The sequence below is a fragment of the Camponotus floridanus genome, unplaced genomic scaffold, assembly GCF_003227725.1.
Source record: "Camponotus floridanus strain SB8 unplaced genomic scaffold, Cflo_v7.5 scaffold286, whole genome shotgun sequence".
Taxonomy (NCBI): domain Eukaryota; kingdom Metazoa; phylum Arthropoda; class Insecta; order Hymenoptera; family Formicidae; genus Camponotus; species Camponotus floridanus.
The window spans coordinates 14,959-87,047 of NW_020229421.1; the positions used below are offsets into that span (position 1 = coordinate 14,959).

General features: G+C 31.6%; 1 protein-coding gene, 2 long non-coding RNA genes and 1 other non-coding gene across 4 annotated transcripts; all 4 read right to left on the reverse strand.

The window, feature by feature from the left end:
* Positions 1-7,541: 7,541 nt before the first annotated feature.
* Positions 7,542-8,625, reverse strand: LOC112638318. Its single transcript, XR_003122948.1, has 4 exons — positions 8,300-8,625; positions 7,882-8,067; positions 7,727-7,766; positions 7,542-7,651 (listed from the first exon to the last, which is right to left on the reverse strand). It is a non-coding gene; the product is annotated as an uncharacterized LOC112638318 (long non-coding RNA).
* A 6,587-nt stretch (positions 8,626-15,212) lies between these two features.
* On the reverse strand, positions 15,213-21,928 carry LOC109609879. Its single transcript, XR_002192477.2, has 3 exons — positions 21,859-21,928; positions 19,007-19,097; positions 15,213-15,510 (listed from the first exon to the last, which is right to left on the reverse strand). It is a non-coding gene; the product is annotated as an uncharacterized LOC109609879 (long non-coding RNA).
* A 13,485-nt stretch (positions 21,929-35,413) lies between these two features.
* LOC105247905 lies at positions 35,414-39,073 on the reverse strand. Its single transcript, XR_003122947.1, has 3 exons — positions 38,973-39,073; positions 35,711-35,858; positions 35,414-35,596 (listed from the first exon to the last, which is right to left on the reverse strand). It is a non-coding gene; the product is annotated as an uncharacterized LOC105247905 (transcript).
* A 27,789-nt stretch (positions 39,074-66,862) lies between these two features.
* LOC112638317 lies at positions 66,863-67,384 on the reverse strand. Its single transcript, XM_025409817.1, has one exon. The coding sequence runs from the start codon at positions 67,382-67,384 to the stop codon at positions 66,863-66,865; it is 522 nt and encodes a 173-aa protein (XP_025265602.1).
* Between the last annotated feature and the right edge of the window lie 4,705 nt (positions 67,385-72,089).

Genomic DNA, 72,089 nt, shown 5'->3' on the forward strand with positions numbered 1-72,089 from the left:
TAATATTCTTCCATAACATGATTTAATTTATTTCTTATACTGATAAGAATTAAATTGTTTTTGTATCTGTAAATTAGTGTGTAAGAAATACATTGAAAAATATAATATTGTATCATTTCCAATTTATCATTAATTTTTGTAGATAATTATGACAACTATTTTACACAATTTTTTTTAATACAGCAATGTTTTATTAAAATAATTTTTTGTAAAATAGTTTTATACAATAATGTTTTACTACTGAGATGACTCGACTTCTTTTTTTTACCTTTTTTTGAAAAGGTAATTTTTTTAGGATATCACTAATTTTTGTAGACAATTAAGAAATAACTATTTTGCACATTAACTTTGTTTAATGTAACATTTTTGTAGTTTAAATAATACTATGTCTTGTGCATAAAACAGTTTTCTACAATAACATAAAATTTTTTACAATTTAATACTGACACATGATTAACTTTTTTATACTTTTTAAAAAAGTTAAGTTTTAAAAAAGTAATTTTTGAAGATATGTTAAATATCCAAATAAATAAGCAAAGAATCCGCCACCAGCCCCGCCATTTCATTAAAATGACGATCTTCTCTACTTAATATACTTTTTGCAAACTTCGTAAAGTTAAAATATTAATAAAGCTACATTCTTCAATTAATTCCAGGTAAAGTTCACTTTAATAAAATTTTAATTTTAGGTTTAGTTACAAACCTTCGACATTTTCAATGAAGAAAAATCGTCTCTAAATAACTTTAGAAATCTGTTATTAATGTTACTAGATAATGTGATAGTGCAGGAGACTGCATATAGGATGAGTTTTATTTCGTGTACCAATTTTTTTTATGCGAAGGATTACTGCTCAGGTAGCAAGCACACGTTATTTTGACGTTCCAAACTAATCATTTTTGGTCATATGTCGTCAAAATGACTGATTATTGTTACATGACTTTATATTGACGTCTTGATATAACATTATTTTGACGTCATTTTTCAGTCATGAAGTGACGATTATTTTATTATGAATGTCATTAGTTACAGCGATCCCATAAAAAAAATCTTTAAAAATTTTGTATCTAACATGACTTATTTCGCGATCAGACTTTATATATACCGGGTGTTTCAGACCACCCGTACACCCCATTTTAAAGCAAAGGAAGTGATTATTTTGAAAAATGTTTCAGACAAAAGTTGTTGAAGATAAAGTAATGCATTACATGGGTAAATTTGATTGACCTTGGGTGGCGTCGTGAAGGTCATGTCAAGGTCGACTTGAATTTTTTAAATGGGAACCCCTATTTTTCATTGCATATTCTTGTAGCTTATCTCGAGAGCTTTCCAAAACACTATAATTAAGTACCTTTTTATTAAGTACTTTTTGAGTTATAAGGCTTGAAATAATTTCTTAATTTTACATAAACCATAAAATATCTAGTAAACCATTCATTTTTCGATTATCTTACCTTCATACTTTTATGTACAAATGAGAGGAATCAATTGGTGTAAAGAAAACACATAGTTGTTTCTAAGAAAAAATATGTAATTTGCAATTAACAATTCCATATTTTTTCTTAGAAACAACTATGTGTTTTCTTTACACCAATTGATTCCTCTCATTATTTTGTACATAAAAGTATGAAGGTAAGATAATCGAAAAATGAATGGTTTACTAGATATTTTATGGTTTATATAAAATTAAGAAATTATTTTAAGCCTTATAACTCAAAAAGTACTTAATAAAAAGGTACTTAATTATAGTGTTTTGGAAAGCTCTCGAGATAAGCTACAAGAATATGCAATGAAAAATAGGGGTTCCCATTTAAAAAATTCAAGTCGACCTTGACATGACCTTCACGACGCCACCCAAGGTCAATCAAATTTACCCATGTAATGCATTACTTTATCTTCAACAACTTTTGTCTGAAACATTTTTCAAAATAACCACTTCCTTTGCTTTAAAATGGGGTGTACGGGTGGTCTGAAACACCCGGTATATATATATATATATATATATATATATATATATATATATTTATATTTATATATATATATGTATATTTATATTTATATATACAGGGTGTCCGTCGATTTTCGACCAAAATGAAATAAATAAGTAGATTGGCTCGAATTAAGAAGGAATGACCTGTATTGTTTTGGGATTGTCGCAATAATTAACGAAATATTAAATAAAACAGATCGGCCAATCTGCGTGAGTAAAAGCGCGCGGCGACGAGAGTCGTCCCACCGTAATCCGATACTACGAGCGCGGCGAAGCGGTGGGCGGGTCGCTCTCCGAGACATGATGGTGGTTTGCGATATATCGCAATACCGCGCTGAAAAATGACCCGTCCCCCCTTTTCGTGGCGAGAAAATGATGCGCTATCATTTCCACACCACCTTGCGGTAGATAGCATGGTGCGCTTTTTTTATAGTGGTTTTCCCCATAGGCCTATTCCACTCTCAATTTAAAAATTATTCAAAATGCCATTTACTATACGCTGAATATATCGTAAATGTAAAAAATTAATAGACAGTACCTCTACAAAAATTGATTCGTGGTTGAAAATCCCTCGATAAAATGTATTGCACACGTTGATAATGTGATACGATGATAAAATTCTTCAAGAATCCTTTCTTCATCTCGTACACGAAGACGCACTGCTGGACCGGTTATCCCGATATTATGCACGACACTCAGTTTCACATAATTATTGCACAACACGTAAAATTGTACGGCTACTTGGTTTTCGTGCACGCCCGAGAAATGATTCCATGTAAATTGCGGCCGCACGATAAGTATTTTCTCCCGTTAGTCCGTATGCCACAATCATATCCGTATATTCCTGCAGAGTACACTTCATTTTCTCTGTTAATTTACTACACAAACACAAGATTTTTATTAAAACGTCTTAGCTCTCGCACGCTGTTACCAGACTGCGTACGCCAGCAGCACGCAACTACAGCTGACAGCTGAGCGGACTGTGAGTGTAATCATAGTGCGCAGGCGTCGAACTCACACGTACGCTTACACTCGCATGTCCGCTCAGCTGTCAGCTGTAGTTGCGTGCTGCTGGCGTACGCAGTCTGGTAACAGCGTGCGAGAGCTAAGACGTTTTAATAAAAATCTTGTGCATAGTAAATTAACAGAGAAAATGAAGTGTACTCTGCAGGAATATACGGATATGATTGTGGCATACGTACTAACGGGAGAAAATACTTATCGTGCGGCCGCAATTTACATGGAATCATTTCTCGGGCGTGCACGAAAACCAGGTGGCCGTACAATTTTACGTGTTGTGCAATAATTATGTGAAACTGAGTGTCGTGCATAATATCGGGATAACCGGTCCAGCAGTGCGTCTTCGTGTACGAGATGAAGAAAGGATTCTTGAAAAATTTTATCATCGTATCACATTATCAACGTGTGCAATACATTTTATCGAGGGATTTTCAACCACGAATCAATTTTTGTAAAGGTACTGTCCATTAATTTTTTACATTTACGATATATTCAGCGTATAGTAAATGGCATTTTGAATAATTTTTAAATTGAGAGTGTAATAGGCCTATAAGGGAAACCACTATAAAAAAAGCGCACCATGCTATCTACTGTAAGGTGGTGTGGAAATGATAACGCATCATTTTCTCGCCATGAAAAGGGGGGACGGGTCATTTTTCGGCGCGGTATTGCGATATATCGCAAACCACCATCATGTCTCGGAGAGCGACCCGCTCACCGCTTTGCCGCGCTCGTAGTATCGGATTACGGTGGGACGACTCTCGTCGCCGCGCGCTTTTACTCACGCAGATTGGCCGATCTTTTTTATTTAATATTTCGTTTAATATTTCGCGTTAATTATTGCGACAATCCCAAAGCAATACAGGTCATTCCTTTTTAATTCGAGCGAATCTTATTAAAACTTATTTATTTCATTAAGGTCGAAAATCGACGGACACCCTGTATATAAAAGATTTTATACAAATATGCAAAGTTTACCTATTTCTTTCTTCTATTTTCGTTAAACAGTAATCGGGCTTGAGGAGCTAATATTATGCAATAATGTTAAAGTCAGTAAATAAGAATAGATTTAATAACGTTGAAATACATTTAAATTAAGTAACTATTAATGACTGTACGCATTATGTGATGAAATGTATAAGTAACTATTAATGAATATGCGCATTATATGATGAAATGTAAACGTACGTTTCTGTCATCAACTGGACTCTCTTCAGTACAAATAAATAAATTTTAGGAAAATTAAAACTTAAAAATTACAAGGATTACGCTTATCGCATGAATGGTATCCAAGTGAACCGTATATTCGGCTGTGTAATTAACTGTGTAATTTCTTAGCAGTACTAGGTGACCACGTGGTGGATGTTTCCAGAACGTTTCTCCTCCTCTCATGTTCCCCGTACAGTGTCTTGGCAAAGACATGCAGAAAGAAACAAGCAAAGAGGCCGATGATTCTTCTAAATTCAGATTAGATCCATAAATCTATTAGTTATCAAACTATAACTCAAAAATTAAAAATTCTTGGTCAACATTCACCTCATAAAATCGACCGAATAAACTGACACAATAAAGCCATAGTACAGGATAATACATCCGTCTCGAAGAAAGACATTAAATAGACTATTAACGTCAAAGTTCAGAGATAAACAAAGCGTTCAAAATCAAAATAAAATCATGACGTTAAGTATAATAAAAATCTTTGAATCGGAAACAAAGAAAGTACATTGATTTATGATTAAAATTTTTTGAAAGTTTCAATGATCGGTAAATAGGAATCATGTAATAATTCGGTGTCTTCTTGTAAATTAAGCCCCGCAGTCTGTCTCTTTATGAATAACATTTCAGAAGTTAATCTTCTAAAATAGCATGGCTCATTGTCAAGAATCTGAACGCCCTCCCAATCGAAATCATGTTTATATTGGAGTCTATGTTCAGTGATAACAGAATTTTTTTGAGTGCAACTATTTATCTGGTTGCGATGCTCTGCAATTCTAATTTTTACCAATCTTTTAGTTTGGCCGACGTACGAGGCCTCACAATCCTTGCAATTAATGCGGTAGACCACATTATTCTTAGAGAATTTGGGGAGAGGATCTTTTAGAGTTCTGATATATGGTTTTAAAGTATTCCAGTCAGTATAAGCGGGTCGAAAACCGGCTTTATTCGTAAGCGAATTAAACTTTTCGGATACTGATTTTATATAAGGTAGCAAGAAAAAAGATCGAGGGTCTGCAGTCTTGTTTATTTTAGAATCTAATAAATTATTCCGGTTGAGTAAATATTTAAAACGGGAATTAATTATGTCAAATATAAAATTAAACGGATAACCATTGTCAATGAGAATTTCTATGATAAGGGTAAAATTTTTTTGATGAAAAGTAGGATCCGATAAAAGAAAAATCCTGTCTGTAAGTCCAATTATTGTGCCCTTTTTTTGACATATCGGATGGTGTGAGAAGTAATTTAAGTAACGTCCAGAAAATGTAGGTTTATGATACCAGTCAAAATAACATGGCCATCCTGCACGATGATAGTTACGTCTAGAAAATTCAATCTGTTATTGTCACCTATTTCCATCGTAAATTGTAATCTGGGATGGAAAGAGTTGAAAACATCTAACACTGATTCAAGGCCATCGCATAAAATCATTAATGCTATATCGTCTACATATCTGATATACATCGGGATCGTGAACGGCAAACTAGACAATGCCTTACATTTTAAATCCTGCAGTACAATGTCTGCTATGATAGGTGACAAAGGAGAACCCATCGGTGTGCCAAATGTCTGTTTGTAAATTATATTGTTGAAAGTGAGAGTGAATAAGTGGAGTTTAAGATTAAATTCACAGCCACAATGAACTCCTCTAACGGGATGCTTGTATTTCCTGAAATGAACTCCCATCTTTTTTTAATTCCTTCTATAACCAAATTATGCGGAATGTTAGTGAAAAGAGAGACCACGTCAAATGAAACTAAACGAAAATTATTCTCAACTGTAATTTTTTGTAATCTTTGGATTAAATGGAAGCTATTTATGACTTGGCTTATTGGAGGCGGAATGATATCATGATTTTATGAATGATATCATGTATGAAAGCCGCTAATGAATAAACAGGATTGATAGAAGACATGATTATCCAAAGGAGGTGATTCTCTTTGTGTACCTTCGGTAGTCCATATGCTCTAGGAAGGACAGCAACAAAAGAATTCAAATGTCTATACTTTACTGTCGTGATGTAATCAAGTCTCTTCCATCTCATGAGTAATGTGTGTAGATCCGAAGTTAATCTATTAATAGGATTTCGTGGTACTGTCATATATGTATTGGTGTCATTAAGTAAATTTTCCATATTGTTGATGTACGTGAGTCTGTCCATAGAAACTGTAAGGGTAACAACCCTTATCGGCACGAGTAAATAAGATGTCCGGGTTCTTTTTTATAAAATCTTTTGTTACTAAGATTACGCTCTTAATGTTCTTATCTATCTCAGTAGGTGAAAAACTACTATTACCTAAATTTTTTATGATGGGTATGGAACGGTTTCTGATGTCCATTACTAATTCCGGTTCTCTTTTTTGAATCTTGCAAAAATTGTTCTCAATATGTTTGATGAATTCGGATGTCAACCTATCATTATATGCAAAGGGCGGTAAACAAAACCCATCATCTAATTGCAATAGTCCTCGAACTTCAATCGGGATATCTTTGGTTGAAAGATTGACAAATTTTTTTCGAAGAGTTAAAGGTGATGAGGGAGGATCTGCAAAAGAAGAAGGACAGACTCTTACCTCCCCATCATAACCTCCATTGGTAGTCGATACCTTATCTGACAATTGTTGTTCTGACTAATTTTTCAGATGTGAGACCACAATAATCGACTGTATATTGTCTTCACTGTTGTTAAAACCATTGTCACGTTTTTTTATGCGAGTAAGAATAATTGATGGGCATCACTCTCTTACACCGTTCATGTTTGTCAATGAGCCATTGCCATTTACTATTAACCTTTCTAGATTCTCTCAAAAAATAAAAATGAAGAGAGCGAGTAGCACCTATGTAAAAAACATTCCATAAATGTAATGGAAAATATTTGTAAATATTCCATGATAATTCATATAGCCCATTTTTTAAAAACTGTAATTGTCTATACGCGTCGTTTATCTCTAATCTCAACAAACGAAGTCCATAATCAAGTTTGGCTTTTTGCATAGCTCTTCTAGATTTGCAATGGAAAAAGTTGGAATCATTCCCAAGTTAATATGTCGACAAGTTAATATGTCGGGGAAATACTTCATTTTTGACGCAATTCTTCAAGAATTTGACCTGTAAATTAATTCTAATAATGGCTCTATTGTATTTATCCCAACTTTTTAACCATTTTACACTTTTGTAACCGAGTAAATATTTAATCGAGTGAAAAAATGATGGAGTGCCGTTTAAATTATTGTTAAAACGCATTTTATTGCCTGCGTAATTTAATAAAAGTAAAAGAGGCTCCTATCTAAATAAATATTAAAATATTATATAATTCTATTTTCATATCTGCTTCCATTTTTTGTGTTTCCTTCTGTTGTCCTGTTTTGCCCAGAATTTGTACTTTTTCATGTTATGTTGTTTCAGAAGGAACTTGAATTGCATCTCTGTAAAAAAGATTTTAATTATTATTTTTTACATTATTTTCTGCATATATTTTTTTATAGTGAATGTAATTATACTTATGCATTTTCTTCCTCCATATTTGAAATAGCTGCATTGCTGCAAAATAATTATATTTTATTATTTACATATTAAATGTTGTATATTCTTATTATAAAAAACAAATTATTTCAAGCAAACATGAATAATCTAATTTTTAAAAATGTTAACTTACTTTTTGTCAAAAATCGACCCAGAAAATTTTGTGGGTATAGCTAAGTGGAGGCGAGCTCTAATTTTGTTCACATTGTACCATTTTTCTTCAAAATGTAAATGGCACAAACGACAGTTTTGACTCGCATATTCTGGACCTTTTGGTCCCAAATCTGATCTTCCGCATGCTCGCGTCCATTGCAACTATCTGTATATATAGAAATAAATATAAGAAAATAAATATAGAGTATAATATAAATAAATATGTATATTATAATTATAGAAATATAAAAAATATACTATATGAAGGAAAATATAAAAAAATATACTATATGAAGAAAAATAGTTTATATAAAATATAATTAATAAATAATAAATAAATAATTAGTAAATAATATATAATAAATAATAAATAAAAAATAATTAAAGTGATATCATACCTATCATACTCCTTTGGAAATTTAAAAAAATGTGTTTTCTCCACATTTTCTTGTAAATTGCAATCGGATACTTCACAATATAATTTTTTTTTGGCACTCATTTTTTTCCTCTTTTATCTACGTCTTTTTTATTCTTCTTATAGTCTTCAATATAATCATATACCTGAAACAGAGCTAAGATCAAACTATTCCTACAGGAGAATTGAAGATCTGTATAATATTTTGTCACGGGCGAATTCCGCGTGAATCGCCGTCGGATAGCCGGAGTCGGGGCTAATTTCATTAGCACATTGTTCAGCGTAGCAGCGCTAAGTTTTTTAACTAAAATTTTTTTATATGTATTAATTTTTAATTTTTATATAAATTTTTATTTTTTATTTATTAATTTCTAATTTTTAATTTTTTTAATAATTTTTAATTTTGTATTTTGTATTATCGTTTTCTTTTTTTTTTAATTAAACTTTTCAGGATATATGCTTATGATTATTGCAATGTATATGATTGTTCATATTTTCAATTCGATTTTTTATAATAGATATACTACAATTCATTTAATATCATGTTTCTTTTAATATTGAAAATAAAAAAGAAATATGTCTATTTTATAGTAAAAATTTTTATTCAGTTGGCGCAACTTTTTAATATTATTTGTAGGAAATTAAAACAATTATTTTGTACAATTTTTTTAACTAAAATATTTTAAGTTTTTATTTTCAATTAGCGTAATTTTTGGATTCATTATTTTTCTAGGAAATAATGTAGAAAATTAAAACAACTATTTTGTATAACTTTTTTTGGTTAAAGTATTTTTATAAGTATTTTTAAAGTATTTTTATTTTCACTTAGCGCAATTTTTTTGATATCATTATTTTTGTAGTGTCATATTTTTTGATATCATTTTTTTTGATATCATTATTTTTGATATACAATACAGTAGTTTTTTACAGTTAATAATACATTATTTTGCAAATACATATACTGTTTTTTACGCGGATTTAGCACCTTTTTTTACCTTTTTTTTAAGAGGGTAATTTTTTTAGGGATATCACTCTTTTTTGTACTATATGTTAAACATCTTTAAATAAATGAGCAAAGCCACCACCCCCGTCATATTTCATTAAAATTCGACGGTCCTCTTTGCTTACTTTACAGGGTGGGGAAAAAGTATGGAAGCAAACAATTATTTCCGAAACTATTCATTTTTCGACAAAATGTCTTAGACATCATTTTTATGGTATGAAAAGATGTATTATGTGGCATAGACGGCATGACCTTGAAATGACCCTTACGAGCTGCATACAAATAACGTAAAAAATTTCAAATGGAACTCGTCAGTTTTTGTTACAGATTCTTGTAGCTGATGTCGAAACGTTTACAAAACACTACATATGAGCCCCATTCCCTTAAAAACATTCCCAGTTACGAAACAATTGTGATAATTCCTACTTTTTATTTCCTACTTTTGGCTTATCCTTTACGAAACCTGTTTCATTAAATCGTTGAATTGTCTTAGCAACGGTAGATCTTACTATGTCCGGTTGTCCGATTCGAAAAGTTTCATTAAACAAAACTAACTTCATCGTGAGTTCTTTCATTCTCACCCCAACCACGCATCATCAACAGCGATATTCGCTCTCGTTCTGTTAATCGGGCCATCGTGAAAATAACATTTGAAATTACAGAAATGAAAATCAGTAACAATTCCTATGATAGAAAACGACAAAAATAGCAAATTTTCAAAACACAATATCCGAAACTTGTATGCCAATTGACACTACTTTTTTAAGGATAAAATAAATGATAATAATAAATAAGGTAGCGATGATCAAAAAATCAAAAAAATTCTATGAATACTCATAGACAGTGTATCATATGACAACAGGTACAATTACATGTTATTAGTGGACGCAACTGAACGTCATGATGCGAAATCAGTAAGCTATGTATAGATATTCAGATTCTTCAAACTTCTTTGCTATTCTTATTGCAAAAATAACGGATAACTACAAATCAATATGTCATTAGAAACCGTACACCCCTTTTCTTTCAAAAACTAAGCATTTTAGAGAAAAACGTTTTCGACAAAAATTGTATGGTTTTGAGGGGAACATAAGATGGTGTCATTGGTTTGACCTTGGATGGCATCGTTAAGATCAGGACAAGGACACCTTTAATTTCTTAAATGAACCACCTATTTTTGTGGTTTCCTGCCAAAACCTCCACGTGTGGCTGGAGCAGCGTCCGCCATTCTGTGATTGAGTAATATATTATTAAAAAAATGCTTTTTCAAATCATATATAATATTTATCCTGAAACATTGGAATTCTTTGAAAGTATTATTGATAATTGTGCCAGATATAGCCTTATCTACTATATTTATCTACTATATTTATCTACTATATTTTTATAAGAAATTCTGTCATGTTTCAAAAGGTCTTATCAAACTCCACATGTTGGAGAGTCACGCTTCATGATCAAAATCAAGAATATGTAATAATCAATTATAATCTCAAGTATTTGATTATAACCCAATTTGTTAGAGATTATAAAATCTGATTTTATAATCGTTACTAACAATATAAACAAAACAGAAATTATATTCTAATGAAATAGAACTTGAAAATACAATTGACATTTTTTGATAGTTACATTATTCTTTATTTTTAATTATAAAGTGTGAACACGCGATTCATCAACACGTGTTAATGAATTTGACAAGGCATTTTGATAGAATTTCTTATGTGTAAGAATACTCATTTTCTAAACATCTCATATGATTGGCCGAAAAATATGCGAGGATTATTTTGTTATAAAACGTGAAAGGACGAAAAATTTCTCAAACATATATACTTACGTTATTTTTTTCAACCTCTTTCTAACACGTGAATCACGGAAGAAGATTGTGATCGATTGTCCATATGGCTTTTTATGCAAACGTCATGTCCGGTGTTTCAAAAAATAGCGCGTATTTTTTCTTTATTTTGTTAACAGTGAGGACATCTTTCAAAGAATATTACATAGATTTTAAAGATAAATGAACAAACTCGATTGTTAACATAATAAATAAGCATGCAATTTTAATCGTAAGAGATATTTAATATATTATACTATTAATTAAGATAACTATTGCGATACTTATTAGTACAAATATATTAAGATAACTATTGCGATACTTAGGAGTACAAATAAGTCTCCGCCGTTTGACAAAAGATGGCCTCACCAGTAAGTTATGGTTGAAATTGTCAGATGTAAAACGTCATATCGTAAAGTTGGACATCTGGCAACACCATAACCTTGAAATATTAGCGATTTTGTATTAGCATCACATAATTTTTTTCGTGCGAAAATGTCGAGTTTTGAGCCGAATAAGTGTCATTTACGGGAACTTTTGATTTACTTCTTTAATTTGAAGAAATCTGCAGCTGAGGCGCATCAATTGCTTGTAGAAGCATATGGTGAGGCTGCTTTAAGTGAGAGAAGTTGTCGTTTCATAAGAACGGTGAGTTTGACGTCGAAGACAAAGAACGTAGCGGAAGGCCGAAAGTGTACGAAGACGCAGAATTGGAAGCATTATTGGAGGAAGATTCGTGCCAAACGCAAGAAGAACTTGCACTTACATTAGGAGTGACTCAACAAGCAATTTCACATCGTTTAAAATCGTTTGGAATGATTCAAACGCAAGGAAATTGGGTTCCATATGAACTGAAGCCGAAAAACGTTGAACGCCGATTTTGCACATGTGAAATGCTGCTTGCCAGGCATAAACGAAAGGGTTTTTTGCATCGTATAGTCACTGGTGATGAAAAATGGATTCACTACGATAACCCAAAAAAGAGGAAATCATGGGGATCATGTGGCCATGCTTCAACATCGACAGCCAATCCGAATATTCATGAAAAAAGACTCATGTTGTGTATTTGGTGGGATCAGCTTGGTGTTGTGTATTATGAGTTGCTCAAACCGAACGAAATCATTACTGGGGCTCTCTACCGAACACAATTGATGAGATTGAGCCGAGCACTCAAGGAAAAACGCGCCCACTACTACTCCAGACACGACAAAATTATTCTCCTGCATGATAATGTTCGTCCATATGTTGCGGCGCCGGTCAAAACCTACTTGGAAACACTCAATTGGGAAGTACTACCCCACCCGCCATACCAGACATTGCCCCTTCGGATTATCACTTGTTCCGATCGATGGCACATGGCCTGTCTGAGCAGCACTTCACATCATATGAAGATATCAAAAATTGGGTCGATTCGTGGATAGCCTCAAAAGATGAAGAGTTTTTCCGACGCGGTATCCGTATGCCAGAAAGATGGGAAAAAGTAGTGGCTAGCGATGGACAATACTTTGAATAAAACATAAGGTACCGTTCTTTCACAATAAATGCTAAATTTTTGATAAAAAACGGCGGAGACTTATTTGTATTCCTAATAATAAAATTAATATTTAAAATTAATATTAATAAAATGAATAAAATGATTAAAAGAAAAGCGTAGAATTAATGAATCATTTATTTTTAATGTTTAAAATATTATTAAAGAATATTATTTGTAAATTTGTTTATAAAAAAGGGGCATTTTATAATTCATTCAATAGCTTATTTTTATTGCTGAATGATATTTTATAATTGTAACAGTAACATATTATAAAATCAAATTTTTCCTATTTAATTTTTCTGCCTTTTATATAAACTGATATTGTATTATGATTATTGCTGGAACATATAAATCTTTGGAGTTTTTTTCTCAAGTGTATTTTATAAATAATTTATAAATCATTTTCTCTAAACTTATCTAACAAGCTGTTTTTTGTGTTCAAATTTATGATGAGAGTCTCAAATTCTTTGCTTTGCATCAAGTTACCGACTTTGTCTTGAATCGAAAGCACTAAAACACATTCAATATACACATAATTAAATTATAGTACATATTATTACATAAAAGGACATATTTATAGACGATAATTATATTATTTCTAATATGTAATATTTGAACTTTACCTTTAGCAGATAGCACACGTTCATTTTATATACGTTTCTTAAACGTATCTAATGTTTTTTAATCGTAAAGTATTAATTAAAAACGTTTCGAGAAAAACGTTTTTAAAATTATAATTAAGAAAACGTATTTTTCACGTTTCTATAAACAGAATAACAACTGATTTTTAATTAATATCAAATTATATATACATATAAACATACACACATACATATATATACATATATATATATATATATATATATATATATATATATGTATATATATGTATGTGTGTATGTTTATATGTATATATAATTTGATAATAATTAAAAATCAGTTGTTATTCTGTTTATAGAAACGTGAAAAATACGTTTTCTTAATTATAATTTTAAAACCGTTTTTCTCGAAACGTTTTTAATATATATATATATATATATATATATATATATATATACGTATATATATATATATATATATATATATATATATAATTATTACGAAAACTATATATTAAGCCAGTTATTTTAATTTTTAGCATCAAATAAAATTTGAAATTTGCTCGAAGATGACAGATAATTTGCGATTCTACAATCGTAAAAAATTATATGATATGGAGATATTATGTACTTATATTCATCAAATTCCAACAAATTTTAATAGAAAGAGAAGAAGATTAATGGACGTGATATTGGAAAATAACTTTTCTTTATTAATTTATTAAAATTAATTTATTCACACACTATAGCTCCATATATCTGCGAATAAATATGCGATTTAGTGTATCTAATCAAATATAATAAATAGAAAATTTTAAAATTCCATATGTTAAACAGATTATTTGTCCCCCATCTTTCTTTCTTTCTTTTTTTTTAATTTGATATCATCCAATTATGAAATCATTACATCAAAAACATACAATAAAATTTGCAGTTTTTGAAATAAAACAAAAAAAAATGAAATAAAAGAAGATTATAGGAAAGCTCAAAAAATCTTGGAAGAAAATTCTCTAACCACTTTCCACTTCTAAACACTTTTGTAAAAAAAAAAAAAAAAATAGAATTGTTTCAAGTGAAAGATTTATATGTGGAGTGATCATATAATCTACAGAATTACAACACATTTTTTTCTTTTATTGACAATCAATTTTATTTAACTAACCAAAAAAATTTATATGACATGCTGTTTAACATTTATTTACTGAAGTTCACTTATTTTATTATATTTAACATATTTATAGACGAAAACTTTTGAAGAAGTTTTCCAAATAAAATTTCTTAGGCGTGACAGTGAAGTCAAGCGCTTAAACTTTTTATAATATATGCTAAGATCGAACTTTTGAACTATCGAATTACCGCCATTTCCTCCTGATTTGTCTCCTTCTGATTTGTTTCCTCCTGATGAACTTGTATTCTTTCAGCAGGAAATATATACTTATATTCATTAAATTTTGACAAATTTTAAGAGAATTTTCAATAAAAAGAAAAGAAGATTAATGAACGTGATATTGAGAAATAATTTCTCTTTATAATAATTAAGAAATTAATTTATTCGCACGCTACATACTAATATATCAGCGAATAAATATTCGATTTAGTATCTAATGAGATATCATAGAAAATTTTAAAATTTCTAAAAAGCTAAACGGATTATTTGGCACAGTCTCCCATCTTTCTTCCATTCTTGCTTTTTTTAATTGACACATATATTCACACATATATTCGATTATGAAATCATTAGAAATACAAAAAAATTTGAAATTTTTAAGATAAAACAAAGAAAAAATAGAAGAAGATGATTTATAGGAAAGTTCTGAAAATCTAGGAAGAAAATTTTCTGAGCACTTTTGCAAAAAAATAGAATTTTTTCAAGCGAAAGGTTTGCGTGTGGAGTGATCATGTAATATCTACAGAATTACAATACATTATTTTTTTTGTCGACAATTTTATTTAACTGAAGAAAAGAAATTTATATGACATGCTGTTTAACATTTATTTATTGAAGTTTACTTTTTTTATTATGTCTAACATATTTAGACGAAAACTTTGGAGGAAGTTAGCAAATACCAATCGATTTCAATTCTTCCACCAAAATAGGTATTACTATGCCTAATACATTGCATACACCGAAACGAACCTGTTCTTCTGAAGGGCTGTTGGACTGACTTGATACAGTCGATATCATTGGGATAGCCATCATTATCATGAAAGCAAATGCAAGTTTCATCTGCAAATTTTATAAATAAAAAATTAATAAAAAATAATGAAGAAATACAAGATAATAATACAAAAATTAAAAAATATCAATTATATTATTATTAATTAATTATTATTAATTATACTATAATTAAAAAATATCAATTATATTATTAACCTTCCGAGGTCACACCTACTTTTTCAAACAAGGTGGTCACTCTAGGTCAATGTGACCCGAGACGAACTTTGATCGTTCGCTATTTGACCATTTATCCATCGATCGTCTTGAAAAAATTCTAAAATTCACTTGTGACATTGTTAAATCAATTGCTATAAAAAAACAAGTGCCTTAGGAATTATTAACATATTGAAAAAATTCACAAAAAATTGTTTTAAAAAAAATGAATTTTACGAAAAAATGAACTACAGCTAGAGGGCCTCATGTCCGCCAATTTTCAAATTGCTCGCAAGATATTTACGAGCAAAGTTGAGGTTCGGGTCACATTGACCCAGTGTGACCTCGGAGGGTTAAATCTATAATATTAAATTTAAGTGTTATTAAATTAATGTTTATTCTTGGACATATTTATGATAATAGAATGTTCTTAGGCTCGATAATGAATAAGACGTAAATTTGTAGAATATAAGATATTTGTAGAACATAAGACAGATAACATATTGTTCGTATATTTAATGTTGCTTAAATCGATTAATTTGCGATATTTTTTACTATATATAAGTTCTTTTATAGTGTAAAATAATAATTTGAATAGATATAGTATTAAAATTTAATAAAATAATGAAGTATTAATAAAAGAACATCAAGTACACTGCTTTGTTATATATTTTTACTAAAACTAGAAGTCTATTAAATATTTTAAATTTTGAATAATTAAAGATGAAATAAAGTCTTTTAAAGAGTTTTAAATACTTTATTTATCCTAAAAACAAGAGCTCGAATAATTTCGATAGATAAATAACATAATTTTAAAAGATTTCACTTTTACAATTCATTTTTATTTATTTTTATAAATACACGATTATAAAATAGATTATTATTTCCTTTTTAATATAAGAATAACATTAATAATAACAAAATATTAACGAAAAAATGTTTTGATTTGAAAGATCTTGAAACATAAGAATTTGAGGAATATTATTCAATTTATTTACAATAATGAGATGTAAATAGCTCGCAAATATTTTGGATATGTGTGTAAATTTTAAAACTTTAATAACTCATATAATAATAATTAATAATACATATTTTTGAATTTAAATATTTAAGAAAATAATAATTCATAATTTCATTAAAAATTTTAATTTTTCTTTTTCTTTCTTGTTTTTCTTTCTTAAAAATTATTTTAAATATAATTCTAAAAATTTGATCCATTTTTTTCGTGATTAATTTATCTATTTAACATAATCAGTCTAATTCAATTGTGCACCGAAATAAATCTTCAATTGTTTTTATGTCACTAATATTGACAAAAATATACATTAAAGAATATACATATAAGTATATATATATATATATATATATATATATATATTTATATTTATATTTATATTTATATATATATGTATGTGTGTATGTGTGTGTATAGAGATATACATATAAAGAATAAGATATTTTCATAGATAGTTTATTATTGATTAGATAGATATTGCGATAGAAACAGTTTTTGATTTGGAGTATCTTTGTTCTTATTTTCTATATTCTTTTTAAAGAGTTAAGTTTTAAATTAAAATCACCTAATATACAATTTATAACGCACATAATGAATTTGTTTGCTTGCTTTTAATCCTTCTTTCAGAACAGAATTTGTAATGCAAATTTCAATGGAAATTGTAATGAAAAATTGTACATTAAATTTTGTTACCAATATTCAGTTCTATATTTATAAAACAGTCAAATAATTATATAAAATTGGATATGTTATTAAATTCTTTTGCAACAAACTAATTTTCAACTAATTGCAACTTTTAAAATAGACTATCTGCAAATAATGCTTTTTTATCATAATAATGCATAACATGACTAACATATAATGGAGCCAATATTTATCGATAAAATGGTATAGTTGAAACGTTCTAATGACACACGTTATAAACTTTTTTTTTCTTACTTTCATATATAAAAAAACTTATGTTAAATATGTTAAACTACAAATAATACATAATTAAATAAAATACAAGTAATATTAAACGTAACTATCGAATATCTAAGTTTAAACAACGTAAAAATAAATTAAAATTATAATATAAATATCAAAACAACATAATCGAAATATTTTAGATGCAATCTGAATATTTATTAAAATCGCATCTAAATCTCTATTACATCGTTTTTAATAATTATTTAATTTACGAAGAATCTAAGAACAAAATTTGCATGAAATATGCATTATTATAATCACTGCCTTTACAATGTAAGTCTAAAATTTTACAGTCTGAATCTCTCACATTAACTTTTATATCCTTATGCATATATGCTTATATACTTATATATTTATCAATTAACTTTTATATACTTATATGTTTATATACTTATACATTTATATGTTTATCAATTTACATGAGTAGTTCATATATTTCAGTATTACATAAAATTATGATCAACATTATTTTTAAAATATAAAATTGTAATGTCTCGTTTTCCGCGGTGAATTTGACTGTAATTATAAATAGACAGCTCGTTGGAAATCGGGGTTCGTACAGAATAGAGAGTGAAAAAGAAAAATTACACAATGTCTTAGTTATATGAGTGTTTATTATGTGTATTGAATACAATTGTGTGTGTGTGTGTGTGTGTGTGTGTGTGTGTGTGTGTGTGTGTGTGTGTGTGTGTGTGTGTGTGAGAGCATGTGGGTGTGTATGTGTGTACGCGAGTCTATAGCGTATACGCAGGTAATGATTCTTTGTGTATTTAAATCATCTTTACATAATTCTTAGGTGATTCCGAGCCGCGCGAGTTTCGGCCGCAAGACGTTTGGCCGAGTTTTTGTCGCTGTTTTGACACAGTTTTTGTGGCGCGTGGCTCCGGCGATCAACTGGTGTCGCGGCTTTAATCGATACACGGATATTGAAAGTGTCAGTTATTCGATTTGCTGATGGTTTTTACGGCGCACGGTGAAATTACAACAAATTATATTTTTTTATTTACAACAAATTATATTTTTTTATTATTTTTTTATTACGATAAGATATTGGTCGGAATGATTCCGTGGTTATTATCGGTCGCATTTGCGCGTGAGGATGTGGGTACGCGAGGAATAATTATGCAAGGATTCAGGTAGCGACGAGAACGCTCGTCTTAAATCAAAAGCGCGAAAATATAGTCAATATAGACAATATAGTTTGTAAAGAAGAACATTAAATATGTTTTATATACATATATTTAGTCGGTAATACATTTCTATTATATATAAAAATAATAAATATAATGTTTTCCTAATACCTTTTTAATAGTTTGACAAAATAAAATTAAGTTTTCTTTGTTGATAAGAAGGACTTTTTTGACTAACCGATTCAAAAACAGCTGTGCATGTGGTTTTTCCGAATATTTTTTTTATTCCCTTTCCTTTTCCTTTTGTCTTTAATCTCAAAAATGAGACTCTACAGAAAATGAAAAACATGTTAAATTAATACTAATGTGTGATGAATATTACGCAAGTGTAATGTACCTATATATGTAAATCTTTTTCTTTAGCAATCTTTGCTAGAGCTTGCATTAATTCCATGCTGCAGCTCAATGCAAATTTTTATAATATTATTACGGACCTTGTGTATAACGTAAAATAATATTTTAAATAAATATAGCATTAAAATTTAATAAAATAATAAACATGAATGCAAAAACAGCATCTTTACGTGCACTGTCTTTTTATATATTATTATTAAAATGAGCCTATTAATGTTCGACAAGTTGTAATTTTTTCCCTTTCTTTTTTACTTTCTCTTCAAAATTTTTTTAAATATTCTTTAAATTTTGTTTTTTCCACCGACATAGAGCATAGACTGCGCTATCCGTAATTGCAAGTTTGACTAAACGGTGTATTAAATGTGATCAGAAAATTGAAAAGGATAGAGTGGGAAGACGTCATTTCTCTTTCTTTCTAAGCGTTGAATAGAAGGCGACAGAGATTGGCTGTCCTATCCTTCTTTTTTGACGACTCTTTGACCACTCATTAAAATAAACATAAAACTTGAACCACTTAAAACTTCCAAGTGCGCGATTTTTCGAAAAATATTTACTTAAATAAAAAAAAACGAAAGAATCGTACAGAAAATTAAAAGATCTGTAAAATGATTTACCATCTGATCTCTATTGCCATTTAAAATTTTTTAACATAAACAATGAGCGACGGCTAAAATCTTTTAAATGTTATTCAGGATAGTGATGATAACATATATCAAGATCAAGACGATTCGATGTGATTTCCTGATGTTTTTTTCTAAAGTTTTACCATTCATACATCTGCGAGTAAATATATGATTTAATATGTATCTAATATGTATCTAATAAAATATCATACAAAATTTTAAAAAATTCCAAAAGCTAAACAGATTATTTGGCACAATCTTCCATCTTTCTTTCTTTCTTTCTTTTTTTAATTTAACATCATTCGGTTATGAAATCATTAGAAATACAATAAAATTTTCAGTTTTTAAGATAAAACAAAGAAAAAATAAAGGAAGATTAGATAGGAAAACTCTGAAAATTTAGAAAAATAATTCTCTAAGCCCTTTTAAAAAAAAAATATAAAATTTTTTCAAGCGAATGGTTTGTATATGGAGTGATATAATACCTATAGATATAATACCTATAGAATTATAACACATTATTTTCTTTTGTTGACAATCAGCTTTATTCAACTGACCAAAAGAATTTATATGACATGCTGTTTAACATTTATTTACTAAAGTTCACTTATTTTATTATGTTCAACATATTATACTGATGAAATAACATTATATATTATACTGATGAAATAACATTATATTTTAAATAACATATTATTTTGCGGATCGATAACAATGGCGAATTGAATATTGAAGAATCTTTAACATTATCTCCTGAATCGTCACAGCCCTCACTTGTAACAGTCGATATCATTCCGATAGCTATTATTATCATGAAAGCAAATATAAGTTTCATCTGCGAATGTTATAAATCAAAAATTAATAATAACGAAGAAATAAAAGATAATAAAATACAAAAATTAAAAAAATATGAATTATATTATTAAATCTATAATATTAAAATTAAATGTTATCAAATTCATGTTTATTCTTGAACATATTAATGATAATAGAATGCTCTTAAGAGGTGCCTCGATAATGAAGAAAACTCAAATTGGTAGAATAAAAGAAAGATAACATATTGTTCGTATATTTAATGTTGCTTAAATCGATTAATTTGCGATATTTTTTTACTATATATAAATTCTTTTGTATGTAGCGTAAAATAATATTTATTAATAAATATCTTAATATCGCTAGTCGAACAATCAAAGGATTATTGAAAAAATGTAGTCGACCAAACTAGCCAGAAATTTAGTTTATTATTACGACGTTTCGACCATATGGTTGTGGTCCTTATCAAGTACATACGAAGCCATAAATCAGGAAACCGGCATAAACGATGATCTTATAAATTGCACAAATCACATTAACAAAACGTTATTTTTTAAAAGATTTAAATTAGAGAGAAATTGATGTGTCCGTGAGAGACTTCGTCAAGAGAATAATATTTATTTGTCAGCTATTTTATATGTCAATTATATGGTCAACGAGCGACCTTTTCAAGGATCCTCCATCGACAATCGGCATTGCATCGAGCAAGATACCAACATCGCTCTGGAGTCGCATATCACTGTGTTGAAAAACAGCATTAGGTGCGTGGTCTGGATACTTCAGTGGTCTAGAGCAGTTGCCCGGAAAGCGAAAGACTTGGGTTCGATCCAGCCACTTGCGCTTCACATATTTTTCTAGTCCGCGAATATTGTTTTCTAGCAATTATTCGTTGGGCTAAAAAATGTGTGAATGCTTTCTTCACAGAATATGTGTCGATGCCATTGCCAAGGATGGATTCTGTCGCTCGTTGATCAAATAATATCGACACGTCCGACCTTTTCTCTCATACATCCCTATCTTTTTTGGACGGATAGTTTATTGATTTGATAGATATTGTGATAGAGAGTTTCGGAATATCTTTATTTTCTATACTCTTTTTAAAGAGAATTATTTATATTAGAATTAGTTTATTGAAAATAAATGATTATTTTATTTATTTTGTTTTTATTTTTAAAAAATGCGTATTGAAGTTAAAACCATTTAGAATTCAACCTATATAATTTATATATTTGATACTCACTTTTAATTTTCTTCGAGAAATTTGTAAAGCAAATTTCAAGTTAAACTGCAATGAAAAGTTGCACGTTAAATTATGCTATACAATGACGTACCAATATTCAGTTCTGTATTTATAAAACAGTCAAATAATTATATAAAATTGCACATGTTATTAAGTTTTTTTGCAACAAACTAATTTTCAAGTAATTGCACCTTTTAAAATAGACTATCTACAAATAATGCATTTTTTATCTTGATACAAATAAATTTTAAAATTTCGTTTCTGATACCTTATTGTGAGTTCAAAAAATAATTTTAAATTCTTATAAAGAATATATGAAAAAAACATTTTTATTAGTAATTATTTAATACAAAATAATATAAAAAGTATATTAGAATTCATCAATATAAATATTACATAATGTGACATATAAGATGAAAAAGAAGTACAATACATATATGTATATTGTGACGTTGCCGTCTTTTAGAGCGTCCATCCGCCCCGAGATTTTACGGGGAGCGGGCCGAGCGGCCGCGCCAGAATCAACCTCGAGAGAGCGTTATCAAAAATCCCCGGAGAGACGAGCGCTATCATTAGTTTGTAAAGCTTTTTATTAATTGTATCGAATTTTTGTTTGTTTGTCATAAACGACAACGAGCACCTCGCCGGAGAAGATCCGGAGGACCGGAAGAACATCCAGGAAGATTGCGTCAAGACGCTCGTCGACAGCGAACGGAGGATAAAGTAGCGCTTGGAAAATACTTAGCCAAGGACGATACCGGGGAAATTCGCCCGCGTCCCAGGAAGGAGGACGGAAGTCCGATCAACGCTACCCTCCGAGGAGGACAAACGAGAGCGGAGTCTCCAACGGGCCCTTGTACCGGGGCCCGCGATAGCAATTAATAATTCGAATCAAATCAATTGCGCGCGAAGCGCTAAAAGCGCCGCGAATCTCGCGAGGCGTCAGGACCTCTTGCGTGCCGTATCCTGATTGGCCGCGGGGCTGCGCACCCCACTAAGCGGTCATTGACGCCGCTATCGACCCCGGGTCGCGAGATCCCCGGATCATTCTGGTGCGGGAGCTCGAGCTCAATAGTCGCTCTAATTAATTGTTGTTTTCGTGTGTGAGATCTTTGTCGCCGCTATAGAGACCGAGCAGAGGACGAAGCCGAGGACCATCCCCAGCAGGAAGAGGTGAGATTGTCCATCTTTCCTTTGTGAGCCACGTACGCGATTTAGTCCGCGGACCGACCGTTCTGCCGCCGTCGCCATTTTTCGTGTTTCGCGACCGCTCAGGCTCAGTGCCGAGACGGTGATATTTTGCGTATTTTCGGGCGACCGGAGGCAAGCGACCGAGGAAGGACCATCGTAACGTCGGCATTAGATTGATAAGGCAACGTTCGTCTCTCTCCGGGTTTCGAGGTATTCATTACGCGTAGCCATCGACCGCCGAATATCAACCGCATACGAGAAGGATCGCGAAAAGCGTACGCCGCCCGTGTCGTCGTGTCGTGTCGTTGCCGCGTGAATATTCCCGTAGATTATCTCAGGGCGATTCTTGTGTCGGATTTCGTGTATGTCGTCGTCGATTGTTAAGAGTGCGTATGAGCGTTTATGGTATTTTATTGTAGAGTGAGCGTGAAAGTATTTGCGTCCTTGTCGCGCTTATTACGCCGCCGAATAGAGCGTAGTAAAGGCTAAGAGAATATCTGCGTCTTCGTCGCGCTTATTACGCCGTCGGATAGAGCGTAATAAAGAATAATTTGTATCTGTCGAATTTATCGTGGTGCGAAATAATCGCCAAAGTACGATCGAGGGTGAAATCTGAGCTGCTTGCGCGGATGAAAGAGGCAAAACGCCGGCAGAGAAAATCTCCGGCCGCCGTCGGCCATCGAATATCGAAAATGTCGTTCGCCTGTCGCATACAAGATCCGTCTTCGCAAAAGTATTAATTATTTTCGATCTCTGGTTCTTTGGACTGTCGAGCTATTAAGTTGTCATTTTGTTTCGCGAACTAGGAAATTGCGGGGAAAAGTCTGTAGCGATAAGTGGTCGATCGGGCTGCTGAAATTACGAAATCTCGTTTGAGTATTATCCGCGAGTATTTTCGTGCCGAAAATCTTTTGTATTCCGTAAAGTCTCGCTCAGTTCAGCGAATTCCGGCCATAAAAACAGGCTCGGGTAAACAACCGGATTGTCTTAGCGCTCTCGTTTTCGTTGTCGATTGCGAGCAGATATGTGCTAAGAATACCGTCGCATCTTTCGTGTCAGGATGAATGGTATTGTATTTTTCGCTTTCGTATGTCGTTCGAATTTATTGTGAACCGTCGTTTCAACTTGATTTGTATGATTCGTTCTCGTTTCTAGTGGAATTAATAGCGAACTAATGTCTCGGTAAGGAATTATTCTCGGATGAATTATCGCTTCTTATTGATTGCTGATTTAATGTTCAAAGTTGATCCATTTCTTATTATTAATCTATTATTGATTACTCGTATTGTTACTTTATTTTTCTAGTAATAAACTTGTTATCTTTCTTTGTTCAATTCGCGTAATTTATTTAAGTGTTCGTCTCGCTTAATTGTCGATTGTCGTTTTGTCTGTCGTCTGTTGGTTCCGTGAAGACTCGCATAATCAATTAACTTTCTCTAACGACCTCTCCCCTCTATCGTTAGGCGAGCTAGTCGGCCCGTGGCGAAGCAGGCTACCGTTTTTAACGTCTTTCGGCTTTTCGCGAAAACTGATGCGTGAAAGACCGCATCTGGCGCCCAGCTTTTCGATATATCGATACGGTCTCCGCTCCGCCGCGGCTCGCGCGAGAACGCCCTTCATCTCTGTTCCTCAGAACGCGAGTATAATAATTTCGTTATTGTTTTTGACGGCGTTTTCGCTCCCCCGCGCACTATCCCATCCAACATTTCGAGGAGTGTCGCGATTCATTTTGAATCTAATTGAAATAAACGTCGCAATATATATACACAGTAAAAAGTTTTGTGTTAAATTTAACATATTTCACATGTCCCAATTTATCCACTCTAATTTTAATGTTAATTTAACAGAAGGCAAGAATGTAAACAAATAAAACAAGTAATATGTGATTAAAAATTAACACAAAAGTGTAATACTTAAACTTTACCTGGAAATACAGTTTATGTTAAATTAACATATTTATAATGTTAAATTTAATTTTAAAAAATTATTCTTACATTTTGATGATAAATAACAGAAGAAATATGTCGATTTAACATATAAAAACAGTTATAGAGAGAAAAATAACACAACTTATCTGTTCATTTTAACATATAACATATTTCACCAAACATTCGTGCATTTACATATTAATTGTGTTGTTTTAACTCTTAGAAACGGTGAATATTAACTCAACGCAAAAATGTCAAAATAACGCAATGATAATGTTACATTAACATAAAGGTATGTTAAAAATTTAATACAAAAGTTTTTACACAAGAAAATTTTAACAGAAATACAAAATGTTTTTTATCGTGTATATATATATATATATATATATATATATATATATATGTATGTATAACATAAGATATACAATTCTATCAAGTACGAGAAAAATTTAGATACATTAATGATTTAAGCAAAAATTCTTACAAAATTTTGAATACATATTTTTTTTGTGAAAGATGAAGATTAAGAGAGAAATTTGTTTAACAAATTACTGAATGTATATGTATATTATATCATTACGTTATTTATTTAATAACTTATAAAAATAATTCCAAATATCTAAAGAATTTTTTGTTAGTTACAAGCACTTTTACTGTAGACACAGATAATGCAATTTAATAGCGACAGTAATGGACATTAATATCAAATAATAATAAACTGGTAGAAGTTTGGAATGTTCCTGGAGCGATTTGTAAAAAGTACATATAAATAACAAAATACATCATATACATATATGTAAAATAGTACAATATAGCACAGTACAAAACATAACATTTCAATACGCCCTACATCCTTATTATTGAAAAACCATCCCTTAGATAACTAAAAAAATTCTAGCTTCGTCAAAAATAATTTCTCCCATTTCTGCTGTCACACACGAAGATTTCCAAGTGCCACGCTCAAAATGAGACCGATATCAATTCATATGAAGACACTGTTGTATGCCGTAATTGTTCATAAACTTTTTTCATAACTTATGTCAAAAATTTTAAGTAAATAATGTGTGTTTAGTACTTTGATGATATTAAGACCGATAGCAAATCGATACACTTTGCGGAAAACACCCTTACTACCAGTGGCACGCATAAAATGAGGCAGCTAGAATTTTTTTAATGATTAAAGGATGGTTTCTCAATAGTAAAGGTGTCTTTTGCAAGTTATATCAGGCCGACATCGATCTCATTTTGTGCGTGGCACTTAAAAGTCGCCGAGTGTGACAGCAGAATTGGGAGAAATTATTTTTGGCGAAGCTAGAATTTTTTTAGTTATCTGAAGAGTGGTTTTTTTCGATAATAAGGGTGTTTTTCGTATTGAAATATTATGTTTCATGCTGTGCTATATTATGGCACGCCGTTTTGCTATTTATTAATAAGATGTTCTTAACCTAAAATAAAAATTCAATAATTGATTTAAACTGAAGTAGATAGTTTTTCGGCATCATTTTTATTATGTTATAACATAATAAAAATAAATTAAAATTATGTCTTAACATAAAATTAATTCAAAATACATAGGTCCATATTTTAAATTCTTTTTTATCGATAAAAGTGCCTCTAAAAGTGACTTTATAAGCCTTCTGATTGGTTATAAGCCACTTTTAGAGGCACTTTCATCAATGAAAGAGGATTCAAAATATGGACCATAAAAAAATATACAGCCTATACGTGGAATTATTTTTATGTCAAGACATAATATTAATTCATTTTTATTATGTTGAGATAATATTAATGTATTTTTATTTATATCGTAACAAAATAATAATTGTAGGAATATAAATTATGTAAGTTATCATAATAATTCAGTGAATTAAAATTACGTTATGACATAACAGAAAATCACGATTTAAAATTATGTCATGTCCTAATAGAAATTCGGTAAATAAAAATTATGTTAAAACAGAATAAAAATTGAAAATTAAAATTATGTGTGACTGTCATTTTAATCCTAGATTTCATAGTAAATTTTAAATGGAAAGTAATTTTTATTACGTTAAGACATAATATTTATAGAGAATTTGTATTATGCACATAATTTTAATTCCCGAATTAAAATTCAGGAATTAAAATTATACACCTAATTTTCATTCCAGAATTTGTATTATGCACATAATTTTAATCCCGAATTTCCATTATGTACATAATTTTAATTCCTAAATTAAAATTCACGATTTAAAATTATGTATATAATTTTAATTCTCGAATTTTCATTATGTACATAATTTTAATTCCTGAATTAAAATTCCTGAATTTCCATTATGTACATAATTTTAATTCCCGAATTTCCATTATGTACATAATTTTAATTCCTGAATTAAAATTCATAAATTAAAATTATGTACATAATGGAAATTCCCAAATTTCAATTATGTACATAATTTTAATTCCTGAATTAAAATTCACGAATTAAAATTATGTACATAATGGATATTCGTGATTGGTGGCAACCCTGCACGTCTACGCACGCGCGGCGTTACGTTCGATATCGCGGCGTTAAATCTTGTGTCCACGATGCTAGAAATCGGTCCGAGTCCTCGGATCGAAAAATGTGTAGCCAATTAATATGCAGTTTTTACGGAAAGGCAGCAATTTCATTGGTCACATATACATTTCTCGGTCCAAGAACTCGAACCGATTTCTAGCATCGTGGACACAAGGCCTTACACGTGGACACAAGGCCTTACACATATGCCCTCGTCCTACGAACGCAATCTCAATGATAATGTGTCTTTTGCCGCGTTTTTACATAACCTTAAAGTTCTATGTTCAGTTAATGACATTTCCTCGTATTCATCGATGATTATTTTCAATAATAATATGGTTTTCAATAATAATAAGGTTTTCAATCTTTCATGTAATCAGATAAAATAATTGTTTTTACTGCTGTATCTTAATCTCAAGCTACATATATTCAACTCTTACTCAGAAAAAAGAAGAAATCAGAAATGTCGAGTGACGAAAATATAGCTCATCGGCTAATCCAAATTGCAGCTAATGCATCGAATCAAATAACTTCAGAAGAAAGAAATTTCTCTTCACTGATTCAATCAACAAGAAGAAATTTTAGAAGACAGGAATTAACATTCACCCCTCGCAGAAGTCGAAAAAGGAAGAAAAGTTTAAAAAAAAAAGTTATTTTAATGAAACTGTCGAACATCGATTTTTTCCCATCAAAGCCAGAACTGAAATTTTTAAAGCAAAGAGGACTAGGTATTTATAGTAAAATGCTTATTGTGTTTTGTTTGAAGAAATAAATTTCTTTAGTATTAAAAAATAGTGCATTGTGTTATGATCCTAAAAACTTGCTATATCTAGGTGAAGCGAATACAGTACTGGAGATACAAAGAGATAGTTCTTGTGAAGAAATAAAAAAAGATAATATAATTCTCCTTTTTCTTCCGCACATTCAACACATGTTGCGAATGTGCGGAATTATGATAGCAAAAGTGCAACAAAATAAAAAAATCACTCGCATCGTCAATTTCGACAATGGAACTGACTTGGAGGCTCAAATAGGGCAAAGCATTATAGTGATACTGCCACTGAAAGACTTTCCAAACGATTTGCCAATTGTTGCACATACAGATGAAGATTTCGTTCATAGCCCATCGTCGTACACTGATTCCATTCCATCGCCAACTCATACTTCGAACATAAATCGAACGAGTGATCTAGAACGGAATATAAGTAATCCAGAACGAAATTCACCTTCAACATTGCTCAATGTCACTCTTCGTAAACGCCGTTATTCGATAAGGACAACAGAACAACAGAGGTTTCAAGAAATGAATGAAGAGGATTCAAATGAGGATGATGATTTTCATTTGAGTATGCAGTTATTATTTGTCTGTAAAATATTCTTCTTATAGTGAAAAGAGTTCTCAAAAATTCATAAAAATATGTTATTTTTATTTCTATGATTTTTTTTTATAATCTTTTTGTATATTAGCGCGAAGATAAAAATGGAATTTTATTTTCTTTTAGGTCTCACCGAAGAGTTTGATCCCACAAATAATTTTGTTTTATTTCCATCATTATCTGAAGATGCAGAAACTGAAACTATCGAGATCTCTAGAAGCAATTGTCTCAATGAACTAATGAACTTTTATACAGATGAGCAACTTTTGAGCAAAAATTTAAACGTGAAATTTATCGGAGAAATAGGAATTGATGGTGGTGGCCTCACAAAAGAATTATTTAACATCTTTTTTGACAAATGCTCAGGCACATTTTTTCAAGGAGAAGATTGTCTTGTTCCGTACTTGCCATTAAACAAACGAAACGAACAAGACAAATTTATCATAATTGGACGAATTCTTAAACATATGTTGATTTTAACTGAGAATATTCCAGCAAAATTATCGAGGATCACTTTAATGTTGATCGGAAATTCTGATGCCAATATTAATTCTACAATGCTATTGCAGGAATTAATGAATTATGTAAATCCGTATTTAAGAAAAATTCTTAAAAAGAGTCAAAAAAATTTCTCATCTCTGACAGAAAAAGAACAGGAAGTCATTGGGGATTTTTTCCAATCGAATAAATTTTTTGCAAAACCCAACTCTGAGACTTTTTCAGAACAATTACAAATAATTGCTACCGAATTGCTGATCGACGTGCCGCGGAAGTTAATCGATAAACTTTGTCAAGGCATACAACCAGAAAAACATCCCGATTTTTGGAAACGTTGTGATTTTACAATTTTCTTAGATATGCAAGTACCTAGTCCGACTAAAATCGTCAATTGTTTAGTCACTGACCCTTATCTCACAAATGAAGAAACTGAAGTGCTGCATTATTTGATTATGTATATCAATTGTCTTGATAAAGACAATTGATTAAAATTCATATTTTTAATAACAGCTTCGTATCAAATGCCAAATGTTATTAATATTAAATTTAATGACTCTGTTGGATTGAGTCAAAGACCTATATTCATGACATGTACTAGTACATTAATTTTGCCAAAAACTTACGCAAATTATAATGAATTGAAAAATGATTTAAACATTTGTTTGCATACCGAGGAAGCCAAAGAATATACGTTGTATTGATGCTTAAATTTCTTTTAAACTTAAAACTACATTTATTTTAGTAAATCAATGAACTGAATATTTTATGTTATTAATGAATGAGCTGAATATTTTATGTTATTAATTAATAAGCTGATTATATTTTTAGTTTTATTTTTAAACCATGTGCAATTAGATGGTAAAGCAGTAAATAAAAGGCAAGTGTGATATATCTTGATAAGTTAATTGATAAATTAATTTTTATTATAACAATTTTAAAGAAACAATACATACTCATATAAATGTGCAATAAAAAAAGAAAAAGTTATTTTAAATTATATATGAAGTTTTTTTAGATTTCTGCTACTAATGTTATTATTAATTATTATGACATTCGTTTATTTTATTACAAACAATATTGAATTACAACATTACAATATTAGAGAGATATTTTCTTATGTAATTGTATTAAACAATAAGATGTACGAAATGGAGAATAATAAAAATTTGAAGAATGTGTCCATTCAAACAAATTCAGTGTTCTCTCTAATTATTTATAAAGAAAAACTGCTGAAAATTTAAATGATAGAATATAAGTTTTTATGAATGTGAATTTTATTGGATGTGTAGTCACTGATAGATTAACGAAACTTATAAATATACGTTTTACTTGCGTTGGTAAGGTAGAAAAATCAATTCATCAGTAAATTAACACATAATATGTACTTTTCGCGATCTGATTTATCCAAAGTTATGATATTTTCCAGATGCATTTTTTGTATTTCATTTAGGTCTAAAAATGCAGTAAAATTCGATGAAAAGGAATCAATATTGTCACGATTTATTACAGGAGTAGAAACATCTATTCTTAATAATCGCAAGGACTTGGAAAGTCTTTCGTATAGATTCATATTGGTTTCAAAAACATCCTGAACTGCGATCGAATTTGTATTATAATTTTGCAATATTCCTTCGAGCCACAGTTGACGCGGCGAACGATTATTTTCTGTTCTCAAATTGTGAACATTCCATGCAGACTGGAATGATATCAATCGTCTATTAATAACTTTCTTATATACATACTGTACACAAAACCTGTGTAAGATTATTTACATCCATAAGGTTATCGTTCTCCAGAGCATATATTTCAGAATAAACAGAATCGCATACTTCTTTAAAAACATCTACCCATAATCTTTCTATTCTCTGATTATGGACGGATTTTCCAGTAATGTGACTTCCCCTATTCAAGCCACGAATTGTATTCATCAAAAAAGCCACGAGAATATTTTCATAACCATGATCTGATCGTACTCGTGATGGTAATCCATAACAATCTACGGATTCTGCAAACAAAGTCACAACAGGTTCGGCTTGAATAGAAGTCGTGCATTTCAAATAAATTATCAGCCGAGAGTATCCGTCAATACAACCATGAATTACGAAGCCCCATCTATAAATGGGAAAATATATATTTACAATCGTTTTTAGAAACCAAGGCAATAAGACATTCATACCTGGACAGTTTCAGATGTGCATCCATATGCCATAAGGAATTTGGTGTTGCTACTTTATAAATTCTCCGCTTGATAGACTGACTCCATCTACTCGCTGTTCCTATGGGATCGATTTCATTCAAAGCTTGTCTCACTTTATATCTTTGTACATGAAAACCGACTGCTCTTAAATACGCTTGTACCATCTATATAAATGAATATAATATTAATGAAAATAAGAACAATGTGTTTAGACTCAATTGGAATTTTATCGTTTCAATTGAAAATAAGAACAATGTGTTTAGACTCAATTGGAATTTTACCGTTTCAATTGGAATTTTACCGTTTGTCCATTTGGATGCTCTTCATGGATTTTTATAATTTCCAATTTTAAGTCACTATAAGGAATTTGAGCATACCGTGCACGCATAGGCATATTTAAAGAATATAACTTTTGATAGATAGTTTTCTTCGAACATCCAAGAGATTTTGCTATTTCACTTACTGTCCATCCGTCATCATATAGCATTTTTAATTGACCTTGGTCTATATAAACGGTGGAACACCCTGATCCTTTAAATAATAAATTTCTATTGTAAGTTACAAATTAGAACAAGTTAATAACATCAAACAGAAACTTATTCCAAAATATTCTCTATTGTTAAGAATTTATTGAATATTTCAAATAAGTTTTGAAGTAATAATAGAGAAAAATCACCATTCATGTTAACTCTCGGAGCTACATAAGCCCTCGTTTGTTGTCGATCATTTTTAATAAGTAATAAAGTTTCGATTGCTTCTTTCAATTGATTGTATGTTTCTTCTGATATCACTGTAGATATCCTTTGTAAATTTTGTAGAGCAATAAAAAGCAAATGTTGCTCTACATTTCCATCATATTCATAAGATCTCACTGCCTCACTAAGGATTTTTCTAATTCTACGAAGAGTACGCACAACGTGTATATCTACACGGTTTTCCATTTTGCTGAAATGTTATGACACATTTCATTTTCACATTAATCAATATCTATCAATATCAATAGTAAGTAGATTTGTTTGTTTAATGAATGACAATTACTGGCCTTCTGGTATAATTTCAGAAATTTTTCTATAAGTCATAAAAAAATAATAAATCCTTTGATAATTGATATGGCATAATAATAATAATAATAATAATAATAATAATAATAATAATAATAATAATAATAATAATAATAATATTAATAATAATAACAACAACAACAATAATAATAACGGCGTATATTTAGAATCATGACAATTCTTTTTTAATATTAAAGAAATATGTTTTACTATAAATTATACTAACATTTTACTATAAGTACCTAATCCACTTTACTTTAAAAATTTCAGTTCTGGCTTCAATGGAAAATAATCGGCGTTCGACAGTTTCATCAAAACTTTTCTTTTAAAAATTCTCTGCTTTTTTTCGACCACTGCGAGGGGTGAATGTTAATTCCTATCTTCTAAAATTTCTTCTTGTTGATTGAATCAGTGAAGAGAAATTTCTTTCTTCTGAAGTTATTTGACTCGATGCATTAACTGCGATTTGGATTAGCCGATGAGCTATATTTTCGTCACTCGACGTTTCTGATTTCTTCTTTTTTCTGAGTAAGAGTTGAATATATGTAGCTTGAGATTAAGATACAGCAGTAAAAATAATTATTTTATCTGATTACAAACGAAAGATTGAAAACCATATTATTGAAAATAATCACCGATGAACACGAGGAAATGTTATTAACTGAACATAGAACTTTAAGATTATGTAAAAACGCGGCAAAAGACATATTATCATTGAGATTGCGTTCGTAGGACGGGGGCATATGTGTAAGGCCTTGTGTCCACGATGCTAGAAATCGGTTCGAGTTCTCGGACCGAGAAATGTGTAGCCAATAAAATTGCTGCCTTTCCGTAAAAACTGCATATTAATTGGCTACACATTTTTCGATCCGAGGACTCAGACCGATTTCTAGCATCGTGGACACAAGATTTAACGCCGCGATATCGAACGTAACGCCGCGCGTGCGTAGACGTGCAGGGTTGCCACCAATCACGAATTTCCATTATGTACATAATTTTAATTCGTGAATTTTAATTTATAAATTTTAATTCAGGAATTAAAATTATATACATAATGGAAATGCGAAGATTAAAATTATGTGCATAATTTTAATTCGTGAATTTTAATTCAGGAATTAAAATTATGTACATAATGGAAATTCGGGAATTTCAATTATGTACATAATTTTAATTCGTGAATTTTAATTCGGTAATTGACATTATATACATAATAAAAGTTCGGAAAATAAAATTATGTCCATAATTTTTATTCCCGAAAAATATTTATGTTATAACATAAAATAAATTTAAAATTAATATTTTGTCTAGACATAATTTCAATTCTGCATTTTCAATTATGTTACAGCTAAATAATAATTTGATGAATTATAAATATGTCTAGACATAATAATAATTCTTTTTTCTTGAGTATTATTTTAATGTGCTAGAATTTTTATGATAATATTAAATAGCAAAACGGCGTGCCATACTACTATATTGTACTATTCTACATATATATGATGTATTTCGTTATTTATATGTACTTTCTAAAAATCGCTGCAGGAACGTTCCAAACCAGCTCGATAAAATGATATAATTAAAACTTATTAGCAACATTATCACAATAACTACAATGGCATCCATAAACCTATCAAACATGACTGACAAATACTTAGAGCTAATACTTATCGTACGATAAAATGGTATAGTTGAAACGCAACGTTAAAATAAATGTGTATAAATTAAAATTATAATATAAATATAAAAAAAACATTGAAATATTTTATGCACAATTTTTCAAAATATTTATTATATTGTTTTTAATATTCATTTAATTTATGAGGAATTTGAGAGCAAAATTTGCATAAAGTATGCATTATCACTGACTTTACAATATAAGTCTAAAATTTTACAGTTTAAATCTTTTACTTTTAACTTTTATATACTTATAGGCTTGTATACTTTTATACTTATATGTTTATTAATTAACTTTTATATACTTATATGTTTATATACTTATATATTTTACAAACAATAGTCTGTGGAATATATATTTTGCTAGGTCTCCTATTCCTTCTGATTTTGATGAATTTTTGTTATATAGTTCATTTGATTGATTTTGATCTTTAGTTGACTGACTTGAAACCATTAAGATAATCTTCATCATGGGGCAACAATATTTAATCTGGAAATTTTATAAATAAAAAAATTATAATAACGAAGAAATGTAAAATAATCGCATATATAAAAATATCAGTTTTATTATTAAATCTATTAAATCCAAATATTGTTAAATCCATGTTTATTGTTGGACTTCTTTATAATAATAGAGTTTCAGGAGATGATTCAATGATAAAGAAGTTTTGACATTTAAATTTGTAGAATTTAAGATAGATTTCATATTCTTTGTATATTTGATATTTTGACTACGCTTAATTCGATTAATTTGCAATATTTTCTTAATATTACAAAGCTTATATATAACGTAAAATAACATTTTAAATAAGTATTAAAATTTTATAAGTATTAACATTTTAAATAAGTATTAAAATTTTATTTATGGTATTAAAATTTAATAAAATAAAGATAAATGAGCATTTTTACGTGCATTGTCTTTTCATATATTATTACTAAGACTGAGTCTGTTATTGTTTGAGAATTATAAATTTGTTTATAACGAGTATTTTATAATTCATACAACAGCTTATTTTCGTCACGAAATTATTTTTAATAATTGTAACAGTAACGTCTTATAAGATAAAATCTTTCTTATTTAATTTTTCTACCCTTTACATAAACTGATACTATATTATTATCATTGCCGGAAAATATAAATCTTTGGAGTTTTTCCTCGAGTGTATATTTTCTGAAGTTATCCAACAAGCTGTTTCCTGCTTCCAAATCTATGACGAGAGCATCAAATTCTTTGCTTGACATCAAGTTACCGATTTTGTCCTCAATCGAAAGCGCTAAACACAGTCAATATACACTTAGTTAGATTGAAAATTATAGTATATATTATTATATAAAAAGTCATATTTTATTATGATAATTATCGTTTTTAATATGTATTCGAACCTTACCTTTAGCATTTCCTAATGTTGCCATAGAGAAGACATCTTTATAATTTAGTGGTACATAATTATGTCTCGTTAGATGTAGAGAATTTGATACGTGGTAAAGCCGATCTCATTTCATCCAAGATGCTGTAACTTGATCCAGCTGAAACATCTGAGAGAAGATACATTTATTATTAACATTATAATAAACATTATATCGATTAATTTTGCATTGAATATATGAACATTATGTCCGATTAATTATTACATTAAAATGTTGATTTATGTTTATTATTGAATTTTATATCAAAATGTGTCATTATTAATATAAAATTTTTACAAAATAAAATTCTTGCCTGTTCTAAGACCGACATTGATATTATTAGCCTTTAATCTTCGCACATCGCAAAGACCGTTTTTCAGATTTATATTCGAAGATGGATGGTGAATTAACGTTCGTATATAATTAATAGATTAATCGCAAAATGAATAGATGAATAATTTCGAAGTACAATGTCTTCTGATTGTTAAGATTGCACTTATGATAAGTTGTTTTCTTATAACTAATGTGATTATTTATTTCAAAAATTTTTCCATAAAATTTACTCGGAGACTCGTTTAGACAAAAATAAAATAAGATTGAGAGTAATGTTTTTGTGATAAAACTTTAGAAAAAGACACCAGGGAAATCGAATCGTCTTGATCTTGACATATGTTGTCAAAGTCACTGTCCTGAGTAACATTCAAAAGATTTTAGCCGCTCTTTGTTATTAAAAAGTTATTAATAAAAGAATTTTTGAATTATATGCAACATGCGGTAATTATTTACTTATACGGACCACCTCTCGATTTCAATAATTCTCACCTGTCATCAAGATCATCACTCTGAATAATGTTGTGAAGGTTTTAGTCGGTGATCATAGTTTATTAAAAAGATATAAACAAAAGAAATTTCATAAGTTTATTAATACATTTATCGCAAGAAAAGTCAATTATTACATAATTCCATATAGATATGTAACTTTCTATGCAAAGTGAAGTGTATCAAAGTCAGCATTCGTTATTCCGTAAAACATTTCTTGTAATTGAAACTTTGGTTTTTTTAGTTTTTGAGAGCAATATTCAAGCTTTAATTTGAGCTTTATTTCATCTCAAGATGATTATTTACTGATTTCATTATTAAAAGATGTTAAAATTTAGTGGCCCGTTTTTTTGCGTGTGAGTTATTTCCCCAAGTAGCTACCAAAGATATCCACTGGATAGCCACGAGCTTTGCGCCTAGAAGTATCCATAAGGCCGTGCACGGTCTAGGATTCGCTAGTCAGACTCATCGATCAAAGAGTGCGTTAGCTCGAAGGCTATTATTGCATCCCCGCGTCTCTTCCTGCGGATGTATTCGCTACCCGTTGTATTCTTTCAGCGGGAAATATTTCGACGATGCAGGATCGTCTTCGAACGCGTCATTAAGACGTTGTTGATAAACAATGATCAGCTGGGAGTCTAACGTCAGCTGTCAAGCTATGCAGATGCGCGTCTATGCGTGGCTTATTTTGTGAATAATCTATGTTCTTGTTTATATCGTTGTGATTCATTAAATTTTCTTTGTTCCTAAAGTCTCGTTATTTACGAGTGCGCGCGTTCGATATATCGTTCCGCGGACGCAACACTACCCATACAGCACAGACCATTCTTGTTATATTGTTGTTATATTTCTGCAATATTTCTTCAATGTAACAACAATGGTCTGTGCTGTATGGGTATTAGTCGTATCTCCTCTATCTTTTGCGAGGAGCTCTAGAGCTCCAAAAATTAATCGCAGACGGTTGCAAATTCCGTTATTTATACATATGTATATGTATCATAGACATTGAATAAATATTTCCAGCAAAAATCGAACAAATATCAATATATAAGTAATAGATGTATCTATGTAAATATCCACTGATTTTTGTATAGATATCCACTGAATATTGGTTTACATATCCTGTATATATTTATAAAATTTTGGAATTGCGAACATTTAAATATCTATAGCATCTTTAATAGCTGTTTCTTACATATTTGTGGATATTTTTAATATCCATTAAAAATACTTCATATCTAATATTAATTATTTCCTTTATGGATATATGTATACTTATATTCATCAAATTTTGACAAATTTTATAGAGAATTTTCAATAAAAAGAAAAGAAGATTAATAAACGTGATATTGAGAAATAATTTCTCTTTATAATAATTAAGAAATTAATTTATTCGTACGCTACATACTGATATATTGGCAAATAAATATTCGATTTAATATCTAATGAGATATCATAGAAAATTTTTAAAAATTCTAAAAAGCTAAATGGATTATTTGACAATATCCTATCTTTCTTTCTTTTTGTCTTTTTTAAATTGACATCATACATATATTCGATTATGAAATCATTAGAAATACAAAAAAATTTGAAGTTTTTAAGATAAAATAAAGAAAGAATAGAAGAAGATGATTTATAGGAAAGTTCTGAAAATCTAGGAAAATTTCTCTGAGCACTTTTGTAAAAAAATAAAATTTTTTCAAGCGAAAGGTTTGCGTGTGGAGTGATCATATCTGATCTCTCATAATGACGTTCAGTCGCGTTACACACATTCATGTAATCACACGTACGCTGTCTATTTTCAATTTCGTCGATACGAATTATCACAATTGTTTCGTAACTGGGAGTGTTTTTAAGGGAATGGGGCTCATATGCAGTGTTTTGTAAACGTTTCGACATCAGCTACAAGAATCTGTAACAAAAACTGACGAGTTCCATTTGAAATTTTTTACGTTATTTGTATGCAGCTCGTAAGGGTCATTTCAAGGTCATGCCGTCTATGCCACATAATACATCTTTTCATACCATAAAAATTATGTCTAAGACATTTTGTCGAAAAATGAATAGTTTCGAAAAATAATTGTTTGCTTCCATACTTTTTCCCCACCCTGTATATATAAAAGAGATGTAAAAAAATATGTAAAAATATGTGTAAAAATATATGTAAAAAAGAGATACATATAAAGAATAAGATATTTTAATAGATAGTTTATTGATAAGTATTGTGATAAATATTTTGTGATTCGTTAGTTTTATGATTCGGAGTGCCTTTATTCTTATTTTCTATATATATTTTAAAGAGAATTATTTATATTAGAATTAGTTTATTAAAAATAATTGATTGTTTTGTTTAAAAAAGTGGACATTTAAGTTAAAATCATCTAATAGAATTCAACGTATATAATTTATATATTTGATACTCACTTTTAATCCTTCTTCCAGAAACTTGTAACGCAAATTTCAAGTTAAATTGCAATGAAAAATTGTACGTTAAGTTTTGCTATACAATGACGTACCAATACTCGGTTCTGTATTTATAAAACAGTAAAATAATTATATAAAATTGCACATGTTATTAATTTTATAATTATATAAACTTGCACATGTTTTAAATTCTTTCGCAACAAAGTAATTTCCAACTAATTGCATCTTTTACAATAAATTATCTGCAAATAATGAATTTTTTATCTTGGTGCAATTAAATTTTAAAACATCATGTATGATAAGTTATTGTGAGTTTAAAAAATAATTTTGAATTCTTGTAAAGAATATATAAAGAAAATATTTTTTTATTAGTAATTGTTTAATTCAAAATAATATAAAAAGTATATTAGAATTGATCAATATATTTATTACATAATTTAACATATAAAATGAAAAAGAATTACTATATATGTATAAACTGAGGTATACAATTGCATCAAATACAAGAACATTGTATTTAAATACATTAATGATTTAAGCAATAACACTCACAAAATTTTGAATAAATATTTTTTTGAGAAAGGTAAAGATTAAGAGAGAAATTTGTGTAACAAAATTACTTAATGTATATGTATATTATATCACTATGTTATTTTTTTAATAACTTATAAAAATAATTCCAAATATCTAAAAAATTTTTTATTAATTACAAGCACTTTTACTGTAGACGTAGATATAATGCAATTAATAGAGGCAATTTTGGACATTAATATCAAATAATAATAATATAATTTAAAAGTAAGAATATTGCCTAATAATAATAATAATAATAATAATAATAACAATAACAATGACAATGACAATGACAATGACAATGACAATGACAATGACAATGACAATGACAATGACAATGACAATGACAATGACAATGACAATGACAATGACAATGACAATGACAATGACAATGACAATGACAATGACAATGACAATGACAATGACAATGACAATGACAATGACAATGACAATGACAATGACAATGACAATGACAATGACAATGACAATGACAATGACAATGACAATAATAATAATAATAATGCTTAATAACAATTATTACTATCATAATGACCACAATGACACACATGACCATGAAATTATCAAACATGACTAACATATAATGGAGCCATAAAACATAATATTTTAGATGTATGTATCGGGCCGATACCGGTCCTATTTTATGCGTCGCTCTTGGAAGTCGCCGTACGTGGCAGCAAAAATAGGAGAAATTATTTTTGACAAAGCTAGAATTTTTTTAGTTATCTGAAGGGTTTTTCGATAATAAGAATATTTTCCGCAGGATATATCGGACCAATGTCGATCTTATTTTGTGTGTGGCATTTAAAAGTCATCGTGTGTAGCAGAAGAAATGAAAGAAATTATTTTTGAAGAAATTAGAATCTTTTTAATGGTCCAAGAGGTGGTTTTTCGATAATAAGAATATTTTTCACAGGATATATCGGATCAATGTCGGCCCCATTTTGTGCGTGGCACTTGGAAGTCACCGTATGTGACAGTAGAAATGGAAAAATTATTTTTGGCAAAGCTAGAATTTTTTTAATTATCTGAAGGGTGGTTTTTCGATAATAAGGGTGTCTTTCGTAAAGCGTGTTGAAATATTATGTTTTATATTATGCTGTGCTATATTCTACTATTTTACATATATATGATGTATTTTGTTATTTATATGTACTTCCAAAAATCGCTCTAGGAACGCTCCAAACTTCAACGATACTTTCAGCTCGATAAAATGATATTAAAACGCATATTATCATCATAATAACCATAATGACACCCATTACCATGAAATTATCAAACATGACTAACATATAATGGAGCTAATACTTATCGCGCGATAAAATGATGTAGTTAAAATGCTTTTTAGCAACATTATTACAATAACTATAATGACATCCATTACCATGAAATTATCAAACATGACTAACATATAATGGAGCCAATACTTATCGCGCGATAAAATGATGTAATTAAAATGCTTTTTAGCAACATTATTACAATAACCATAATGACACCCATTACCATGAAATTATCAAACATGACTAACATATAATGGAGCCAATACTTATCGCGCGATAAAATGGTAAAGTTGAAACGCTCTAATGACATATTATAAACTGTTTTCTTTCTTTCTTCCATATTATATAAAAAAACTTACATTAAATGCGATGTTAAACTGTACATAATACATAAATAAGTAAAATGTAAATAATATTATGTGTAACTATCGAATATAATAAGATTAAACAACGTAAAAATAATTTTGTGTAAATTAAAATTATAATATAAATATAAAAAAATGTCGGAATATTTTATACAAAATCTTTCAAAATATTTATTGCATCGTTTTTAATATTCATTTAATGTTCATTTCTTTACGAAGAATTTAAGAGCAAAATTTACATAAAATATGCATTATTGTAATTATTGACTTTACAATATAAGTCTAAAATTTTACAATTTAAATCTCTTATCTTTAACTTTCATATACTTATATGCTTGTATACTTTTATACTTTTATGTTTATTAATTAACTTTTATATACTTATATGTTTATATACTTATATATTTTACGAACAATAGTCTGTGGAATATATATTTTGCTAGGTCTCCTATTCCTTCTGATTTTGATAAATTTTTGTTATATAGTTCATTTGATTGATTTTGATCTTTAGTTGACTGACCTGAAACCATTAAGATAACCTTCATCATGAGGCAACAATATTTAATCTGGGAATTTTATAAATAAAAAAATTATAATAACAAAGAAATGTAAAATAATGACATATAAGTTTAAAAATATCAGTTTTATTACTAAATATATTAATATTAAATCCAAATATTGTTAAATCAATATTTTTTATTTCAGGAGATGATTTGATGATAAAAAAATATTAACATTTGAAGAATTTAAGATAGATTTTATATTCTTTGTATATTTGACATTTTAATTACATTTAATTCGATTAATTTGCGATATTTTCTTAATATTATTACAGAGTTTGTATATAACGTAAAATAACATTTTAAATAAGTATAGTATTAAAATTTAATAAAATAATAAAGATGAATGGAAGAAGAGTATCTTTACGTGCACTGTCTTTTTATATATTATTACTAAAACTTAGTTTATTAATGTTTGAGAAGTTGTGATTTTTTTTTCTTTTTTATTTTCTCTGAAAAATTATTTTAAATATTCTTAAAATTTTGTTTTTTCCATCGATATAGAGCATAGACTGCGCTATCCGTAACTAAAAGTTTAGTGTATTAAACAGTATACTAAATGTGATCAGAAAAATTGAAAGAGATAGAGTGGGAATACGTCATTTCTCTTTCTTTCTAAGCGTTGAATAGAAAGTGACAGAGATTAGTTGTCTTATCCTCCTTTTTGACGATTCTTTGATCACTTTAAAAAAAACTTAAAACTTAAACCACTTAAAACTTCCAAGTACGCGATTTCTCGAAAAATATTTACTTAAATAAAAAAGAAAAAAAACTAAAGAGTCGTACAGAAAATTAAAAGATCTTTAAAATGATTTACCATCTGATCTCTATTGTCATTTAAAATTTTTGAAGGGATATATTTATAGCTATCCTGATGAAGATAGTAAAAAAATTTCATTTCATTGAATATACTTAAATGTCTCCCTCAAAATCAAAATTGATGTGTAAAACATTGTGAAATTTGCTACAACAGTTCGCTTACAGAAATATTACAATGTAACATTAAAAAAATAATAAGAAATTAGATTTATAAGAGCCAAAAATACGATTTAATGTGTTGATTTTCTATATTATAATAATAACGAAATTATAAAATGCAATCCAGTAAGAAATCATGTTGAAAAAATAAATCAACAACTTTTTAATCAAAGAGATCAATTGATATAGACATAACATTTTGATTATAGATTTTTGTGTCCTTTAAATTAGATCTCTATAAAATGTTTATTTAAAGATCTATTAATTGTTTATGAAACTTTTGTTTTTTATATATAAATATAAATATATGACTATCTTACATACAATTGAATGGAAAAAATAAAAATAAATAATTTTATATTAAATTTATTTATTTTTTGATTAGCACTGTACGTCTTTATTTTTACTGCAATCTATTATTATTTAACTTGTTCTATCTTAAATAAAGATTTTCGTTATTCTAAGTTATTTTGATTTTTAATCAGATAAAATTTGAAATTCGCTCGATGAGACACATAATTTGTGATTTTACAATCGCAACAAAATTATGACATAGAGATGTTAAATACAACAAAATTTAAAGTTTTTAAGATAAAACAACAAATTTTAACATATCGCATTTAATATAAATTTTTTATATATTATGGAAATAAGAAAGAAAAAATTTTATAAAGTTTTACTAGAACATTTCAACTATCTTTTTATCGTACGATAAGTATTGGCTCCATTATATGTTAGTCATGTTTGATAGTTTCATGGGTGCCATTGTAATTATTGTGATAATGTTGATAATAAGCGTTTCAATTATATCATTTTATCCGATAAGTATTGACTCCATTATATGTTAGTCACGTGTTATAATTTCACGTTTGATAATTTCATAGTCATGGAAGTTATTGTGGTTATTATGATAATAATAATTGTTATTAAGCATTATTCTTATTATTATGAGGCAATATTTTTACAGACAATATTATTATTATTTGATATTAATGCCCATAATTGTCGCTATTAATTGCATTGTTTGTATCTATAGTAAAAGTGCTTGTAATTAATCAAAAATTCTTTAGATATTTGGAATTATTTTTATAAGTTATTAAAAAATAGTATAATGATATAATGATATATACATATACAAGTAATTTCGTATTTCGTTAAATTTCTCTTAATCTTCATTTTTCTCAAGAAATTATTTATTTAAAATTTTATAAGAATTATTGGTTAAATCATTAATATATCTAAATGTAATGTTATCATTTGATACAATTGCATATCTAACTTTATATACAAGGTGTCTGATAACTTTTTATAGTCTCGAAGTGTGAAGGTAGTTTGAACTAATCTACCTTCACAACTCCGGACTGTAAAAATTTAGATCAGATACCCTTTTTTTATTTTTATTTTTATTATTTTGTTAAATTTTAATATTATATATATTCAAATTATTATTTTACGCTAAATATAAAAGAAAAAATATACATATATATATATATATATATATATATATATACTCTGGTGGAAATCTTCTTACGAATAGTTAGTAAAAATCCATATTTTAGATAGATATATTCCTATATACATATAACTCATCTAAATGAGTATCTCGTCATATTGAAAGGGTAGATATCTACGAGACATAGGCATTTCCTTATGTCTCGTGGGTATCTACCCTTTCAGTTCCTTTAGTAAAATACATTTATCAATATATATTTGATAAATATAGAAATATAAATAAAAAGAATAATAAAGTACCTTCTACATTGTCTTGTGATGTTTTTCACAATTTTTCCGACTCTACAAGTCTACAAATCAACTCGAGTTTCTTAATTTCTTTCGATCACTGTTAATTTTATTCCAGACACTTACTCCAGAGACACGATCACGATTGATCCGGATTAGTATAGAGAACTTTAGGAAGTTCATCGTTGAATACCACTGCTCAATTCGATCAAAGATCCGATTAGTTGTAAATACTTCAAGATAATGCTATTACCGCTGATTTTTAAATCTATTAACAAAAAATACAATAAAATAATATTTTAATATCTTTGTGTAATAATACTTTATTGATATAAAATTATTATTGTAAATAATAATATTATTTATTGTTAAATTATATATTTTGCATTTAAATAATAATAAATAATAATTTCATAATTTAGATTTGCTATCGTATATTTTTTTTAAATTATTTTTGTCTTTTATATCAAAAAACTTTTAATCTAAAAACTACAAATCTTTTTATAATTTTAAGAAACTTTTTAATCTAAAAACTACAAATCTTTTTATAATTTTAAGAAACAAATTGTAGCAGGATAATATATTTTTACATTTGTATATTAAGAATAATTTTAAGCTAATATTTTTTATGTTATTAGAAGATTTACTTTAACATTGAGATATTCGTTTTAATTTTTTGTGTAGGATTTAAATTGAACAACTCTGCTGTGAGTGAATATTTTAATACTGTTTTAGTTAGTCCTATTGATTTCAAGCAATTATTATATATTTTGTTTCTTTATAATAGAATGTAAGATGTATCCAGCAATATTATAAATCAAGAGTTATCATCTTTATACGAATATAATTTTAATTACAATCTGATATTTATATTTGATATATTATCGTGTATATCTTTTCACGTCATTTCTCCATTTTCATCTGCATGAATCATAAGATCGGAAAGAACTTGTCGAATTATTGTGTAATATTATTTTAATATATACAATCATCACTAAAACAATACAATAAAACATATACATTGCCTTTTTTAAAAGCTTTAAAATATTTTTAAAATGTTTCTCTTTATCTTTATGCATCTATAATCTGTGTAGTATATGCCTACTATCAAATTAATTTCTCAATAAGAAATAAATAATGCATAATATATATAAATAACACATTTTTTTACATTAACATCATGTACTCATTATTACGTACTCTATCATATTAATAAAAAAATAGATAATTGTGTAAATAATTTTACTTCTATATAAACGTAAGTAAATAAAAATTCTCATTACATATCTTCAAATATAATATCAAATACAATATGACTTAGCTTTTTGACAAACCACTCAGTTATAAAGCGCTTCAGTCTTTTAATAACAAAATTATTTAATGAGATATCGTATCCGTCGTGTTACCACAGCGTGTAACTATTGTGGCAGAGATTATTGGCGATCTAAAAAGACAGTAACGTTGCAAAACAATGATTGGATCTGAAAAAATACATTGCATTTGATTATGTCCAATATTAGATATACATGTATTGTGATTATCTTTTTCGACTATACCAGAGCCACATAACATATTTTCCACCATCTCTACCGGAGAATAATCGCAATAATTACAAGATTATTGGACGCTAAATATGAAGAACTGTACCACACAAAAATACGCAAATAATGTATACACTAATGTAAACAATATTTTTAAAATAATGAGAATTAAATATTATTAATTTAAATACTTACTTATACTTGAGGATTTTATCGCCCTACAGCATCGTAAGATTGCAGTAACATTGCAACAACATTTTTCTGCAAGATTGCATCATTGCAGAAACATTCTTCAGAACGGTATAACTTTATCAAAAATCCTAGAAAATTTTTAAAATATATATCATTTATTTTCTAACAAATATATATATTTGTTAGGAAATAAATAAACTTAATAACTCATATATTTTTGTACGAGGGATCCATTTCTCCTGACCAATGCAACAGTTTAACAAAAAAATTTGTTTTCTCAACGTCTATCATTTTTCAAAGTCTGTCATTTCTCAAAGTCAGCATTCGTTATTTCGTAAAACATTTCTTGTAACTCAAACTTTGGTTTTTTTAGTTTTTAAGAGCAATATTCAAGCTTTAATTTGAGCTTTGTTTCATCTCAAAATAATTATTTACTGATTTTTCTATTGAAAGATGTTAAAATTTAGTGGCCTGTTTTTTTTGCGTATGAGTTTATATCCATCAAGTAGCTACCAAAGATATCCACTAGATAGTCCATACATCTACGAGCTTTGCGCCTAGAGTTGTATCCATCTAGCAGTATATAAGGACGTGCACGGTCTAGGATTCACGAGTCAGACTCATTGATTAAAAAGTACATTAGCGCGAAGCTATTGTTGCATCCCCGCATGTCTTCCTGCGGATGTATTCGCAACCCGTTGTATTCTTTCAGCGGGAAATATATATTTATGATGCAAGATCGTTTCCGAATGCGTCATTAAGACGTTGTTGATAAACAACGACGATCAGCTAGGAGTCCAGAGTCAGCTGTCAAGCTGTGCAGACGCGCGTCTATGCATGGCTTATTTTGTGAATAATCTACGTTTTTGTTTATATCGTTGTGATTCTTGTTATATTGTTGCTATATTTCTGCAATATTTCTGCAATGTAACAACAATGATCTGTGCTGTATGGGTATTAGTCGTATCTCCTCTATCTTTTGAGAGGAGCTCTAGAGCTCCAAAAATTAATCGCAGACGGTTGCAAATTCCGTTATTTATATATGTATCATAGAACATTGAATAAATGTCCAGTAAAAATCTAATAAATATCAATATATATGTAATAGATGTATCTATGTAAATATCCACTGATTGTTGTATAGATATCTACTGAGTATTAGTTTACATATCCTATAGTATTTATATATATAAAACCTCCAATTGCGCACATTTGGATATCTATAGCATCTCTAATAGCTGTTTCTTACATATTCGTGGAAATCCTTAATGCCCATAAAATATACCTAGTATATAATATCAATTATTTTCTTTATGGATATATACTTATATTCATGAAATTTTGACAAATTTTAAGAGAACTTTCAATAAAAAGAAAAGAAGATTAATGAACGTGATATTGAGAAATAATTTCTATATATAACAATTAAGAAATTAATTTATTCGCACGCTACATACTGATATATCGGCGAATAAATATTCGATTTAGTATCTAATGAGAGTATCTAATGAGATATCATAGTAAATTTTAAAAAATTCTAAAAAGCTAAATGGATTATTTGGCACAATCTCTTTCTTTCTTTTTTTAATTGACATCATACACATACTCGATTATGAAATCATTAGAAATACAACAAAATTTAAAGTTTTTAAGATAAAATAAAGAAAAAATAGAAGATGATGATTTATAAGAAAGTTCTGAAAATCTAGGAAGAAAATTTTCTGAGCACTTTTGCAAAAAAATAGAATTTTTTCAAGCGAAAAGTTTGCGTGTGAAGTGATCATATAATATCTACAGAATTACAACACATTATTTTTTTTGTCGACAATTTTATTTAACTGAAGAAAAAACATTTATATGACATGCTGTTTAACATTTATTTATTGAAGTTTACTTTTTTTATTATGTCCAACATATTTAGACGAAAACTTTGGAGGAAATTAGCAAAAATTATATCCCAACCCTATGAAAACAGTCTTTATAATGTTCTCCACTAACGGCCCACAGCAGGTATTAGGCCGAATAAACTTAATAAACAGCATAATACATCCGAATTTTGTTTTTTTGAAAGGCTGTTGGACTGACTTGAAACAGTCGATATCATTGCGATAACCATCATTATCATGAATGCAAATGCAAGTTTCATCTGTAAATTTTATAAATTAAAAATTAATAATAAAAACGAAAAGAAATACATGATAATAATACAAAAAATCAAAAAATATCATTTATATTATTAAATCTATTAATATTAAGTTTAAGTATTAATAAGTTTACGTTTATTCTTGGATATATTTATAATAATAGATTGCTTTTAGGAGATGACTCGATAATAAAAAAGAATTAAGACTCAAATTTATCGAATATAACAGATAACGTAATGTTCGTATATTTGACATTGCTTAATTCGATAATATATATGTATTTGCGATATTTTTTTAATATTATATACATATAAATTCTTTGATATGTAGCGTAAAATAACAATTTGAATAGATATAATATTAAAATTTAAAAAAATGTTGGTCAGGACGCACGTGGAGGTCAATTGAGACACTTATGAATATCTGGTTTGACTTGAAACATATGTACTTTATTATAAAGAATACAGCGATGGGCACGTTCTTACATGTAACCGACAGACGACGGTAATAATAATAAAAAAAATCCTCTATACATCGACTGTGCTGCCATCTACATGTACAATGTATCCTCGTATCGAATTAGGAACCCAATTACGAATTCTTCAATACTCCCCCTCGATTCGAGGATATCTAACTAAACAAAATCAATGTTATCTATGCCCAGAAATTTCATACACTTAAAATGTTTATGTTTGGACATTCCCTTGGTTAGAATATCTGCGGCTATCTCTTCGGACGGAGTGTATGCGATCTCCAGATCTCCATTTTCGAGGGTCTCACGAACATAATGATGTCGCACATCAATGTGTTTGCTTCGATTATGGAATATGGGGTTTTCGGCAAGCTTAAGAGCACCTATGTTATCGCAAAATATCTTCACCTTAGACATTTCCACAAAACCGACATCAACAAGAAAACGTTTCAGATACATGGCTTCTTTTGTTGCTTCTGCCAGCGCCATATACTCGGCTTCTGTGGATGATAGAGCAACAGTTCTCTGTTTTCTGGCTTCCCACGAGATAGGACATCCACCAATGATAAAAGCAAAACCAGTATACGATCTTCTATCTTCTGGACAATTCGCCCAATCCGCGTCAACAAAACCTTCCAATGACTTTCCAGTTTTTCTGAATCTAAGTCCTACGTCTCTGGTGCCTTGTAGATATCTTAGGACTCGCTTAGCCGCGATCCAGTGACAGGCTTTGTAGCAGTTATTGAATTGACTCAAATAACTGACTGTATAAGCAATATCCGGACGTGTACACACAGCCAAGTACATGAGGGCTCCGACAAGCTCTTGATAAGGAAAACCATTCTCTTCACAATCAGATTCTTCATCGTTTTTCTCCAATTTTGTACCAGGAAGTAAAGGTGTAGAAATAGCCTTTGACTCGGACATCCCATAACGATTTAGAATATCTCTTATATATCCGGATTGTCTTATCTTAATTTCGTTCTTCTGTTGGATGAATTCCATTCCAAGACAATATCTTACAGCTCCAAGATCCACGACTTCAAAAATGCTTGATAGATATTTACCCAATTACAATTAGTTATAAAGGGCTTATAGAGCGAGAAAATAAGTATATTATAAAAGTTTAATGTACATCAAAATAAGTTTATGTCGACGGTGACATTACAATAATACAGAATGGATCAAAATATAGGTACGTTAAAGGCGAACGTTTCGATCGATTTTTCGATCATCTTCAGCGCAAATATAATAATACATGAGCAGCAAGTGAAATAAAACGGAAACAGAGTTAAAAATATGACCAAATAAAACGCATTGAATATGGTTGTCAAATGACGGCGCAATAAAAAGATCGTCAATAAATAAAACTAAACAAAATTAAACAAAAATACAAGTTAAAAATTATGGTCAAAAGCGCGCATTAATAAAAACAAAACGGAGAAATTTTGTTAAGATTGATCGCAGAGACACATTGGAACCATGTGGGCCCCCTGCTAGTTTATTGGCCAGTGGGTGTGCTTCCATGGTAGTACGTGATCTCGTGCTAATAAATATAAAGATGGCAAAATCAAGAACCCGCTCTACAATCTCAAACTAAAAAAACAGAAAGTAACTTACTCAATTACAGCAATTTTTTCGTTAGAAATAAGTGTGGAAATATCTCGGATGATACAATACACATATAAATAAAATACATATGCGGCAGTGAGATCTGAAGTACAGCGTTTATATACAAGAGTGACAATGTCGTCAGAGCTTATGAAGATTGTTTATCAAACTGTTGTACGAGTCAGGTAAACATTCGGTGTCAGTTTGAAAATTTAGACCGTTATTCTGTCTTTTAATAAAAATTGCTTCAGACAAAATTCTCTTATAAAGGTTGGGTTCATTATCCAGCACTGTTATATCGTCCCATTTAAAATCATGACTATGTGACAATCTGTGGTCTGTAATAACAGACCTTGAGCTAGTATTGCGTCCGATATGTAGGCGATGTTCGGATATTCTGGTGCTAAGCTTTCTGCTAGTTTGGCCGACATAAGAAGCATCGCAGTCTACACAATCAATCTTATAAACAACGTTAGTCTTATGAAGTCTAGGAACCATATCTTTATGTACTTTGATAATAGAATTAAGTTTATTCATACTGTGGTAGGCTAGCTTTAGGTCAGAGTTTCGAGTTATTTTGTTAAAATTTTCAGACAGCCCTGGCAAGTACGATATGGTAAGATAGGAGCTAGAATCTTGTGGCGAATTCTGTGGAGTTTTTTTATCAGAAACATTAATTAAAAAGTCCAATCTATGTGTAATCGTTCGAAAAATCAGTGATAAAGGATAATTATTATTTAATAATATGTTAATAATTATTTTGAAGTTAGCTGCATGGAAACGAGGATGAGATAATCTAAAAGCTCTGTCAGTCAGGCCGATGATAGTGTCTTTTTTCTGACAGAGGGGATGTTGTGAATAATAATTAAGGTATCTACCAGAAAACGTAGGTTTATGGTACCAATTGTAGATTAAGGTGTTGTTATTAATAATAATACTGATATCTAAGAAATTCAGACTTCTGTTGTTTTCAATTTCAAGAGTGAATTGCAATCGAGTGTGGAAAGAATTAAAGATGTTGAATGTTTCCGTGATTGAGTCAGTAGGAACGGCCATTAATATGTCATCCACATATCTTACATAAATAGAAGGAACATAAGATAGTGATGCTAACGCCTTGTTCTCCAAATCTTGCATAACTAGATCTGAGATTATGGGGGATAAGGGAGATCCCATAGGGGTCCCAAACGTTTGGCGATAAACTTTGCCATTAAACGTGAAAAAAGAGGAACTCAATATCAATTTAACACCATTGAGAAAATCAGATTTTGGTATGTCGCATTTTTCACTCAAAAATTGCCATCTGTTCGAGATACTTTCATAGCGAGGTCTGTGGGAATATTAGTAAATAAAGACACAACATCCAAAGAAATTAGACTGCAACTATCCTTCATATTGATATGTGATAATTTATCCACTAGTTCGAAGCTATTGTTTATGTGGCTGTGGGCTGTCGGGAAACTATTAAACATAAGTTTATGCAAATATAAAGATAATTTGTAAAGCGGACTATCAATAGACGATACAATGATTCTATACGGACAATTAACTTTATGGATTTTAGGCAGGCCGTAAGCTCTAGGAAGTGAGCCGTCCGTGAATAATAGAGAACGATAAATGCCCTGGGAGATAAAGCCTTTGTTTTTCCACTTAATTAGGAGCTCTCGTAGACTGGAAATCAATTTGTTGATTGGATTTTTTAAAACTATCAAATAGGTGTCTTTGTCCTCCAATAATTTTTCAACATTCTTTATATAATCATCTCTATTTAAAGCTACTGTGGTATTACCTTTGTCAGCCCGAGTAACGATAATGTTTGGATTCTCAGTTAAGAAATTTTTTGTTTTTTGGTGTAACTCAAGTAGACGGTTGTTTATGGCGTTATTTTGGTAAGAATAAGAGGAAATCGCATTCAATAGACTCATTGATTTATTCCTAAATTCAGAACGTTTGTTCAGTGGGAGTTTGTTTAAGCTGTATTCAAAATTTTTAATGAACTCGAGAATCACTGATTTTTTGTTTTTAATAGGTAAACTAAAATTATCTCCCAACTGCAAAAAACCAACTACATCCTCCGGTATGGTGGCAGAGGACTGAACCCAACCTTTATAAGAGAATTTTGTCTGAAGCAATTTTTATTAAAAGACAGAATAACGGTCTAAATTTTCAAACTGACACCGAATGTTTACCTGACTCGTACAACAGTTTGATAAACAATCTTCATAAGCTCTGACGACATTGTCACTCTTGTATATAAACGCTGTACTTCAGATCTCACTGCCGCATATGTATTTTATTTATATGTGTATTGTATCATCCGAGATATTTCCACACTTATTTCTAACGGAAAAATTGCTGTAATTGAGTAAGCTACTTTCTGTTTTTTTGAGTTTGAGATTGTAGAGCGGGTTCTTGATTTTGCCATCTTTATATTTATTAGCACGAGATCACATACTACCATGGAAGCACACCCACTGGCCAATAAACTAGCAGGGGGCCCACATGGTTCCAATGTGTCTCTGCGATCAATCTTAACAAAATTTCTCCGTTTTGTTTTTATTAATGCGCGCTTTTGACCATAATTTTTAACTTGTATTTTTGTTTAATTTTGTTTAGTTTTATTTATTGACGATCTTTTTATTGCGCCGTCATTTGACAACCATATTCAATGCGTTTTATTTGATCATATTTTTAACTCTGTTTCCGTTTTATTTCACTTGCTGCTCATGTATTATTATATTTGCGCTGAAGATGATCGAAAAATCGATCGAAACGTTCGCCTTTAACGTACCTATATTTTGATCCATTCTGTATTATTGTAATGTCACCGTCGACATAAACTTATTTTGATGTACATTAAACTTTTATAATATACTTATTTTCTCGCTCTATAAGCCCTTTATAACTAATTGTAATTTTGTATAAGTAGAGACTTGATTACTTTGATATTTACCCAGTTTTGCAATCTCGTTCTTGTCTTGTGAAGCTACGAGAATGTCATCTACGTACACAGCAATTAGAAGTAGTTTCTCCCTGTCTCCTTTGAAATATATACAAGGATCCGCTGTTAATCTATTCGCTCCGAATTTGATAAGTTCCTCGTTAATTTTATTGTTCCAGCAACGTCCAGCTTGACGTAAACCGTAGAGAGCCTTTTTTAAGAAACAAACCTTATTGCCTTCATTGAGCTCTTTCAGCATTTTAGCAGCTATCTTTCCGATATGGCTGTTATTGGTTTCTGATATAACGATTCTCTTCAAAACATTGGTCGTATATTTAGGAACTTCCATGAACACCTTTTCCTTGAGTACTCCGTTAAGATATGCTGTCGTGATGTCGAACTGATTTAATATCATCCCGTTTTCTGCAGCAAGCGCTGCTATAGTTCTAATTGAACTAAATCGTGCAACTGGTGCGAATGTTTCATTAAAATCGACGCCAGGTCTTTGACTGTATCCTTTCGCAACAACACGAGCCTTTCTCCGATCCAGAGTTCCATCGTGTTTATACTTATTTCTCAGGACTATTCGGCTGCCGATCACCTTGTGATTTTCCGGGCAATCAACTATTGTCCATGTGTTGTTCTTGATGATCGATTTTATTTCTGAATCAATTGCCCGATACCACTCTTCGGCATGTGGACCGCGAACAGCATCATCGAGAGGAATTTCAGTGAGATTCGCTACTTCCTCAATTTCTCCGTGATTGTTTGCTTCGTGGTACTGTTTTCTGGGTCTCCCCCTGAGGCCTGTTCTCAATATTTTCGGTCTACCTCGACCTCTTCGTTGGGGTTGCTGATTTAAATCTTCCAGAGCGTTTTCATCTTCCAGAGCGTCTTCATCTTCCAGAGCGTCTTCATCATCCTGAACGTCTTCGTCTTCCAGAGCGTCGGGGTCTTGGAATCTTCGAGAAGGAAAAATTATTTCCACCTGTGATGAGTCGTCTTCTTCTTTTGATGATAATTCGTTGTAGTCCTCGTTTATTATTGAAGTCCTTGGCAATCCTATGAACTTAACATCTCGCGTGATGTCAATTCGCTTCTCGTCCGGCAGCCAAACTCGATATCCCTTCGTTTCATTCGAATATCCGACGAAAATTCCTTTCTTCGATCGTGAGGTGAGCTTCCCCTTCGTCGGTTGTCGATCTAAAGTAAATACCTGAGATCCAAACTCTTTGAAGTAACTAACATCCGGAATTCTACTCGCCCATTTTTCGTAGGGCGTTCTTCCTTCAAGACTTCTTGATGGACATCGATTGCGAATATAGTTTGCAGTGTTTATGGCCTCGCCCCAGAATGACGAAGGCAATGAAGATTGTATTAAAAGACATCTCGTCATCTCCATCAATGTACGATTTCGTCTCTCGGCGACTCCGTTTTGTTCGGGTGTGTGAGTAACACTTGTTCTACGTCTTATGCCGGCCTCCCTTAGAAACGTGTCAAATGCTTCATTTCGATATTCCTTTCCGTTGTCTGATTGAATGAACTGTATTTTTCTTCCATGTTGATTTTCGGCGAAAGCCTTAAAATCTTTAAAGGCATTGAGAACCTCATCCTTCCTCTTCAGCAGGCGTATCTTGCACCACCGAGAATGGTCGTCTATGAACGTGACTATATATCTCGCCTTCCCGTTTGACTCCACGCGTATTGGACCGCAGACGTCACTGTGGATTATTTCAAGTATTTCCGATTTCCTTGATGAAGCCTTTGGAAATGGCAATTTAGTCATCTTACCACGAAGACATGTTTCACAGTTGAAATTTTGTGGTAATTTGCCAACAATCATGCCTTCTACGACGCCTTTCTTATGGCACTCGATGAGATCACGTATATTTAGGTGCCCCATCTTCCTGTGCCATTCTTCCGTCGCGATCTCTGCTTGAGTTGCGTTGGCGATTTCTAAATTGATGTCACAGTTGTCTTCCGCTTCGCGTACGTAGTATAGGCCGTTTTTTCGATCCGCAGTTACAATTGTATTGCAGTTTTTATCGATAACTTCAGCTTTTTCTTTGTCGAAAATTACCAAATATCCTTTATCAGTAATCTTTCCTACGGATAACAGATTCATGCGTAGTTTAGGAACGCGTAATACTTCGAGTACATTTATGTTGTTTATACGATCTTCGTTCTTCGCGACCATGGATACCGAGCCTTTGCCTTGTATCGATGTCGATGCCTTTTCGCTAGCGAGTCTCACTTCTCCGGAATAGGGTTCGATATTTGCGAATTTGGTATTCGTGTTAGCCATATGTGCGGTACAAGCGCTGTCCAAGCACCATTTCTCTTCATGATGCGTATTATTTGTACTTAGGGCTTCCGTGGCTAGCGAATACTCTTCCTTCGCGCACTGATTTATATCGTCCGTTGTGTTTGCACTGTCTGCCTCTTTCCTCGGTGCATTACATTCGGCAGCCTTGTGGCCCACCTTTCCGCATCGATGACACTTGTATTTGAACGGCACTTTTGTCGGCGCGTTTCCTCCTTTTGACGTGCCTTTTAATTCGTTTCCACTCTTTTTGTTTGCGTTGTAACGTTTGCCAAATTGCTTTTTTACTAACATAGCATTTGGTACGTGCTCTCGTGTGTCGTTTTTCCTTGCGTCGTATTCCTCAATAATTTTTATCCGCAGAGTTTCGGGTGAGGGCAATTCGTCGCGCGACTCAATAGCGCATCTGAAATTATCAAAAGTGGGTGGTAAACTGTAAAGCAACATTATGGTAAGTAAATCGGCATTTATATCTACATCCATTTCACTTAGCTTATCAATCGTATCGAAGAATCTTCGCAGATGATCACGCACATCTCCGCCGTCGTTCATTTTGTGCAGCGTTAACTGCTTCAATAGCGTCGCTTTTCGTGCGGGTCCACTCGATTGATATATCGACTTCAATTTGAGCCATACCTCTCTCGACGTGCAGCATCCTTTAATTTGCTTTAGCTCAGACGATTTGATGGATAGGATAATGTCCGCTTTAGCCTTTTTATCCTGTATGTCCCACGTTCTCGCCGCTTCCGCTGAGACTGCATCTCCTTCGATGACTTCGGGCTTTACTTTATTACCGCAAACGTAACCCCATGCGTCATTTTTCGTGAGAATTGCTTCCATTTGGATGGCCCACGTGTCGTAATTATCTTTGCTCAAAAGATCAATCCGTACTACGTTTGACGATGCCATTGTCTTTTGCGTGTCGTTATTATCTCGGTACTAACCTCAATTCGTTAGCACTTTGTGTAAACGTTCCCTCGCTTTATATGTTTCTAATTCCGTGGCCTGGGCCCATAACCTGTTGGTCAGGACGCACGTGGAGGTCAATTGAGACACTTATGAATATCTGGTTTGACTTGAAACATATGTACTTTATTATAAAGAATACAGCGATAGGCACGTTCTTACATGTAACCGACAGACGACGGTAATAATAATAAAAAAAATCCTCTATACATCGACTGTGCTGCCATCTACATGTACAATGTATCCTCGTATCGAATTAGGAACCCAATTACGAATTCTTCAATAAAAAACAATAAAGATGTATATATATATATATACATACATATATACATATATATATATATATATATATATATATATATATATATATATACATACAGGGTGAGGCATCTAAAACAGGCCACCTGAATAACTCCGTTGGTAAGCCGAATATAAAAAAATTGTTCAGACAAAAGTTGTATGGTTTCAAGGGGGACATATGATGGTGTCATTAGTTTAATCTTGAAGAGCCACCCGAAGGTCACGTGAAGGTCAGCTCCAACTTTTTAAATGGGACACCTTATATGCTTTTGCATATTCTTGTAGCTCATCTCAAGAGCTTTCCAAAACACTACAATTATGTTAGTTTTTATTAAATACTTTCCAAGTTATGAGGCTTGAAATCATTTTTTAATTTTACATAAACCGTAAAATATCTTGTAAAATATTCATTTTTCGATTATTTTACCTTAATACTTTTATGTACAAAATAATGAGAAGAATCAATTCGTGTAAAGAAAACACATAATTGCTTCGAACAAAAAAATGTAATTGTTAATTGCAAATTACATTTTTTTGTTCGAAGCAATTATGTGTTTTCTTTACACCAATTGATTCTTCTCATTATTTTGTACATAAAAGTATTAAGGTAAAATAATCGAAAAATGAATATTTTACAAGATATTTTACGGTTTATGTAAAATTAAAAAATGATTTCAAGCCTCATAACTTGAAAAGTATTTAATGAAAACTAACATAATTGTAGTGTTTTGGAAAGCTCTTGAGATGAGCTACAAGAATGTGCAAAAGCATATAAGGTGTCCCATTTAAAAAGTTGGAGCTGACCTTCACGTGACCTTCGGGTGGCTCTTCAAGATTAAACTAATGACACCATCATATATCCCCCTTGAAACCATACAACTTTTGTCTGAACAATTTTGTTGTATTTGGCTTACCAACGGAGTTATTCAGGTGGCCTGTTTTAGATGCCTCACCCTGTATATATATATATATATATATATATATATATATATATATATATATATATACTATATAATTATGTATATATAATTAAAAATTAATTTTTATTCTCTCTATAGAAACGTAAAAAGTATATCTCCTTATGGTTTTAAAACTTTTCTATTTAATGCTGTCAGGTTAAAAACATAGAATATATGGAAGAAACGTATAATATATAAAACGAACATGTATTATCTGGGAAATAGCTCATAATTATTTTCTTTTCAATATAAAAACGAAACGAATAATAACAAAATATTAACGAAATGTGTTTTAATTTGAAAGATTTTGAGTATCTAAGTTTAAACAACGTATAAATTAAAATTACAATATAAATATAAAAAAAATCGTAATCAAAATATTTTAGACACAATCTCAAAATTAATCACATTGTTTTTAATTATCATTTAATTTATGAAAAATTTTAGAGCAAAATTTGCATGAAATATACATTACTGTGATTACTGGCTGCACAATATAAGTAAAATTTAAAATTTTACTGTCTGAATCTCTCACATTTAACTTTTATATACTTATATGCTTATATACTAATATATTTATGTTTATCAATTCATATGAGATCATATATTACATAAAGTTATGATTAACGTTTCCATATTCCCACAATTAATAAATAGAAATTAATCAGTTTTGTACATAAAAGTCGAAATATCTAAATAGAAAAAGAAAAGAAAACGAAGTCCGTGAATAATTCCTAATCATAAAAAGAAAAAAGGAGGGCCATTTGAGTTTTGACGCAGTAAATGTTGCGTAATTAATAAAAATATCGAAATAATATGCATAGATCCGTATATTCTACTCTTCTTTCTATTTATATATAAACAAATAAATAAAGAAATATTTTTTTAATTATTTAGTCACGATTACGGCTATCTAATTATAATTACGGTTGGTTTTCAAGTTAAAATTTTACTGCAAGAGATACATCCACCGAGCGCATGCATAATCGGCTTGTCCTTGAATGACACTTAATGAACTTAAACGTTTTGCGATAAGCGATATTTCCCGCAATAATCGACTCATTATATGCAATTTTGGTAGACGCTGAAAAGAAATTTTCGCATATAATTCATAAATTAATCGCAAAACGGATAGATGAATAATTTCGAAGTACAGTGTCTTCCGTTAGAAGAACTTGCTTGATATAAGCTATTGTCTTACAACTGTATTGTGATTAATATTTGCTTTGAGAAATTTTCCCATAAAATTTACTACAGGCTTGTTTGGACAAAAGTAAGAGAAGATGAATAAATTGATGTTTTTTAAATCAATTATTTTGATCTTTGATATCAAAAGGCTGGCTCACGTGAAATAACAAAGCGCATAATGCTGTCGGAAATTTCAAAGTTATTCGATCCTTTGGGATTAATCGGACCGGTTATTGTCATTTCGAAAATGTTGTTGCAAGAAATTTGGCAGCATCGAGACGAGTCCATTCCGTTAGATATGCACGAAAAATGGACGGGGTTTAAAAAACAGTAAGAGAATTAAATAGTTTAAGCATCCCGCGATACATTGGGGGTCGGAGTAAGCATGCTTTTCATATACATGGTTTTTGTGACGCCAGTCAGCGAGCATACGATGCTTGTTTATATATTCGGAGACAAGTTTATATATTCGACGACAATGAATTTCACATCGATTTATTGTGTTCAAAAACGAGAGTCGCTCCTCTCCGAGCTATTTCGATTCCTCGACTTGAACTCTGTGCCGCGCTATTATTGGCTCAATTATGAGATAAAATGTGGGCGTCTATCGAAATAGGTAACGTGCGATATTTTTTATGGTCCGATTCCCGACTATAACGTTATAGTGGATTTCCTCGTGCTCCAGGAAGTAAAGCTATGCCGAATCGTTGCCTATTGCAGATGATTTCTCATATCACGCCGACAATCAGGTGAGAGGCTGGACACTCGTGTTCGCATGAGGAAATTTCAGCCGCACAGAATAATCTTTGCAAATTCGTACAGGAGAATATTTTTTCGAATGAAGTCGAGCAACTGAGGAGAAAAAAATCTTCTTACATCCGCTAGCGCTTTAATATATTTGTCGCTTTTTTTAGATGATCGAGATTGATTCGCGTCAGAGGGAGGCTTGAGAATTCGTAGTTATCATACAATGTTCGTCATTCTATTTTGCTCCCAAAAAATCATCGGCTTACCCAGCTCATGATAGAAATTATCAGAATTTTATGAGAGTTATAGGTCGGCCGAGAGTCAAGAAAAAATAAAACAATTTTGCTGTGGGTCGTGGATAACGTGGCACTTTATTCTGCCTGGCGTTCTGTATTTTGGCGGGCTGTGGGAATCGGCGGTGAAGTCCGCAAAATATTACTTGCAGCGTATTGTAGGCGGTTCGCACCTGACTTTCGAAGAATTGTAAACAGTATTGTGCGAAATAGAGGCTGTGCTCAATTCGCGTCCGTTAACACATCTGAGTTCTGATCCGAATGATTTAGCTTATCTTACGCCAGGGCATTTTTTGATTGGTTGTGCATTGAATGATTTTTCTTGTCCCGATCTCACCGATATTAAGCAAGATAGATTGATACGCTGGCAAAGAGTCGAGCAACTCCAACATTTTTGGAATCGCTGGAGCCGCGAGTATTTAAACCAATTGCAGCAGTGGCAAAAATAGGCATTCAGCAAAGGCGAACAAATCGAGATTGGACGGATGGTGATCAAACAACAGGGCCTTTCACTTTTACAGTGGATGCTTGATCGAATAAGCAAGATTCATCCTGGAACGGATGGCATCGCCCGATTAGCAACAATGGTCACAACCAAACATGTATTTTTGTACACATGAAAAAAATAAAATTGCGGAAGTACGATTGCGCACATACACATTGCCACACATTACATTATTGCACACATTATATTATTACACATATGTACATTGCACACGACTTTATTGCACACATGCTCATTGCACACATATAATTATTGCATACATAAAAATTGCGCACATGACTTTATTGTATACATGCACATTGCACACGTAATGTTAATTCACACATATTGAACATATTGCACACGTACAATAAAAACATAGCTTTTGCACATATTTATTGAGGGCGTGCATAATCGTCTCGTCCTTGAATGATACTTAATAAACTTGAATGCATATATGGCAAGCGATATCTTCCACAATAATCGATTTATTATATATTGTTTTGATAAAGATTGAAAAGAAACTTTCGTGTATAATTCAGAGGTTAATCGCGAAATGAAGAAATGAATAATTTTGAAGTACAGTGTTTTCTAAAGAACATGATAAGCTCTTATCTTATAACCGTATTGTGATTAGTTCTTTCTTTGAGAAATTTTCCCATAAAATTTACTAGAGTCTCGTGTAAAAGAAGTAAAAGTAAAAGAAGAGGAATAAAATGTTGTTTTTTAAATCAGTTATTTTAATTTTTGGTATCAGATAAAGTTTAAAAATCCTTCAATATTGGGGAGAGATAATCTGATTTTGGAACAAAAATTGAATATACGATCTAGAGATATTATGTACTTCTATTCATCAAATTGTGATCAATTTTAACAAAAGAAAAAGTATATTAATGAAAATGATATTTTAAAATAAATTTTGCCTCTTTTTATAAGAATTAAGAAATTAATTTTCCACATACAATAATATACTCATACAATTGATACCATTACGGTAACTATCATCATGAAGACAACAACATTTTATCTGCAAATTTTATAAATCAAAAATTAATAATAACGAAGAAATAAAAGATAATAATACAAAAAAATATGAATTATATTATTAAATTTATAATATTAAATTTAAATGTTATCAAATTCATGTTTATTCTTGGATATATTTATGATAACAGAATGCTCTTAGGAGATGCCTCGATAATGAAGAGGACTCAAATTTATAGAATATAAGACAAATAACATATTGTTCGTATATTTAATGTCGTTCTAATCGATTAATTTGCGATATTTTTTTACTATATATAAGTTCCTTTGTATGTAGCGTAAAATAATATTTATTTGTTAGCTATTTTATATGTCAGTTATTGGTCAGGGAGCAATCTTCTCAAGGATCCTCCATGACAATCGGCATTGCGCCCATCGAGCAAAATATCAACATCGCTTTGGAGTCACATATCGCTATGTTGAAAAGCAGCATTAGGTGTGTGGTCTGGATACCTCAGTGGTCTAGAGCAGTTGCTCGGAAAGCGAAAGACTTGGGTTCGATTTTTGATCCAGCCACTTGCACTTCACATATTTTTCTAGTCCGCGAATATTGTTTTCTAGCAATTATTCGTTGGGCTAAAAAATGTGTGAATGCTTTCTTCACAGAATATGCGTCGATGCCATTGCCAAGGATGGATTCTGTCGCTCGTTGATCAAATAATGTCCACACGTCCGACCTTTTCCCTCACACATCCCTATCTTTTTTGGACGGATAGTTTATTGATTTGATAGATATTATGATAGAGAGTTTCGGAATATCTTTATTTTCTATACTCTTTTTAAAGAGAATTATTTATATTAGAATTAGTTTATTGAAAATAAATGATTATTTTATTTATTTTGTTTTTATTTTTAAAAAATGCGTATTGAAGTTAAAACCATTTAGAATTCAACCTATATAATTTATATATTTGATACTCACTTTTAATTTTCTTCGAGAAATTTGTAAAGCAAATTTCAAGTTAAACTGCAATGAAAAGTTGCACGTTAAATTATGCTATACAATGACGTACCAATATTCAGTTCTGTATTTATAAAACAGTCAAATAATTATATAAAATTGCACATGTTATTAAGTTTTTTTGCAACAAACTAATTTTCAAGTAATTGCACCTTTTAAAATAGACTATCTACAAATAATGCATTTTTCATCTTGATACAAATAAATTTTAAAATTTCGTTTCTGATACCTTATTGTGAGTTTAAAAAATAATTTTAAATTCTTATAAAGAATATATGAAAAAAACATTTTTATTAGTAATTATTTAATACAAAATAATATAAAAAGTATATTAGAATTCATCAATATAAATATTACATAATGTGACATATAAGATGAAAAAGAAGTACAATACAATACATATATGTATACAGGGTCTACCAAAAGTGTGGAAACCCCTAAATATCTCGGAAAATATACGTTTTACAGAAAAGTGTTTCCAACAAAAGTTGTAGGGTTTAAGAAGATCTATATACTGATTCTATCAGTTTGACCTTGGATGGCGTCGTCAAGGTCAGGTCAAGGTCACATTGACTTTTTTAAATGACACCCCCTACATTTGATTGCATATTCTTATAGCTTAATTCAAGAGCTTTCCAAAACACTATAATAATGTTCATTTTTATTAAGTACTTTGCGAGTTATGAGGGTTGAATGATAGAGTAGCGCCGGTATTAACATTATCCAAGGTGTACTACATGGAGGTTACTCGCTCGGATTTGCATCTGTTGTGTGTGTGATCCAGCTAACTAAGGCAAGATCGGTCGTGGATCCAGTCAGCAAAAGCAAAGACCCAACCAAATTACAATCGAGCATTTAAAGACCTGGAAAGCAATCGACATAGTAAACAGTAAATAAATTTGTGGATGCTCATTTATCATAATAATTGTTCGAAATGTGTGCGTGTGCGTGCGTGCGGTGCGTGTATACAGAGATCAGGTTAGGTTGCACCAAACGATTGCAAATGTGTTTCAATGTGTTAAAGTAAATGCTGAAAGTGGCTGCCATTTACTTCCTGACAATATGCTAATCTTTGGTAGAATGTAGAAATGACTTTACGATTCGTTTCAAAAGGTATCAAAGCCATTTCATCCCTTATTCGCTGTATCAATTCGTGAATGGTTTTAGGTTTTGTTCTGTAAACCTTACTCTTCAGATATCCCCATAGATAATAATCAAGAGGAGTTAGATCTGGTGACCGAGGTGGCCAATCCTCTCCTCCCTCATTTCCGTTCCTTCTTCCTATCCACCGTAGCGGAAAAGTCTCATTTAAAATACGACGTGGTCCTGCACCAAAATGAGCAGGAGCTCCATCATGCTGAAACCATATTTCTTGGAAATTATTTGGAAAAGTATTCTGTATGGCTGGAATTATTTGATCAACAAGTAATCTCTCATACCTTTGAGCGTTCAAATATTCTTCAAAAAAAAACGGCCCTATTAAATAGCCATCTATTATTCCGCACCATACATTTATTTTTTGTGGATGTTGTGTGTGAGTTTCCCGCACCCAATTCGGATTCTCATCTGACCAGAAACGAAAATTTTGATTATTAACTTCTCCCGTTAAGGTAAAAGTTGCCTCGTCTGTGAAAACAATTTGATAAGGGAAGATGGGCCGGACATCTATTAGTGCCATCATTCTTTCACAGAAATGTATACGACGCTCCTCATCTCCGTTTTGCAATTCTTGAACGTATTGCAATTTATATGGATGGAACTTGTTCTTCTTTAAAATTCTCCAAACCGACATGGGAGCAATATCGTGAGTTTGAGCGACTCTCTGAACACTAGAATTGGGATCTTCAATAAATGTCTGCAGAACATCAAGTTGTTTTTCTTCGTTGGTTGCAGACAATGGTCTTCCTGACTTAGAGCGATTTCTTACGCTACCAGTTTGTCTAAAACGTTCTATTGTTTTTAACACAGTGGACTTATTAATTCGACGGTTCGGATACGTGTCATTAAATAATCGAACGACATCAGAGAACGATCTTTCGTTATCACCCCATCCACGCATCATGAGGATAGTGATTCTTTCACGTTCCGACAAGTCGCCAGCCATTTTTAAAACGTTTAATTTTAATTAATCGTACGTTGTATTTGGACGATAACAATTAATTTCTGCTTGCTCAAAGCTGAAGTTAGAAGGTGCTCGTTCTTTGATAGCTTTATACATTCTTAGTTGAATTTTAAATGCGAGTTAGACTGCATGTAGTGCGTCACATAGCGGTAAATGAAGGAACTAACGAGACGTTTCATACACGTTTTATGGAGCAATTTTTTGGCAATTTGACTTCAGCGAAATATGAGGATATGTTGAGGAATCGATCTTGCCTTAGTTAGCTGGATCACACACACAACAGATGCAAATCCGAGCGAGTAACCTCCATGTAGTACACCTTGGATAATGTTAATACCGGCGCTACTCTATCATTCAACCCTCATAACTCGCAAAGTACTTAATAAAAATGAACATTATTATAGTGTTTTGGAAAGCTCTTGAATTAAGCTATAAGAATATGCAATCAAATGTAGGGGGTGTCATTTAAAAAAGTCAATGTGACCTTGACCTGACCTTGACGACGCCATCCAAGGTCAAACTGATAGAATCAGTATATAGATCTTCTTAAACCCTACAACTTTTGTTGGAAACGCTTTTCTGTAAAACGTATATTTTCCGAGATATTTAGGGGTTTCCACACTTTTGGTAGACCCTGTATATATATATATATATATATATATATATATATACACACAGTAAAAAGTTTTATTAAATTTAACATATTTCACATGTCCCAATTTATCCACTCTAATTTTAATGTTAATTTAACAGAAGGCAAGAATGTAAATAAATAACACAAGTAATATGATTAAAAATTAACACAAAACTGTAACACTTAAACTTTACCTAAATAAATAAGGAAATACAGTTTATGTTAAATTAAAATATTTATAATGTTAAATTTTGTTTATGAACGAGCGAAATTTGTTCGTAAATCTTGACCGCCGCCTTCCTCTGAGAGAACGAGAGGCAGCGAAACGGTAGGAGAGTGTTACGGAGAAAGAGAGAGAGAGAAAGAGAGGGAGAGGGAGAGGGGAGGGAGGGAGAGGGTGGGAAGGAGAGGGAGGGAAGATGGGGAGGGAGAGAGAGAGGGAGAGAGTGGAAAGAGAGGGGAAATGGAGATGGGGAGAGATGGAGGTGGGGAGGGGAGGGGAGGGGAGAAAAGAGGGGGAGGGAGGGAGAGAAAGGGAGAGATGGGGTGGAGGGGAGGAAGAAAAGGAGAGGGGGAGAGGGGAGGGGAGAAAGGGAGGGGGAGAGAGAGAGAAACTGGATAATTATAGATTGAAAGGAAGTAACGATTGAATTTAAATTTAATTATCACTGATAAACTCAACAAAATCTTAGATCTCAGAATCGGAACGGTTGCTGTTTGAAATAGCTCGATATATCGCTGACTCGCACGTGTTTGAATAGACTGTCGAAAATTGATTGTATGTCGATCCCTGACCGTCGCGAATTTATATACAATTGCAGACTTCTAGAACGTTCGTCCAAGTAGAAAGGGAATCCTGAGTTTATGACACATGATGGCTTAAATTCAGTCGAGCCGAGTCATACTAATAAGAAATAAATCAGAGAAATAAGAAATAATAAATATGAAACGGATTTATGATCCTCAATTATCGATTGTTTGCTCGGAGAACAATAATTCCGACATGCAAGACTGACTGTTTTAATCGAGATATAAGGCAAAATATTTAAATAACGATCGAAGCTTTACATTTACCATAATATAAATTAACAAATATTATATTCTAATATAATTCTACTTAACGATTTAACATACTGCCCGCCTCGAAACGTTAGTTTCGAAAGCTTAAGAGTACAGAGAAAAGAAAGAGAAACTTTAAAATTACATTGATTCAAGGCGAAAGATATGTTAATTATATGAATCTGTATAAAATCAATCAAGATTTATACTTATTCGATATTGGGAAGTAGACATAGCTTTACTACCGGACGCTTATATTCGGATGCGGCGGTTTTTACAGTTACAACTCGTACAATGTTGTCAGAATCTGGGTGACATTTAATGACGCGACCTAATTCCCACTTATAGGGCGGAAGCAAGGTATTGCGAATCAGCACTAATTGGCCGACTTTAATTTAAATTTTGGGTTCTTTTCGCCATTTGACCCGTTGTTGTAACGTGTTTAGATAATCGCTCTGCCAGAACTTCCAAAATCTTTCTGTCATTTGACGCACCAATTGCCATCGCGACAAACGGTTTTCGTTAATGTTTAATAATGAGGGTTCGGGGTTGGCATTCAGAGGAGTGCCTATCAGAAAGTATCCCGGAGTTAGTGGATTATAGTCGTCGATCGAATCTGTGAGCGAGGCTAAGGGTCGCGAGTTTAGACAGGCTTCTATGTTGCATAGAAGCGTTGAGAATTCCTCAAACGTCAGGGTATGAGCGCCGACGACACGACGGACATGATATTTCACACTTCGTACGCCGACTTCCCACAGACCGCCGAAATGAGGTGCGGATTGCGGGATAAAATGCCACGTGATTTTTTGAGAAGCCGCTTGGTTGAGAAAATTTGAATCCTTTTTTGTAGCTCGAAACACTGAAGCTAATTCGCGATCGGCGCCGACAAAGGTGGTTCCATTATCGGAATATATCATTTCTGGTAATCCGCGTCGAGCGCAAAATCGCGAAAGGGTTCTTAAGAACGCATTGAATAACCTTCAACTAATTCAAGGTGCACAGCTCGAGTAGCCAGGCACACGAATATAGCGATATATGCTTTTTGAGAGGCGAACCCCCTACCGGACATAACTCTTATTTGGACGGGACCAGCGTAATCTAGTTCGCAATGTAAAAATGCGCGACCGGGGGGGGGGGGGGAGAAACGCGTACTGCGGGCAGATTTCCCATAAGATGGTACAGCGGCCTTTTCGCGAGTGCATTCTTACATTATGAGTTCTTACATTACAGCGAGCTCGCACAACCCAGCAATTTCGGCGCAGCGTCGATAGGGTCAGCTGCATTCCAGCGTGCAACTGTTGCACATGAATGTGTCGAATTATCATTGTGACTAATGGATGGTCTGCTAATATTATTGGATGTTTAATATGAAATGGAAGCGGCGCGTTTGACAATCGCATGAATTAATTCATCTTCCCCGATGAACGGATTAAGCGAGATGATTGAACTTTTTGATGAGATGGGTTGATTTTGTGAGAGAGCAGCTTTCTCGGAGGGAAAATTCTGTTCTTGAATTTGTTTCAACCAGAAATTTCGCGCGGCTTGACATTCGGCGACGGAGAGAGCAAAACACGGTTCGTTTAAATCCACGCGACGGTGAGTTGGAAGGCGACTTCGCGAAACAAATCGCAGAATGTATGCGGTGACTCTGATTAACTTTGACCATGAAGAATATCGCATGGCTAAATCCCATCCCTCTGCGCGATATGCATTGTTTCGCAAGTATTTCGCTCGATCGAAACCTCGAGCTCGGAGGCCGTGTCTTGCATTGGCCACTACAACTCCGGAAGACGCAACCATGGAGGGCCGTGCCACCATAAGTGATGAGTCGAAATTTGACTTCCCAGTAATCCTCGAGATGCACAGTCCGCTGGATTTTCTTCGGTCGCGATATGTCGCCAAGACGCATCTGGAAGTCTAGATTGAATTTCTGATACGCGATTCGCGACGAAGGTCTTCCATTTCGACGGATGTTGCTTGACCCATGCTAATACGACTGTTGAATCGGTCCAACAGTAACACGGCACGGAGGTTCAGGGAAGTGCGCGTAAATTCCATTAATCTTGACAATAATACGGCGGCTGCTAACTCCAAGTGCGGGATACTTAAAGATTTTATAGACGCGACTTTGGATTTTCCACTGAGTAAAGTTACTTTAATTTCACCGGAAATAGATTGAAGACGGAGATATACAGAGACGGCATAGACCGCTGTGGATGCGTCGAAGAATCCATGCAGCTCGCATTGCAAAATGTGAGATCCGTTATAAGTCCAGCGAACGACCGTTAAATCATTCAAATCGGACAAAGACGTTTGAATTGTTTTCCATTGTTCTAAGAGGTGAGATGAGAGTACAGCATCCCAATCAAGTTTAGTTTGCCAGAGCTGTTGCAGAAAAATTTTAGCTGAGACGGTAACTGGAGTACACCAGCCTAAGGGATCAAACAATTTCGCGACCGTAGATATAATCGATCGTTTGGTGTTTGAGAGAGTCGTTGGAAGAGATGCCCGAAATTGAAATACATCTAACGAGGGTTCCACGCGATTCCGAGAATTTTTAGTTGTTCGTCAGATTGTAGATTTTTGTTACAGGCTAAACCATGATTCTCGATATCGATATCTTCGAGCAATTTAGACGAAATACTCATTTGCGAAGCTCGAATTTGCCGCGATGCAGTAATTCGCATACTTGATCTCGAGCTTGTCACAAAATAGGAATATCGTCGGCACCGAACAACACATCGTCGATGTACATGTTATGCTGCAAAATGTGAAAAGCTATAGGAAATTTGTTCCCTTCGTCGATAACGAGTTGGCAAAATACGCGTAAAGCTAAACATGGAGCCGCCGCCGTATGTGACCGTTAAGAGTTGATACGCTTGTATTGGTTCGTTACTATTTTTTGCCCACAATATCCGTTGATAGACAAGATCGCGACAATCGATTTTAATCTGACGATACATTTTCACGATATCGGCAGAAATATACGTAGCGATGTTGTCGCTAACGAAGAATCACTGCCGCTAAATCGTTTTGGAGTTTAAAGCCTATCAGTAAATGATCGTTTGAAGAAGTCGTGTTCATGGTGTGACACGAAGCATTAAAAACGACTCTTAAATGTGTCGTAAGACTGTTCTCCCGAATTATGGGATAGTGAGGAATGTAAACGCATTGAGATTCGCGAAGTTATGCTGGATCTTTCTCATATGCCCTAAGCGTTCGTATTCGTCCATAAATTCGGTGTATTCGGTTAGCAAGAGATTTGCGGCTAACCTTCGGTGTAATGTTTTAGTTAGTTGCTTCGCAAAATTATAGGAGTCGCCAATTTCGATCGGAGGTCCTTTTTTAAATGGGAGGCGAACAACATCCCCCGTCAGAATCTCGCGAATAAGTTGAGATAAAATAATTTTCGCATTGTTGCTCTTCCAGCGTGAGCAGAGTTTGACGGGGAATTTCTTCGATCTCCCAAAACCGACGAAGCTCGTTATCGAGATTTAATGAGATCGCGCTGTGTTGAACCATTATAGTATGAAGATGGAATTGATGTGGGGCCTGAGAGGACCCAACCTAAAATTGTTTCCTGTGCGATCGGTTGACCGCTTGGGGCTTTTCGAATTCCATTAAGAAGAAGAAGTTCGCTGTATAAATCGGCTCCAATAAGAACATCAATCGCATCGGAGCTTAAGGGATTTGGATCGGCGAGATTGAGATCGGTCAGATGTTTCCATTCGACATTCGATGTGGAAAGCGCTGGCGAATACGCGAGTTAATCATTTTAAAATAGAGGCGGTAGCCGAAATAGTGGGACGCGATTTATTGAAAGGCGAGATATTAATTGGCGCAGCCCACCTACAAGTTCCAGCATTGATACCTCCGACGCTTGAAATCGCGATAGGCAGGTTAACGCGCTGTAATTTTAACGCGTGGCTAAGTCTCGAGGTGATAAATGTCATTTCTGACCCTTGGTCAAGCAGCGCTCTAACAAGAGTGCGACTCTCTCGAGAGTTGATCTTGACGCGGGCTGTGGTTAATAAAACTGAGGGCCGCGACGGAACGGTTGAACAGAGAGCAGTGACTGTCGAAGTATCTACGACGGAGAGGTTGCAGTTGTAACATTAAGATTTCCATTAACATGTAACATTAAGGTTGATTCTGACGTCGATTCACGATGCAACATCGAATGATGTTTTTTCTTGCACGTTCTATAAGAATATTTGCTCGTACACGACTGAACCGCATGTTTCGCACTTAAACAATTTAAACAACGATTCGCTTGTTTAATTATTTCGGTTAAATCGTTGAGTTGGGCTCTTTTGTACGAATTTTGCGCATTTATTTATAAAATGAGGTGCATTACATAACGGACATGTGACATTGGTCGCAAATGCCGTGGTCGCGACCTTTGTTGAGCGCACGGTTTTTATGTTGGACGACATTAATTTTTCGAGAGCGTAAGCTCGAGACGCGAGGAAACGGTCTAAATCTTCATAGGTAAGAATTGTCGTGCTATTGCTTCCCTTTAATCCTCCACGCTTTTTGTGTCGCATGATCCAACTGCTGAGATACGCGGAAAACTAATAAGTCACTTAACATTTTGTCCGCAGATCGGCTTAAATTTTTTAAGAACGCGATTGCGCGGTTGGCTTTATCGCGAAGCTCATTAAATTCTATTGCATTTTCGCGTGAAACGTTTGGTAAATTATAAAGATCACTGACGTGCGATTCAATTAATCGCCGCTTATTCTCGTAGCGTGAAACGAGCGTTTTCCAAATCGCTATTTCAAAATTATCAGCGGTAATAGGTATTGTTTTAATCGATTTGAGAGCGCGGCCGGTTAAGCATGACCCTAAGAAATACACGTGCGAACGCAGTAAGATCTTTATTCGAAATAATTAATGATGTAAATCGACCGCGGAAACTTGCCCACTAGTCGTAATTTCCGCTAAATGGGGGAATTTTAATCGGCGGCAAATGCGATAAAGAAAAAGATGAGATGGATTCACCCTGGCTGAATATTCTGCTAGACGACTGAAGGGGGTCCCCGGGTGGTTCAATATCCTCGAGACACTCTGCCATGTAGTCCAACGTATTCTGGTAAACGTCCTTGTGTTTGTCGAACATCTGGTCCTTGAAATAAGCTACGTCCTTCCGTTTTTCCCCTGAGATGGCAGTCTGAAGAACAGCGTGATTTTGAATGCACTGCGCCTATGTTTCTTTTAATGAAGGGATCAAAGAAATATAATCGACCAAACTAGCCAGAAATTAATTTATTAGTACGACGTTTCGACCATATGGTTGTGATCCTTATCAAGTATATACTGGAAAGATTATAAATGATTACTGAATTAGTTAACGGTTTGAATATATAGCACGCTCAACGAATTAAAATATAACAATTTTAGTATACCGATGTAATAAAAATCAGGAGACCGGCATGGATGATTATCTTGTAAATTGCACAAGTCACATTAAACAAAAACGTTGTTTTAACTAAATTTGAATTCGAGAGAAATTAATGCGTCTGTGAGAGACTTCGTCAAGAGACTAAACAATAACGATATGAAAACTGAACTACGTGATCTTTATTACTTTGTCGTAAATATTGTTTAAACTATCCGTGT

Excerpts from the sequence above, each read along its gene's own strand:
- LOC112638317 (XM_025409817.1), bottom strand. The coding sequence starts at position 67,384 with ATGATATATTCCGATAATGGAACCACCTTTGTCGGCGCCGATCGCGAA.